Source organism: Hibiscus syriacus, unplaced genomic scaffold, assembly GCF_006381635.1.
Source record: "Hibiscus syriacus cultivar Baekdansim isolate YM2019G1 unplaced genomic scaffold, ASM638163v2 tig00117034_pilon, whole genome shotgun sequence".
Classification (NCBI taxonomy): domain Eukaryota; kingdom Viridiplantae; phylum Streptophyta; class Magnoliopsida; order Malvales; family Malvaceae; genus Hibiscus; species Hibiscus syriacus.
In genome coordinates this window covers 6,048,970-6,121,058 of record NW_024063533.1, presented here as the reverse complement: position 1 = coordinate 6,121,058, position 72,089 = coordinate 6,048,970, and the positions used below count along the sequence as shown (strand labels likewise).

The window sequence follows — 72,089 nt, the reverse complement described above, 5'->3', positions numbered from 1 at the left end:
CATGCACCGATGCATCAGTCCATGCATCGATGCATCGATGAATTAATTGAACATCGAATGCATTCCATGCACCGATGCACTCTCTATGCATCGATGCACTCTGAATATTTTCAAAACATCGAATGCATTTGATGCATCGATGCACAAGCCATGCATCGATGCACCAGGCTATTTTCAAAACATCGAATGCATTTGATGCATCGATGCACAAGCCATGCATCGATGCACCAGGCTATTTTTCAAACATCGAATGCATTTCATGCATCGATGCACACTTGGTGCACTGATGCATCCTCCATCATGCATCGATGCATGAGACGCTCCACCTAGAAAAATTAATTGCTTTCACACTTAAACGGCTATATGATATTCACTAATCATCCCCAACGTTCAGAAGTGATTCAAGTTGTATTTAAACAAGTTCTGAAGCCCTTGATCAATAAGAAATCATAGAGAATCAAAGAGAAAGCATCAAACCTCAAGTTTGAGCATTTCAAACCTATTTTTCATCCAATATTCATTTGCTTTCAAGAACACTTTTGTACTCAATTGTATTTATCTTTTAGTGTTCTTTTCTTTGTTCTAGAATTGTGCAAACATCTTACCTTGTGAGGTTTTCTTGTAAGTTTGCAAATTTGTAATCTTCTCTTTGGGAAAAAGAGTATTCTCAAGAGTTGGGGTATACTCTTGAGGGATTTTGTAAGGTTATCTCTTTGGCCTCAAAAGAAAGAACAAATTAGTGAATTTGTTGGGAAAACCTTAGTGTGGTTAGCTAAGGTAGTGGACGTAGACTTTGTTTGAGAAAGTCGAACCATTGTAAATCACTATGCAATTACTTTCAATTTTCTGCAAAAGCTTCCACGAAATTTTTAATTGCCAATTCACCCCCCTCTTGGCCGATTCCGTCGATCGATTAACTCAACAGATTGACCTTGAATAAATTTGATTCTCCAAGCCCCTTCTATATGTAGCAAAGTTGTATACTCTTCAATAATAGGAACCAAGTCCTCTTTATTGAAAGTGAAGTAATTATACCCTGGATTCCAGAATTGAATCAGGGCTCGGAGTAATTCATAATCAACTTCGACATAGAGCAAATATGGGATGTCCCTGTAAGACTGATAGAACTACAACTTTTTATTTGAATCCCAACTCTCCCAAATGCCTCACATATCTTGAATATCATTTCTTTTTAGAGAAACTGGAGCATAACTTGCTAACTCTGGTATATAATCATCCTGCAGACTGTCTCCCCCTTGTCTTTGTAAGTCTTCAGACCACTGTCTTACTTCTGAGTTTGGAACTATTTGATTTGAACACTTTTTATCCATAGATGAAAGTTTTCCAATGAGACGATTAACTCAAAGATCAATACCTTTAATCCTTCATGATGCCATGCAGACAACAAAAATAAAAGAAAAACATAAAAAGAAATAAATAAGTTCAAATAATAAGGGAGGAAAAATTTAATTTAATGTCTACCCAAATATTTTTATTTAAACATGCTTTCTACATAGCATACTTTAAATAATTCTATAATCTAACTTCACATGCAATTTATTTAGCAAGGAAATAAATAAATAAATAAATAAAGGCAAAAGTTAGAATTCATTTCTCCTTTGTGTACACCTATTTTAGACAAAATTTTGGCATGGTTTCATATCGGAAGAGTTTCTATGGTTTACTATATGCAGAGTTTCAATTCTAAGAGTAAATGTACTCGAATTGTCCTTGTTGGTGCCCCTTTGGGCTACCAAACCCTCAATCCTACTCCATTACAGATTAAGTGGATCGAGTTCGATTCGAGGGACACATTTCTCTATGTCTGACACGGAGAATAAATTCTTATGAAGACATAAAGTATATGAACCCCGAAAGCTACTTGCTAGGTCTGATATGGAGAATAAATTATCACGAAGACGTCGCTTTCACTCCCACTTAAAAGGGACAAGCTTGATTATAAAGCTTATGTTATGCAATTCATGTGTTGTGTGTGATGAGAAATTTTCAAACCTTTGACAAACAAATAAAGAATGAAATTTAAATTTAATACCTTAAAATAAAATAAAAACATTAATAAAGAAGAATATATAAAAATATTATGAAAACCATAAGTAATAAAAAAATTGAAAGAAAAGAATTATAAATTAAATAAATATGAATTTTTAATTTCTAATTGATAGAGACAATTTATAATTGATTTTAAAGCTTGACTCGTCCCCAGCGGAGTCGCCAAGCTGTCGTAACCGATTTTTTCCGGTACAAAATTTTACTTGGCGGGAAAAATAAAATGAAAATATAAATGATTTTGATTTTAAAAACTGTTTTGGTAGTCGCCATTGACCTTTTTGGGTTAAGTAGGTCAAATACCTAAAAATAATCTTTTAAAATAGTTTTTAAGAAAACATAATTTAAAAGATAAAATGATCTGTGTATGACCAAAAAATTTTAGTAAAAAAGGATTCGTGGTCGGTTACATTTAGGGAATGATTAGCACCCCTATAACGCCCAAAATTGCTACTCATTAATTATAAATTGTCTCTATTATTGGAAATTTAAGAATTCAAAAATATATTTAATTCATAATCATGTTATTTTAAATTTATTAGTATAATTTTTTAAAAATATATTAATATCTATATATTTAATATAAATATTATATATATATATATATTAAAAGTTTTTTAAATAAAATATTTATTTAGTTAGAAATATTAGAAAATGACTTCTAGTTGCTTTAAGACAATCCCTTTCTTGATATAAAAATAAATAAATATTAATAAAACATTTCTCTAAAAATAAATTAATATATATAATTTATAAAAGTAGGATATTTATTTATTTAAGAATATCAGAAAAAGACTTCTAATTGTTTTAAGACAGTCCTTTTCTTAATATTAAAAATATGATTATTTTTCCTAAAAGTAATTTATATAAAATAAAAAAATATATAATATAATATAATATAATATAATAAATAAATAAATAAATATTATTTATTATATATATATTTATATGACTAAATAATAATAATAATAATAATTAAATATATTGAAAATAAACATATAAAATAAAAATATAACTAAACAATGACTAAAATAAATAAAATTAAAATTATAGTACTAAAATATAAAATGAAAGTATTTAAAATTAGTGATTAAATTATAGCATATTAAATTTAAATGGTCTAATTCGTAACATATTATTTAATATTATAGGGGCTAAACATGTTATTTTACCTTATTATTAATTTAGTGACTAAAATAAATGTATATCAAATTCGAATATCAAATTAAAATAAATTAAAACATGTTTTCGGGATTAAAATATTAATTATTAAAATTAAAGGTCTAAATATGTTATTTTACCTAAAAATATATATATTTATGTTAATGATTAAATTATAATAAACTAAAATTCGAATACCAAATTATAATAAATAAAAACATGCTTTAAGGATCAAATTGCAAGTTTTTTAAGTTACAGTGGCTGCGGGAATAGTTAAACATGCGCAAAATTACACAGGGGTCCCTCACCAAAACTACGTCGTTTTGGTGAGGGTATTTATACCCCCTTATAATCGGCCTTAAGGCCTTATTTCTCATTTCTTCTCTTTTCATTCTCTCTCTAAGAGAGAATTTTTTTTTCTCTCGCCTCTCTCTATAATTCCCTCACCGGAGGGAATCTGGTTGCCGGCCGGTAGCCGTCGCCAACTCTGCCGCCGACCACCGCCATCGGTGGCCGAAAAATTCCAAAATTCCTTAAAAGATAGATCCGAATGATCTAAGACCTATCCCGACCCCCGTTTTTCCTAAAAAGCCTTGGATTCTCGAAGATCTGAAGAAATACCTTCGGTATTTCGGTTTCTGTGGTGGCTCGTGAAGGTGCGTGGAAGCTCCGGTCACCGTGTGATTTCGTCAGTAAGCTCTCTCTATTTTTTTTTATTTGGTGGTATTTGGTTGTTGTGTTTCCTTGTTGCTCTCCATTTTTCTTTTCTTTTCGTAGGTTCGGTGGCTTTTATAGCCACCACCGAGCCTCCTTCGGACCGGTAATATGGAGGTTTTCGGTGAGTCACCAACTATTGTGGTAACTCACCCTATAGCTTGCAACGTGAGCGGCTGGTGTTGGGATCTCTGGATCCTTCGGTTGGCGTCGTGGCAGTGTGGCAGCAGGGGTCGAGGCGATGGCAGCATCTGGCTGATGAACGACGGCCATAGTCCCTAGGTTATCATAACCCTAGGGTTTCATGCTGGACTCATTTGGACCGTTGGATCTATCTTGATCTGATGGTGGAAAAGATATGGCGGCTGGAGAAAAAGATAAAACCCTAATCTATTTAGGGTTACCATTTGGGCCAGTTTTGGGCATATAATGTAAATAATATTTTTTATTATTAAAATTAATAAAAAATAATATAAATAATAAAAAATTAAAAAAATTAAAAAAAAACTGATGTCTACAGCTGCCCCTCTTTGCTCATTCTTATGTTAACAAGAATAGGGAAAAGACGAAAAAAGACAATGAGTTTTTTTTATTTGACTTTTCTTGATTAAGATTGAAATGTTGAACAAGTTCTTCTTTGGGATTAGTTCTTCTCATTATGAACTCTTCCATTTTTCCACTGGGATGATAATCTATCTTTTTTTGTGATAAGATCTAGCAAAAGGTTGAACAAGCTCTTCTCATTATGAACTTCTTCTTCTTTAGATGAGTTCTTCTCATTATGATCTCTTCTGGAAATGTTGACCTTCAAAAGAGGTATTGTTAATTCAACTTCAATATGTGACGAATCAAATTAAGGTTGAACAAGTTCTTCTCATTATGAACTTCTTCTCCTTCTTTAGACGAGTTCTTCTCATTATGAACACTTCTGGAAATGTTGATCTTTAAAAAGGGTATTGTTGATTCAACTTCAATATGTGATGAATCAAATTAAAGTTGAACAAGTTCTTCTCATTATTAACTTCTTCTCCTTCTTCAGATGAGTTCTTCTCATTATGAACAGTTTTGGAAATGTTGATGCAGATCTATCTCTTTCTGTGATAGAGTCATGCAAAAGGTTGAACAAGTTCTTCTCATTATGAACTCTCCTTCTTCAGATGAGTTCTTCTCATTATGAACTCTTCTGGAAATGTTGATGCTAATCTATCTCATTCTGTGATAGAATCGAGCAAAAGGTTGAACAAGTTCTTCTCAGTATGAACTTCTTCTCCTTCTTCAGATGAGTTCTTCTCATTATGAACTCTTCTGAAAATGTTGATCCATCGAGTGACGAATTCAAATTTTTGTTGAAATTTTTGAAATTCATGTCAAATATTCAACATAGATAAAATGAATGAAAATGCCCCTATTTTTGCAAATGTCTAAATATGATGCATGAATATTAAGTTCATCTTTATTTGATTTCAAAGTGGCAAACTTGATCTTCCTTCACTTAGTCAAAATCATTTTAAGATGACATTCTCTTTTTGGAAGAGACTCTATATTATTTTTTCTTCATTTGCATTAAAGTCTCAAAAGAAATATTTCATTCATGAAGTTCTTGCTGCGGTCAGAATTATGAACTTGTTGCCCCATTTTATCATGGATAACACCGACTTTCTTTGCTTAGACTTGTGTAGAAATCCAATAAATCTTTCTTCTTTGAAAAGAGAATCTATCATCTTTGAAGAGAGAATCTATCATCTTTGAAGAGAGAATCTATCATCTTTGAAGAATATATCTACCATCTTTAAGGAATGTAGATATAGATATGCCAAACTTAGTAGAGATAAATTAAAAGAGGAGTATATGTTCTGATTTGACTCTTGAAACACATCATAAGGAGGATTTATCCTAATTCCTTTCAAGTCTCCACATCTAATCAGATCTTGAACAAAGCCATTCAGACCATATTATGTCGAGATGCTTAACAACAATCTATTGTTCAATCTTAGTTGGCTCCACTAGTTTCTTGTTGTTAAAAATTCAGCTCCCCTTCTGTGGAAAGAAATCTTCATCATATCTCACCTCTAACCTTGGATTTGAAGAAGACAAACTTCATCTCGGATCAATAAATGAAAACACCATATGATCGTAACATTGGTTTAGCACCATAATTACTGGTTCGTAAAATATTTGACAACACATTCATCCTTTCCTGTGGCTTCTGCCTAGATTTTTAATGTTCATAAAGCATTTGATAACACATTCATCCTTTCCTGTGGCTTCTGCCTAGATTTTCAATGTTCGTAAAGCATTTGACAGCACATTTATCATTTCCTGTGGCTTCTGATCAGATGTCTCATTAGTGAAGCTCTTTCATAATATTTGGAGTTTTTGTATGGCTTTACAAGGACACTTAGAAACAAAGCTTAGTGGGAAATAAGTGGGACGCTTTGACTTGCCAGCATCAAATCATCAAAATAATGCAACTGTATGATGAACAAAGCAATTATGTATAGTCAGCTCGACTGTCATTGATTCACCATTTTCATTCTTCATACTTTTCTGTTTGATTGGAAATATTTGCTCAAAGTACCCTGTTCCTTGCTCAGAATTTCTTTTCTGCTTTTCTGTTTTACTTGCTTCCAAATGACTCTATGATGGTAATAACTTGTTCGGTTTTCAACAATGATTGCAAATGTTGATAAGACTTACTTTGGATTCCATGCACTTAAAAGTATTAACATAAAGTGATATCCATAAATCTTTTGCTTATTTCAAAATTATGTTAATCCATTTGCAAGATGTTTATATAAAATAATAAATTAAATTTCGAAAATAAATTGAATTTCGAAAAGATAAACTTGGAATTTATTAAGAAATATATAGAAATGTATTCAAAGTTATGGCAAACATAGGAATGATAAAAATTCAAATGACTCAACAAGTTATTAGCATAAGTATTTCTAAACTAATCAACTTGATATAATTTAGAGCACTGAGGTAAGCTTATGTCTGGAAGATCTCAAACGTTGCCAGAATGCTTGTAGATGTAAAATTTCTCCCAAAATATCAAACTCTTAATAGGGTTTAATTGCCAGATGCCTAATATCAACATGCATTTGAGCAGCCCTTTCAGGTTTTCAACTCAAATCCTTCCTTTGGTTGCAAGATGCCCTTTGTGGGTTTTCATCTTAACCCTCTTTTTTTTCTTTTTTATTATTATTTATTTATTTTTCTTCTTAAAGCATAATATTTCTTGACAGAATCTGAGTTTATTGGGTTTCTCATAACTTTTCCATCCATTTCTGCCAAGATCAACGCTCCTCCGGAAAAGGTCTTTTTTACAACATATGGTCCTTCCCAATTAGGCATCCATTTCCCACAAAAATCTTTATGTATAGGCAAGATATTTTTTAGCACTAGATCACCCTCTTGGAATTCTCTTGGATGTACTTTCTTGTCATGAGACTTCATCATCCGTTTTTTATATATCTGTCCATGACAAATAGCTTTCAATCTATTCTCCTCAATAAGGTTCAATTAATCAAATCGAGCTTGGATCCATTCAGACTCATCCAATTTTACCTCTTTCAAGATTTGTAGTGATGGGATCTCAACTTCAATCGATAAGACTGCTTCCATCCCATAGACTAAAGAAAAAGGCGTTGCCTCAGTAGATGTTCGCACAGTAGTTTGATATGCATATAAGGCAAAAGGTAACTTCTCGTGTCAATCTTTGTAAGTTTCAGTAGTCTTTGTAATGATTCTCTTGATGTTCTTATTTACTGCTTCAACTGCCCCATTCATCTTTGGGTGATATGTCACTAAGTTTGCATGCTTGATCTTAAACTGTGCACAAAGTTCAGTCATCATTTTGTTGTTTAAATTCAAAGCATTATCTGTAATGATTCTCTCTTGTAGCCCATACCGACAGATTATTTCTTTTTTTTATAAATTTACAAACTGTAGACCTCTTAATATTGACATATGAAGCAGTTTCAACCCACTTGGTAAAATAGTCGATTGCCACTAGGATGAAACAATGTCCATTTGATGTTTTTGGTGTGATTGCCCCAATGGCGTCTATTCCCCACATAGAAAATGGCCAATGTACTGTCATTACTTGTAAAGGCGATGGAGGTGCATGAATCTTATTCGCATATACCTGACATTTATGACATTTTCTTGCATAATCAATACAATATGTATGCATGGTAGCCCAATAATACCCATATCTCATTATTTTTCTAGCCATGGAAAGACCATTTGCATGTGTTCCACATATCCCACTATGTATTTCCTCAATGATGCTTCTGGCTTCGCTAGTATTTACACATCTCAATAGCATTTGATCATTGCTTCTTCTATACAAACTCTCACCATCAAGAAAGTATCCAGCAGCCATTCTTCTCAATGTTCTTTTATCAATCTCAGATGCATTTTGTGGATAACTTTGATACTTGATATATTGCAAGATATCATAATACCATGGCTTGTCATTTTCTTCTTCTTCTACACTGTAGCAATGTGCAGGAATTTTATATACTTGCATTTTGATCGGCATCATATCAACTTTTTATTTTCCTGAAACATAGTAGCTAATGTAGCCAAAGCATCTGTCATTTGATTTTCCTCTCGAGGGAGATAATTGAAGGTGACACTTTCAAATTCTTTCACTAATTCGAGGGTAAAATCTTGATATTCCAACAATTTGGGATCTTTCGTTTCCCATTCTCCTCGTAATTGATATACCACTAACGATGAATCTCCATATATCTTGAGAAATTTAATTTTTCTTTCTATGGCTGCCTTTAATCCCATGACACAATCTTCATATTCAGCCATGTTATTGGTGCAAAAGAACTCCAGCCTGCTTGTAAAAGGATAATAGATATTTTATGGAGAAATTAACACTGCCCCAATTCCTCGTCCCAAGGCGTTGGATGCTCCATCAAAATAAAGCTTCCAAGATTCATCATTTGTTCTGACTTCTTCATTCATGGATATGCACAACAAATCTTCATCTGGAAAATTAAAACTCAAAGACTGATAATCATCTGATACACGACTAGCCAAAAAATCAGTTATGACACTTCCTTTTATTGCTTTTTGGTTGACATATACGATATCAAACTCGGATAATAACATCTGCCATTTTGCCTATCAAAGCTGGTGATTCCATTAAAAACTTTAAAGGATCAAGTCTAGATATCAGCCAAGTAGTATGATATAACTTATATTGTCTGAGTCTTCGAGTAGCCTACACCAAGGCACAACATAATTTTTGTATTGGTGGGTATCGAATTTCACAATCAGTAAACTTCTTACTCAGATAATAAATGGCTTTTTCTTTTTTTCCAGACTCATCATGTTGTCCCAGTACACATCCTATCAAATTTTCAAATACTGTTAAGTAGAGAATTAACGGTCTATCAGGCACTGGTGATACTAAAATGGGGGCATTGAATAAATATTTCTTAATAATATCCAAAGTTTCTTGACATTCATCATTTCAGACTTCAAGATTGTTCTTTCGAAGTAACTTGAACACTGGATCACATTTGTCATTTAATTGAGAAATGAATAGAGATATATAATTTAATCTCCCCAAAAAGCCTTGAACTTCTTTTTTTGTGTTAGGTGGTGGAAGATCTTGAATTGCTTTTACTTTATTTGGATCAATCTCGATTTCTTTTTGACTACCTACAAATCCCAAAAGCTTCCATGACGTTACCCCAAAAGTGCATTTAGCGGGGTTAAGCTTTAATTGATACTTTCTCAATCTCTGGAAAAACTTTCCTAAATTTTGAATTTGTTCTTCTTCGGTTCGGGACTTGGCAATCATGTCATCCACATATACTTCAATCTCTTTATGCATCATGTCGTGGAATAGAGTTACCATTTCTCTCTGATATGTTGCCCCTATATTTTTCAATCCAAATGGCATTACTTTGTAATAAAATGTGCCCCACATGGTTACAAATGTTGTTTTTTCCATGTCCTCAGGATTCATTTTTATCTGATTATACCCTGAAAAGCCATCCATGAATGAAAAACATGCATGTCTTGTAGTATTGTCCACCAATGTGTCTATATGAGGTAATAAAAAGCTATTTTCAGACTAGCTTTGTTAAGATCTCTATAATCCACACACATTCGAACTTTCCCATTCTTCTTTGGTACTGGAACTATGTTGGCTACCCATTCTGGATATTTGGCTGCTTGTAGAAAACTTGCATTTATCTGCTTCATCATTTCCTCTTTAATCTTCAACAACATTTCTGGCCTCATTCGTCTGAGCTTTTGCTGAACAGGTTTATATTCTGGACTGATCGAAAGTTTATGCACCACTATATTTGTACTCAAACCAAGCATATCTTGATAAGACTAGGCAAAAATATCTTTGAACTCTTGGAGGAGATTTATCAATTCTTGTTTTATCTGGGCTGACAAAGTAGCACCAATTTTCACTTCTTCATTTCTTCATTGGTTCCCAAATTTATAGTCTCAATCTCTTCTTTGTGAGGTAAAATTTGTTTATCTTCTTTTTCTACCAGTCTTAACATTTCGGTAGGAACATCACATTCTACTTCATCTTCACACTCGTTGATTTCTTCCAAACATATGAGCCGCTCTAAATTTATCTCATGATTAAATTTAGGAATAATCATACTATTAACATTGTGACACCTGTAAATTTAAATCGGATATATTTCCAAAAAAAATATAATAAATTTATGAAATAAATATAAATAATGAGAAATAATGAATGTAAATAATGTAAAAAATATAAATTATAAAGAATGATTGCTATTTGAGAATTTTAAGAAAACTTCTTATATTTGAGAATTTTAAGAAAAATGTAAAAAATTAAAACATGCTTTCGGGATTAAAATATTAATTATTAAAATTAAAGGTCTAAATATGTTATTTTACCTAAAATATATATATTTATGTTAATGATTAAATTATAATAAACTAAAATTCGAATACCAAATTATAATAAATAAAAACATGCTTTGAAGATCAAATTGCAAGTTTTTAAAGTTACAGTGGCTGCGGGAATAATTAAACATGCGCAAAATTACACAGGGTTCCCTCACCAAAACTACTTCGTTTTGGTGAGGGTATTTATACCCCCTTATAACCGACCTTAAGGCCTTATTTCTCATTTCTTCTCTTTTCATTATCTCTCTAAGAGAGAAAAAAAAATTCTCTCGCCTCTCTCTATAATTCCCTCACCGGAGGGAATCATGTCGCCGACCGACAATCGTCTGCCGCCGCCAACTCCATCGTCGGCCACCGGCGACCGAAAAATTCCAAAATTCCTCAAAAGATAGATCCGAATGATCTAAGACCTATCTCGACCCCCGTTTTCCCTAAAAAGCCTTGGATTCTCGAAGATATAAGGAAGTACCTTCGGTATTTCGGTTTCTATGGTGGCTCGTGAAGGTGCGTGGAATCTCTGGTCACCGTGTGATTTCGTCGGTAAGCTCTCTCTATTTTTTTATATTTGTTGGTATTTGGTTGTTGTGTTTCCTTGTTGCTCTCCGTTTTTCTTTTCGTTTTGCAGGTTCGATGGCTTTTATAGACACCACCGAGCCTCCTTCGGACTGGGTAATATGGAGGTTTTCGGTGAGTCGCCAACTATTGTGGTGACTCACCCTATATCTTGCGACGTGGGCGGCTGGTGTTGGGATCTATGTAGCCTTCGGTTGGCGTCGTGGCAGTGTGGCAGCAAGGGTCGAGGCGATGGCAGCATCTGGCTAATGAACGACGGCCATAGTCCCTAGGGTTTCATGCTGGACTCATTTAGGCCGTTGGATCTGTCTTGATCTGACGGTGGAAAGGAGATGGCGGCTGGAGAAGAAGATGAAATCCTAATATGTTTAGGGTTATCATTTGGGCCAATCTGGGTGTATTTTGTAACTGGTCGGTCTGGTTTTGGGCATGTAATGTAAATAATATTTTAATAATAATAATAATAATAATAAATAAATAATAAATAAAAAAAATTGATGTCTACACATCTTCTACCATTATGTGACATAAAGTATTTAAATGAATTGAATCCAAAAAGGATATGATAAAAAAGTGACGAAAGTATAAAAACCGATAGATTAATTTAAAGATAAAATATATAGAAATTATGCGTGATCGAAAATGTTATCAAAAGCATAATATTTTAGGTTGGATGTAACCTAAAATATTACAAAAAAAATTAACATTTTCAATTGTTAATTGAAAATGTTAAATTACGTTGAATTTAAAATATTATGTTTTATAATAATATTTTTAATCGAATCTGATTTCTACCGTATTTTAATCTTAAATTTTAGGTTGTACCGTAAAATTATACGATAACATGAGATTACCTAATCTCGGGATCAGATTACAAGGTGCAGTAAAAAACCAAGTAATCACAATTAAACAAACAAATAGATGATAAAAAGCCATCCAGTTAACGAATCATTAAACGCGCACCACATGGAGCAAACTGTGAGAATGAGACACAGATCAATGTCAACAAGGTCACGTGCAAATCGCAAAGTTTATAAAAAGAAATCCAAACTCTTCAATTAATCAAGCTGATTAGTTGTTAATAAACTTTGATTAAACAAAAATAAATGGTTCTGATCCCCATGGAACTCCACCCTTTTCCAATGGCAAAAGCCGACCTAATGCCATTTCTCCCCCAACACATTGTCCCCATTTCCCACTTCCCACGCCTCTCGGCCTCATTGTACGTGATAAACTTGACTGTATCAAATCTATTGCTTAAATAATATCTCGAACTCGATTTTTTTATATATATAGAATTTTTATTAAAATATTTCACCTATAAAAATCATATATATGACACGAGTAGATTCAGATAGCGTCCTCAAATCACAAACGGTCTTAATTCGTTTAACGTGTGATGTAATAATGGCATTCTATATAACACATAACCAGCACTAACTTCATACTATATACGGTACAGAAATGGCCATCCTCTTGGTTGCAGTGACAGTCCTAGTTCTAGTCATTAGCCATAACACATTCCAGGGTGTATCTGCGTTGGTGAGCCCTGGTTCGATGGCTCCATCGACGTTGCCAAGCGCAGCCAGGGAATTCCTGGGAGCACACAATCAAGCAAGAGCCGCAGTTGGGGTCGGACCACTTAAGTGGGGTGCTCAACTACCCAATGCCACAGCTCTCCTCGCCAGATATCAGAGGAACAAAATGGGTTGTCAGTTTGCGAACCTGAAAGATCACAAGTACGGAGCAAACCAGTTATGGGGGAGTGGAGCAGCAGTGCCGCCACGCACGGCGGTGGACACATGGTTGAAAGAGAAGACTTACTACGATTATGCTAGCAATTCTTGTGCACCAAATCATAGGTGTGGAGTTTATAAGCAAGTGGCTTGGAAGAACTCTACGGAACTGGGGTGTGCTCAAGCTACATGCAAGGACCAAATTAGTTTAACCATTTGTTTCTATAATCCTCCTTGAAATTATGTAGAAGAAAGACCATACTAGATTCATATTAGATATTTATAGCTGCCTGTAGGAACCGATCTATGTTTTTCTGGGTAATATCCTTAATTTGGATCCAAAATAACACTGGCATTTGTTTTTTTTATAAGTTTTTGAATTATATATATCTGAATATTACTCGGTTGAACAGTTTGATTCCATTTAGAACTCTTCATGCTTCAAAATTTTCTCAATTCTTATCTCTTTAATCTTCCTTCTTATCTTAAGTAACTGCCTTGTCCTTTTGTCATTTTTCCTTGTTTCCACTACGCTGTTATTAGGAAAGACGAATCAAATCAATGAAATCATAGATGGAAGAGAGTACAGACACCAGGGTGAATACTCCTTCTCACTTGAGGAATCTATTAAGTCAAATTATGGAGCTTTTAGCGCCATTGAGAGCATTAAACGGATTAATATTTTCCCACTGTCTACCTGGTGCTGCAACGCTGGTCACTGGCACCATCATTTGTCCCATAAATTCCAGAAAGGTTAAGCTTTGTTTGAAAGAAAACACAAAAGCCGATCCCTTGGTCTTCATTGAACTTCCCCTTGCCCCAACAGAATTCACCAGTTCAATCGACAGCGGTGTTCTCCGCATAGTCCTGGACCCTGTCCCTGATTCAGGTTATCACGCAAAGGTGGCTAACGTATTGCAATGGACAAAAGGTAGGCTTTGTCAGAAGGTTGGAATTTGGGAAGTTGGACAAAAGGTCTCGTCTGGAGCCTGGTTTTTGCCTCGGAACAGTACAGACGCCGGTGGATTCAAGTACTTGAGAGGCCAGTTTGAGCGAAAAGTTGGTTCAGATGGTTCAGAGACTTACCATTTGGTAGATCCTGCATATTGGTTAGGACAAGACTTACTCTTTGTACAAGTTAAGATGTTAAATATTCCAAAATGAAAATGCCTGCAAATTGCATCATCAGGCTCAAGCACCATACCTTGATGCATATACTATATCATCTTACTAATTCTTTAGATATAAGGTACCTAAAGGTAAAATTATGAGGAATCCATTCAATGCTCTTGAATGATTTCCCTTGCTGACATTTTCTGATACTGCAACGAAGTGATTCGGGCAATGACTGTTGGATCATTTCCATGAGACCCGACGGACACAAACTCGAATCCTTTGCAAATGGCTCTACGATCTTTGGTAACAGAATTTTTTTGTTGCGGACACCGAACGTAGCCCGGATGTACTCTCTTCTTTTGCAGTTTCCAGCTCTTGTAATACTCTCTTTGGCGTATAGGCACGTACCTAAAGAATTGAACAAATGTAGCATGGAAATTAAAATGTTTTCGACTGGTGCTAACTGCTAATAGTAAAGCAAAAACACAGATAAAAAAATATATTACCGCCGGATCCGAATGGTTTCCTGAACAGAGTGCAAAGTGTAAAAGGGGTTCTGGATGTTCAATTGCATTGCCTGCTTTTTGTCTCCTGGTTTAAATTTTGCCCTTGAAGAAAGTAATAACCGAAGCCACTACAGAAAGGAGAAAGTTTTATCAAGCACCACCTTAAAACATGATTTAAATCAAGCACATAGTGAATATTAAAACTAGAATTAGATGCCTTCATGCATCTCATATGAAATATCATCTTGTCACTACAAGGTCTATAACAATCTTAAGTAATTAAAGAATCGAAATTGATGACCAGACAGACGTGGTTTGAGATCTACCCTTCCTGGACGAGACATACGACATCCAAGAATGGAACTCTGTATTTTATCTGCACTGATGGTGTGACCTCCTATGTTATATGCACCCTGTATGTGTTCAAGAGTATAAGGTGGTGTTTGTTTTTTACTGTGTAAGGTATGTAAATCTCTTATGTCTGCGCCGCGCAGACCACGCGCAGACATTGGGCTTCGCAGACTGTTTGTTTTTTAGAAGACAGATGCTCTTTAAACGTCTGCGCGAGCTCTTCTTAGTGCAGACATGGTTTTATGTCTTCAAAGGTCTGCGGGAAAATTAAAATCATTTAAATCCATTTTAAAATATATATTGATTTATTTTAAAATATGGATTGATTTATTTTAAAACATGAAAATATTTATTTTAAAATATGGATTGATTTATTTTAAAATATGGATTGATTTAATTTAAAATATGAAAAAAAATTTATTTTAAAATATGAATTGATTTATTTTAAAATATGGAAAATTTTATTTTAAAATATGGATTTATTTATTTTAAAATATGGATTGATTTATTTTAAAATATAGATTGATTTATTTTAAAATATGGAAAAATTTATTTTAAAATATTGATTGATTTATTTTAAAATATGGATTGATTTATTTTAAAATATGAATTGATTTATTTTAAAAAATTTATTATTGTAGTTATATGAATTATTTAAATTTCAATATTATAAAACTAAAATTATTAAAATTTCAGTATTGCAAAACTCTATTAAGTTTAAAAAATCAGTTTATTTTATATTTCAGTTTATTTTAGCAGTCTGCAGACGTTAAAAAACAAACAGTCTTCTTCTTGCAGACTACAGACTTTTGGTCCACCTTTTCTGCTGCAGATGTCTGCTGATGTGGTCCGCAGACTGCATACCTTTTACATCTTCAAAAACCAATCTCGTTTCATAGTTCAAGAGAGGTGACAATGAGATAGGTTATCCTTACCCTCAACAGTAGAAAAAGTCTCTTCACTTTGCTTTGTGGAATAAGCCAGAAATGCCTATTATGGAAGAAAGAAAGACTGAATATAATCTATCACATTGCATTGGCGGTCAAAGCTATAACAGTAGTCTTTTCATTGATGAGAACACTTACATGCATCACCAATGAATTGTGTATGTTTATCCAGAATGCTAGCTTCTCTTCGTGTTTCAGCTTCCTAGGATCGACTTCTTCCAGTTGACAGAGGAAAGACCTATAACATAATAATTTTGAAAAAGAAAAACAGCAAAAGCTGTAAGAGGCTCACATATCTAATGTTTCTTATATGATCCTGAGATCATTAGAAACAGTTTTACTTGTGACAATTGTATGTCAGAACAACCCACCTGAAATTCTGTAGCAGGAGTTCCACATCATCCAGTTTCTGGTTATATCTGAAAATCCATGGCACTTCAACCATTGTGCTATATGGTCCACTAAACTCTTTAAGTCCTTCCACGTGGAAAGGGTTATCTAACCGTACATCGAAAGATGAATTATTTCTGAACCCTGGACTCCACATCTGGTGCTGATCCTGTGGGGAAAAGGCATTGGCTGATGACGTTGGTGAATTGGGAGATGAAAAGCTGTTTTGGACCAAAAGTGGGTCTGCAAGCTTGCAATATATATCAGGCACGCACTTGATCATATCCTCGGAAAGCTTGTTCGGTGTCTTGGGAACATGATCGGAAATGCGAGTGCCAAGGTGATCTGCCAGACTGATTATACTCGGTGCATTCTGAGCATACTTTAGAGAACCAAGCAAAAGTTAGAACAAGAAAAGATGATCAAATTTTCTGAGAAGATTACAAGCTGAAGGTAATTTACCTGCGTCACGGACAGAGGCTGTGAATGGCAGGAGCGTTCAGTTTTGGATAAAATCTCATCTGGAGAAGTCCTACCTAAAAATATTGCTCTTCGTGACAGTGAAGACTGACGGGGATGAACACTGGAATCCATTAGTTTCTCTTCTCCAGTTCCATTAGGCTCCTCTTCCTCCCACCAATTTTCATGGTTACCAGAGAGAATAGCTGAATTTTCAACTTTGGATTCATTATCAGGTCCGGAAACTTCCGAAAATCTAGTTTTTGGTTTATCTACTGGTGTTTTAAACCTTTCATCCCTTTTAGAGTAGGGTAAAGACGACACTTGTTGCTCAAATGCTCTCCTATACAAGGAGAGAAGGTACCGTTCCAAATATACAACTTCCAACTCCAATACAGCAATTTCCTTTACTAACTCCATACTAGGCTGCAGAAAAGCACTGTCAACTTTCAAGAGGCAGACATGAAGAATAAACTTCTATTTCCTTACAACTAAAGGAGCTACCTTTGATATCGGCACCGCTGGATCATAACGGGAGGAAGTTCTATAACCCAATGCTATTTCTAATGCACGACGAACCTCAAATCGATACTGCAACCTTTTCTCGAGCAGTGAAATCTGCACAAAACTGTTTTAGGAAGAAAAAGAAGAATCACATTAGCAATACTTTGTAACTTTTGAGCGGTATCTTGGGTCATTGAAGACCTCACAAAATAAAATTCAAGCCAATGTGGTATCCAAATATGACTAGAATGATAAAAAACAGGTTAAAGTTTCACACCTCTTGTTTCAGAGAGCTTTGGACCTCAGCGCTGGCAGTGGGAGACTGCTGCTTCTTGATTTTGACAGAGTCCTTCAAATGCCTCATATCCTGGTATCAGAAATATTTAAAAATCAGAACCTTGTCCAATGGAAAATGTTCTCAGGGAGCCAGAATAATTTAGGAAGAGAATTCTGTTATCATTCTCAAATTGCAAGAGGCATTACATTTACCTATACAAAGCCTTGTATCCTAGTTTCTCAGGCATAAATGAAATAAAATCAGCTTCTATTCAGACTGGGTTTTCATCAAATAATCCGATAACACGATTCCCACTTTAAACCATCACTTCTTACATGCTATCATACATAACAATATGCACGTAAAGCAACAAAGAAAAAGGAAGAAACGTGGTAAAGGGGAGGGCAAAGGATATCTTTAATAAGTTATGTGACTGGCACTGCAATAGGCCTTTATATTGGATGCAAGAGAAAAATAATCTTTAGTCTAAGAAACATCAAGATAACACAGTCATTATGCTCCAAATTCTCTAACCATGGAAAAATAATAGCTTCCAAATTACTACCAGACCTAAAAGGAAAAAGAGAATGAACTACCAGGTATATACAACTTGGTGCTTCAAGAGAACTACTCAAGCCATCTTCCTCAACTCTTCTCTCACCAGGAAAGCTGTCATGGGACAAAATTAGCCAAGAATCAATAGATAAAATTTGTAAAAGGCAAGTTTTGAAGAATGTCAATGCAAATTTGCAATTGGTAGCCTCTCATGGGTGATTGCCAAAACTCAAGCTAAAAGATAACTTGTGTCACATATTTCTATAAGCAAGAAAACCATGGGTGTAATTCCTCACCCTTTACCAGTGGTCCATTTAGCTATCTTTCCCGAAAACAATCTCAAAAAGATATCCAATTACTTGAAGTAACCTAGGATTGACTTATTAATCACCAATGTTACAAAATAAATCTGAAAGAGTGAAGAAGTTAAAAAAAAGAAAAAAGAAAAAAAGAATAACTAACAGGTAACAAATCTTATGCAAATAAAAGAAAGTTTTATGTGAAGCCAAATTTCAAGAAGATCCATAAACTTTCAAAACTTCTTTTAATAAACCACGGACCACAAAAGCATTAATGACTATGACCAACCAAATCTTGGAGAAGGGACATGGAGCCAAACTCATAAAGGAGAATAGGCAAATGCCTCTTCAGGGTCGAGTTTTTCATTTCAGTTAGGATTTGTAAGTGGAAAACAAATAATGCAAGATCAATATCGAATAAGATATGAACAAGAGACGATATTGAGAGTAGTTCAGCCTTGTCTATGGATGAGAAGGATAATAATTCAAACATAGAGATTATGAAGGTACAATTACATAAGTAACCACAAAATATTAAAATATTTTTCCCACTCAACTAAAAAAAAATTCAAATTAAATTTGAGTTATAAAATATATCTCATCAACTCAATTAAATCAAAATTTTTTGAGTTGACTCTTCTACTCACCCCTAATTACAACGGACAATAAACTCTCTCTATTTAATTTATATGATGGGCTGAAGACTGGAAGACTAAGGGCTTAGCCCGAATTCTGACCCCATCCTACTAGTCCTAGACCTAAATCTTAAACTATGTTTAACAAATTATGTAAAATGGACCCAAAAGTAAGGTCCATACTATCCTTGGATTGCCCATCTTTCTCTATAGCCATTACGTAGGAGGAATTTGTAGATGCGTACACACTTTATAGAATCTTTTAATCAATCTCTTTAATTGGGGGTTGATAATTAAACTCTTTTCATCTGTTTATAATATTTCTTAGTTATTGACAACATTCACAACTGTTTGAATCTAAAATCTTTAAGAAAAACAATACTCCTTTTTACTAATGAGGTGGGTTGATGGATTCTTCAAATTCACTTGAATGCTTTTACATGCTTTAATTTTTCTGCATGGTTTCTAATATCACAGATTGCTTCTAAAACATTAAATAAAACAAAACATTCTTACTAGAATTTGACCCTGCTTGGTAAATTGCTACACTCATATGTTGTTACAGTGAAAACGCTTTTGAAACCGAAAGGGTTTTTTTTCTTTCTTTTAGCAACTTTAGATAATCATTTTATCTGATGGGATATCATATCCAAAAGAAACCCATTTCCACTCTCTCACTAAAAGACTAAACTAATTGTTAGATTGATTTTTCACCCATAAAATTATACTTATCTTTGATAAAAAAGGAAAAAACAAAAGGAGAGGGAACTGATTGATGGCTGCATTGCAACTGAACAACTTGGTTTAAAACTAAGAGATGTTGGTTTATATATATATATATATATATATATATATATATATTGTTTTTCTCAAAGGAAAAGCAACATATTAGGTAAAGGGTACTTGTTGCTTTGCAAATTATTTGTTTTGGATTTTAAGAAACCAAACTTTGATTATCAGGTGAACAAATGCGGCAACAGAAAGAAAGAAAAACAATCTGGCAGTTCTTTAGCTGAGCATGCAAAATAAGACAAAAAAGAAAACAAACAAAGACTGAGAATCGATTGGTTTAGGGAATTTATGCTAACAATGACTTATACCACCCACTTGTTGCCAGCCAATTTCCTTTTAGGTCACAATGCCTTCTTTCACGTTATATACGCTTTCTTTTCTCTTTGTCTTTGGCATTTGTTGAGCCAGTAAACCATAGCGAGGAATCGTTATGTTATTTCACTTGCATTTGGTAGTAATTTGTTTTCTAGATCCATCCCTGAATCTATATATATTAAATATCAAATCATTAAAGCACCCAAAGTTCGTATCTATTTACCTTTCCCTCGAGCCATCAACAGTTAGTTCTCATTTATATGGAAGAAAATATATCTTAGGCATGGAGAACTGAATGGGATGGCCGAAGTTAATCGCCTTTTGAAAATTTTAAACTATCATATATTTTAAATATTCTTTTATATTTTTTTATTGATAATATGTTTATGTCCCGATAATTTTATAAGTTTGCTCCATTCTAAAATTTTGAATTTCTGTAACCCTAACATAAAAACTCCTATCCATCTCTGACATTAGAGTTTCTTTGACACTTGAATGAGACATTAACACTTTTATCAATACTATAATTATTTGATTTAACATCATTGATAAAATAATCATATCATTTAAAGTATTTTAATAAATATAAAATGATTAAACACAAGAAATAAGAAAATTATTTAAATTGATAGAAATAAATAAAATAGAGGAGCATATATTGTTAATAGTTTATGTCATGAAAAAACATAAATACTTCTTTTTGAATAAAAAGATGAACATAAATTAAGAGAAGCCAAGTATCCACAAGTCTGTGCGGTTCAGCGTTCTCCTGGTATTCCCGAGTAGTCTCAATTGGAAGCGTAATGCTTTGAAACAGAAAGCATCCTTCCAAGCTAGTTTAGTCAATCCATCTGCGACTTGACCTTATTACAATCATGAGGAGTATGTTTGAGTGACACCTGGCAATTACACTTAATTAGATCAATTATATGCGACACCATTGACGAACCACCCCAAGCATTACCATCCCACCAGAGCATGGAAAGAGCCTCTCAACTGTCCGATTGTACCACAATTGTTGGAATTTATAGTCTCCAAACAATTTGTAATCTTTCAAATATACCCCATAATTCTGTATCAATAACTGAGCAAATATCAATAGCTTTGGATAACCCCATCACAAGTGGATAAGCCAGAGTTAATTAGTCTTGCTCCATCCGAATTTAATTTAAGGCTTAAGGGTAACTTTTGCCTCTGTAATAGACCTAATTTAGCATTTTCGCCCCTATCGTATTTGTAGATACCCGTTTTTCTCAAGATTATTATTAATATCTAATATTATTATTATAATTATTTATATTACTATTACTATTATTTTTTATTTTCATTATATGTCTATTTTTATTTTTATTATTTTGCAGGCTTTACAAACCTGAATGGGCCCGAATACAACTCAAGAGGCACAACAAAAAAAATTGGGCCCAAATTACAGTCTGACCCGATCAAAGCTTCAAGCCCAACTCTCAGGCCTAAGCATCAAAACCAAATCATCCCAAACCCTAAACCTAATTAAGATTTGTTGAAACCCTAGGGTTTTCAGTCGTCGCCGCCAATAGGGGAAGAGTCGCGCCGCCGCTGTTCCAGTCACTCACTCCAGTCGATTTCAGTCGCCGTTTAATCTAATCCATCCTCATCATCTCAACCAACAGTGACAACCAAATCAGAAAAAAAAAATCAATCAATCAAAAATCAATCAAAGCCCATTTTTAAAATCCCAAAAAATCCAGATCTTTGAATGTATGCTTAGGAGAAATCATTCCCTACCTTCTGCTACCACAAAACCCACCACCAAACCGAGCCAAAGGAAAGGATAAAAAAGAGGGTTCAGGAGGAAAAAGGGAGAACATTCGGGGAGGGGGAATTCTAAAAAAAAAGGAAGAACTGAAAAAAAGAAATTGTTCGAACAAAAAAAAGGCCATTAGAACAAAAAATAAACCCAAGAAAAAAAATAGTTTCGAGCAAAAGACCTACCTTTTAAGGAAACCCGACCATTGATTCGCTTCACCGAAATAACAAGGTTCCATTACCGAAAGTAAGGTTTTACCTTTAGGGGTTAGTTTTCGTTTTTGAGTTTGGATATTTTTTGGGGTTAAATAAAAGGGGTTTGGCTGTGAAATGTGTTGTTTTGGGAGGGAGGTGATGTCCCGAGCGGTTTGTATCCCCTGTTCACCGATTTATGATGGCCGAAGTTGGTTTGTTTCCACCAGCGGCTTTGGGAGAGAGCCTTTAGGGTTCTCGGTTGAAGAAGAAGAAAAGAGGGGAGATAAGGTTTAGAGGAGAGACGAGCAACTGGGCAAATGAAAATGGGTTAGAGTTCTTTGAAATCCCTTAAGGGTATATATATGCGTGAGTTAAAACGACATCGTTTTAAACTCTTAGGGTTCTTGTGTTTCGCGCATGGGTAAATTCCATACGAAGGGTCTCTATCTTTGTTAGGTTTCATTTTAGTCCATGTTTGAAGGTTTTTAGAAATTTTGATTTTGGCTTCTTATTTCAAGCGTGTTCATTTTGGTCACTTTAAGCTATGTATTTTTTATTATTTCGATTTCCAACATGTAATATTTGATATTTGTATTTCGATCCTAAATATATGGGGTTATTACATTTTTAGTGTTTGTAATATGTTATTTTTACATTATGTGTTTTGTTATTTATTTAATTTGTTTTTGAGAGATTAACTTTACAGTTTTATTATTTAGCCTTATTTTGCTTGTTTTCTTATTTTTAGGAATATTTTAATTTGAATGCCTTACTTTAAATATATCCATTTTGGTCCTAAATGATTGAAATTGGTCTATTAATAATTTTAGTGCTAGTTTATAAAATATTTTTACCATGATTGCCTTTATTTCTTCTTATTGATTGTATAGTTTAATCCCTAAAGTCACTTTTTATTATTATTTTGAACCATAATTTATATATTCATTAATTTATTGCTAGTTGCAATATTTTCAAATATTATTTTACTTGAGGAATTTATAGAAACGTGCCTTAACTAACAAGGAGTGTGTTTCCAAGAATTGTTCGAACATAAAAATATTTCATATTCGAATGAATTTATTTTTTTTATATTTAACATATGTATTTTATCTAAAAAGTTGGGCAATATTATTTTGTATGGGGAATCCATGGAAATACCCCTTAACTGACAAGGAAGGTATTTCGAAAATTGTTCGCGCAAAAAAATAACTCGTATATTTTTCTGAAAAAGGGATCATAATTTAAATGTATATTCGAATTTGCAAATTTCAATATTTAGATGACGTATAATCACTTAGGTACCGATTTTGGGCGTTGTGGGGGTGATAATCATTCTCCACACGTAATCGACTCTCGAACCCTCTTCAAAATGAATTTCTGGTTAAACGTAGATCATTTTTTATCTTTTAAAATTATTTTTCTTAAAATTATTTTAAAAGGTATTTTTAGTTATTCGGCCTAGCTAATCCAAAGGTTGATGGTAACTCCCAATTTATTTATTTACGACCTTATTTTAAAACCCAACCTTTTCCAAAATTAAGTTGGATCGATCCCCGCCAATAGCCCCAAAAAGCTTAAGGACCGATCCCGTCATCTGACAGCTTGGCGACTCCACTGGGGACATTAGAGAGTCAGTCCCTAATCGATTATATGTCATTTTTTAGTTGAAAATGGTAAATTTAAATGATATTTAAATCTTGATCCTCATGTTTTGTTTGCATTGCATCATGCATATTTTATTTATTAGTTGTACTAACGTGTGATTTACATGTTTCAGATTTCTGACTTTGTTTTAGTCTGTTTGTTTTTGGTTCAAGGCAAAGGATTGTGAGTTCCCCCCACTCGCACTATAACTGTTTGAGTATTTAGAGCCTTCTAACTGTGCTCTGCCCTGTTAGGTAGGGGTAAACGCTACGCTTACGTGAGAAAAAGTATTTTCTCCGCATGGGCCTTAGCAAGTAACCTCTGGGGTGCATATGCCTCGTATTTACGAGTGAAACATTGAGTTTCCTCGCATGGACATGGGGAAATACATCCTATCGAATTGAACTCAGTCCTCTTAAGCCTATAATGGGTGAGGATCGAGGGTCTGGCAACCCCAAAGGGGCACCATCAAAAGACAATTCGAGGACCCTGTTAGTAATACCGAAACTCTACCCGTTTTATACTTAATTTTTGTTTGTTGTTTTTCAAAAGTCACAAAGGGGAAACTCACTATAACCTTTCCTCAGACTTATTTATTTATTTTGCAAAAGCATGAGAATTAGAAGAGTATGATGTTAGGTTAATTTGTTTCCAAACAAGCATGTGAACTAGATGGCATGAGGTTAGGATTTATGGGGATAGAAAATATGTCTGGGTAGAAATGTTATAAAAACATGTCAAGGTAGATACCATGTTGGGTAGGATCTTTTCATTTCGTAAATATTTCTTATGTTTTTGGTTAAGTGGTACTAACAATTTCTTTTGTTTTTATCTTATTTTTATCTTCCTTACGTTTGCATTTGCATTTTCACATCAGAGCCAAACAAGGTGTTAGTTCAAAGTGATTGATCAAATCAGAAGGCTTTCATATCGACATAAGAGTTCCATAGCTAGATAGTCAAATAGAAGGACAATGACTCACGAACAAAGTTAAACGATGAGAGAATAACTCAAATTCGATCGAAGTTTCCTGTTAGATGAACAAAGATCGATATGATATCAAATAGCCAGATGATAGTTGAGTCAAGAGATCCTTCATGAGATATCAAGGTCGCTTTCCTCTTGGATAATCCCACAGAAATGGAAGTCTAGAGATCCAATAATCACGGTGAGTGGACTAAAACAAAGAAAGGCGGATCAATATTTTGAGAAGTCCAACAACTATAAAGATAAAAAAAAACCAAATCGTGAGAAAGGATTGGATCAAATAAATGAATAAAATAAAGCTTGTATGTCTAGTGTAAGGAGAACTTATGGTGTGTTGAAGGATGTTCTATGGTGGTCGCTTTTGGAACTAACACCTTGTGCATTTGCACTTGCATTGGCATTCTTGTTTTCCATTAGCATATTAATTTATTTATTTTGCTATTGTTGCCTTTATAATAATTATATAACACCCCAGCCTGTATCCGACTCAGATACGAATCCAAGGTGTCACATTGACTTTTCAAAACATTTATTTTTAAAAACAAGTCGACAATTCGAGCAATATATCACATTAAAGCGGTGGAGCCTTTAAATAAATGTAATCATAGAGAATTCTTACTCAATTTAAAATAATACTTAGTAATTTATATAAATATAATCAAGTATGTTTACAAAATTTGATCAGAGCATATTTGATTTAAACTTTCATTTACATGTCAACAAAATAACATATAACAAAAGAACATACATCTTAAATCAATTCTGATCTGATCTTCTGTAGAGCTATGTTGTCTTGGCTTGCCCTAATCTTGATTTCCCGACTTCTTAGAACCTACATGTGGAAATCACTCACACACTATGTCATAATGTACATAAAACATCATATATTTAAACAACAAGAATATATGTAACATCATGCATTTAACCAACAAAAACATATAACATTATGCATTTTTCATTCATGTTATTTCTTTTAGTATTCCATGGTACATTCTTGAGAAATAAAATCCTAAAACACTTAGACATATTCTAAATATATCATAAAATCATATAAAGAAACTATGAAACATTTCATATAACAAAAACATATATGCATATATATATATATCATCATCATCAACAACATCATTATCATTATCATTCACTGTTCATTTATATCCTTTCTATTCATAGCCCATGTATATCATTGAGAACTTAAGGTATGTGAGTGCATTGAGGTTGTGCACAAATGTTGTCACCACAGCTCGTATAAATTGAACCGAAGAGCCGCGTAGGCATTGCACCGAAATGACATATAGAAATGTACCGAATGAGCACATAGTATTATCTCGAAGAATCGCGTAGAAATATCCCGAAAGACCACGTAGATTTGTCCCGAATAACAACGTAGAACCCTCGACTCTTGGCATGCCACTTATACCCTTAGCTCTCATATCACATACTTATGGGATTTACCTTTTATACATTTCACATATCTATATAATCACGTAGTTCAATATCACATAGACATATAATCACATAAGTCATTGTCACGTAGCTTATATCACATGTTCCTATAATCACTTATGTCATTACCACCTAGGTTATATCATATTCTCATGTAATCACATAGGTCAATGTTATTTAGCTTATCTCACTTTTTCATTTAATCACATAGGTCAATTATACCATTTCACATAGGTTATCACACAGACATGTATTCACATATCATTTTCTTATATATCCACATAGATCATGTAACACATAGTATAACATGTAACACATAGCTCATATATAACAATGCACATAACATATATACATATACATGTACTCATGTACACATAGAAAACCATATCAGTAATATACTTGTATTCATAAAATCATGCAATCTAACATTGGAAATAGACTCATCGCAAGTCTTATTTCCCATATCATCATATATTATAGTAGTATGCACTCACCTTAGCCTCACTTAGTCAAAGCAATACACTTAGCACTCTAGATCGATCTTAAAACTTTGAATCATCCGGATCTTGTCTTCGTTCAATATCTACACAAATATACGATCTAAATGAATATCGAAATTCATAATACTATAAATCAATCACTAATAACTTAAGCTAAACGAAACACTTAATTCACCATTTCACTTTGAATAGTATCGGTACCCAAGGTCTAGTACCGATACTTCTACACTATGGTACTATACTTCAGTATCAATACCCTTTCTCGATTCTGGAATTTTATCTCTCAAAATGGTACCAATACTTATAGATTAGTATCGATACCCTTCTTTTGGTATCGATACAACACTACTGATTTGCACAACTTCACCAGATGGTATCGATACTAGAAGAACAATATCGATACCCAAACCCATATTTCCCCAATTTTTGCTTGGAAGTATCAATATTGTTAATCCAATACCGATGCCCGTTGCCCAGAATTTATTCCTTTTAACCCGAAAATTTGCCAAAACTTATTTAACTTCCACTATTTTGACTCCTTTTAAGTCATTAAACTCAAATATACTTATTAAAACTAACTTATATCACTTAAATATTCCTTAACATCCAAAATCCCACTTCAATACTTGAATCTAAAAATCACACCATATTTTCAAACATGTTCTTAATCCTTTCTAATACTTCTAAATTCTTAATTAGACCATTGACAAGTCAAATATAACTTTCAAATCCAATTCCTAAACATTTCTAATCCATTCACTCATAAAACATTCTTTACAAATTCCCCCATAACTTATTTATATTTTAGTTTTAAACACCATTAAGCTTTCCTTAAGCTTATGTATCACCCAAAGACCAAAAGTCAAACTTAAAATTCAAGAAATAATCAACTTGAAAAGAACTCACCGTTGGTATGAAAACTCACGGCTAAAAGAAGAAGAAGAAGAAGAGAAATACACCAACTTTCCACATACTTCTTCCCTTCCCACTTTTTTGCCTAAATATCTTGTAAAATGAATTTTAAATTCATTTCTTACCTAAAGACCATTTTCCCTTCCATCATTCAATTCTTGCTAAATAATCATTTAAAAAAATATTCCAAATAAATCTCTAAGCTTTTAAAATTTTCAAAATTTACCATAATGTTTCAAAAACTTACATTTTAGCCATTAGTCCTGTTTTTGGGATGTTACAAATTTCCTCCTTAAGAAAATTCATCCTTGAATTTTCACTGCATAAATAGTTGGGGATACTATCTACACATATCTTTTAATGTTCCCATATTGCTTCCTTAGTTTAATCTTTCGTGTTTGCAGTTAATAAACTTTTCTTTTCACTCATTCAATTCTACACCTACATTCAACCTTTAGAAATCCGGATAATGTCATTCACCATGTATATAATAGAGTTCTATCAACACAGTAACCCCTAACATCACTAACTCAAGATCATAAGTAAGTTGATTTCTTTCATCTTTCTCTAATTGCTTTGCAATATAGATAAACCTTTACTCTTGTACAATCCTCATTCGAATTACAACACACATAATCTTTTCCAAATTCTACTTATACTAATCTATGAATAAATATCAATATTCTTTTTATCATCTTAAAATTTTCTACTACATCTTAAGCTTCCTTAATATATACAAATCCTTATCTACTTGACTACATATATACTGCTAAGATACATAACCATAAACAAATCCATTACATACTTGATTAGCTTAACCTGACATATTCTTCCTATTTTTTTACACTATTACACTTACCCTCACATAACCTTGATAGTCAGTACTACTTGCACAAAACCTTGTTCTATATTATTTCTTATTAATTAACCATTCTTAGCTCCTTATATGTTTTTCAGAATAAGTTTCTCGCAACTCAAACTAATTCAACACAACTTATTCACCCGAGAACCATTCCCTAATGGTTTAGTCACTATCACATCATTACTTGTTGCTTCTAATCAGAATTTTCAATTCTCTCACCAATTTTCTACTTATGTATAAATATGTTGATCCCGGATCTATCAAAACCAAAACTACTTTACCACATAATTGAAAAGTACCTGCAATGATCTTCATTAGTCCTTATATTGTAAACCTAAGCAGTTGAACGCATCTCATGTTGAGTGGATAACTCTGACTGATTTCTTCCTCGACCTCTGCCTCTACCTCTCTGAGATACCGTAGCAGATCGCTCAATTTGTATAGCCTCAATAGTAATCAATGGACAATCTTGAATAATATGTCCGGTGTCACCACATCTAAAGCAGGCTCCAGAGACCACTCGACATACTCCGATATGATTCTTTCCACAATGCTGACATTCCCTCGATTTACTTAAATTTGATCTTCTAGCACAAGATGTAGTTGACTCATACCTAGTCTGAAGTTGAAAATTCGAATCTTTTCTTTTCTTTGATGGTGCCGAACTCGATGATGCACCAGTTCTCTTAATCATCTGAGATTTTTGTTCTTGATACGTCTCAGTCTGAGCTCTCTCTAGAGCTTTAGTGTGATTAACCACTTCTTGAAACGAGGACAAATTTAAAACTATTAACATTAATTCAATCTAGGACGCAATCCCTCAACAAACCAATCGCATGCATCATTCTCAGTCGGAATCAGCTCAATATCAAATCGACTCAACTTATTAAAATCATACTCGTACTCATACATGGTGTAATTCCCTTGCTTCAAGCTCATAAATTCTTTCTTCATTTGCCTAATAAACTTATCATCGATGTACTTATTATTGAAATTTTCTAGAAATAACAACAACGTCACTTGATCACTTGACGTTCTCATGGTGACATTTGACCATACCTTAGCTTTCCTGCGAAGTAACGAAACTACTCCATCTAACTTCTCCACTTTAGAATAGTGAAGACCTTCTAGCATGATTTTCACTTCATTTAACCAAAGGTTCGTAGTGATAGGACCTTCCTCAGCTTCACCATTGAACTCGGGTGCTCCTAACCCTTTTAACTCATTTGCTACATTCATTCTAGGAATTGAGGGAGTAGAAGGTTGGAAACGCATCATAATAGAGTTCAACGTCCTGAAAAACACCCACTGATCTTGTATAGGCACTCCCTGAGATGTCTGCTCTTCATATTGTCTGGTGAGGGCAAGTGAATTACTATTACCTTCATGTCCTCTATCTCCAGCTTCACTTCGGGAGCTCTCGTGATCAGACATCTAATAAAAGAATAATATTTAACCATATTAGTAAGACAACATACTCATTATCCTATCAGATCAAAAATTTTCACAATTTTGTTCGCATGTATACTTTTTAAAACACATTTGACTTCGGTTTATGCCTAGAATCAGCTAAACCATAGCTCTTATACATTAAATGTAACACCCCAACCCGTTTTCAACCTGGATACGAACCCAAGGTGTCATATTGACTTTTCAAAACATTTACTTTTAACAACTAGTCGACAATTCGAACAATATATCACAATAAAGTGGTGGGGCCTTTAAATAAAAGTAATCATAGAAAATTTATACTCAATTTAAAATAATACTTAATAATTTACATAAATATAATCAAGTATGTTTACAAAATTGATCAGAGCATATTTAATTTAAACTTTTATTTACATGCCAACAAAATAACATATAACAAAAGAACATACAACTTAAATAAATTATGATCTGATCTTCTGTAGAGCTATCTTGTCTTGGCTTGCCTTAATCTTGATCTCCCGACTTCTTAGAACCTACGTGTTGAAATCACTCACACGCTATGTCATTGACTTAGTGAGGCATATAATTCACAAATGAAATATTAAAACATGTAATCACATTTTATCATAATGTACATAAAACATCATATATTTAAACAACAATAATATATATAACATCATGCATTTAACCAACAAAAACATATAACATTATGCATTGTTCATTCATGTTATTTCTTTTAATATTCCATGGTACATTCTTGAGAAATAAAATCCTAAAACACTTAGACTTATTCTAAATATATCATAAAATCATATAAAGAAACTATGGAACATTTCATATAACAAAAACATATATGCATATATATATATATATCATCATCATCATCAACATCATTCTCATTATCATTATCATTCACTGTTCATTTATATCCTTCCTTTCCATAGCCCATGTATATCATTGAGAACTTAAGGTATGTGAGTGCATTGAGGTTGTGCACAAATGTTGTCACCACAGCTCGTATAAATTGCACCGAAGAGCCGCGTAGGCATTGCACCGAAATGACATATAGAAATATCCCGAAGGAGCAGATAGTATTGTCCCGAAGAACCGCGTAGAAATGTTCCGAAAGACAACGTAGATTTGTCCCGAATGACAACGTAGAACCCTCGACTCTTGGCATGCCACTTATACCCTTAGCTCTCATATCACATACTTATGGGCTTTACCTTTTATACATTTCACATATCTATATAATCACGTAGTTCAATATCACATAGACATACAATCACATAAGTCATTGTCACGTAGCTTATATCACATGTTCCTATAATCACTTATGTCATTATAACCTATTTTATATCATATTCTCATGTAATCACATAGGTCAATGTTATTTAGCTTATCTCACTTTTTCATTTAATCACATAGGTAAATTATACCAGTTCACATAGGTTATCACACATACATGTATTCACATAGCTCATGATCACATAACTTATATCATTTTCTCATATATCCACATAGATCATGTAACACATAATATAACATATAAAACATAGCTCGTGTATAGCAATACACGTAACATATATACATATGCATATACTCATGTACACATAGAAAACTATATCAATAATATACTTGTATTCATGAAATCATGCAATCTAACATTAGAAATATACTCATCGCAAGTCTTATTTCCCATATCACCATATATTATAGTAGAATGCACTCACCTTAGCCTCACTTAGTCAAAGCAAAACACTTAGCACTCTAGATCGATCTTACAACTTTGAATCATCCGAAATCTTGCCTTCGTTCAATACATACACAAATATAAAATCTAAATGAATATCGGAATTTATAATACTATAAATCAATCGCCAATAACTTAAGCTAAACGATGCACTTAATTCACCATTTTACTTTGAATAGTATCGGTACCCAAGGTCCAATACCGATACTTTTACACTATGGTATCGATACTATACTTCAGTATCGATACCCTTTCTCAATTCTGAAATTTTATCTCTCAAAATGGTACCGATACTTATACATTAGTATCGATACCCTTGGTATCGATACAACACTACTGATTTGCACAACTTCACCTTATGGTATCGATACTGTCCCAAATTTTTGCTTGGAAGTATAAGTATTATTCATCCAATACCAATACCCTTGCCCAAAATTTATTCCTTTTAACCCGAAAATTTGCCAAAATTTACTTAACTTCCACTCTTTTAACTCATTTCAAATCATTAAACTCAAATATACTTATTAAAACTAACTTATATCACTTAAATATTCCTTAACATTCAAAATCTCACTTCAATACTTGAATCTAAAAATCACACCATATTTTCAAACATGTTCCTAATCCTTTCTAATACTTCTAACTTCTTAATTAAACCCTTCACAAGTCAAATATAACTTTCAAATCCAATTCCTAAACATTTCTCATCCATTCACTCATAAACCCTCTTTACAAATTCCCCTATAACTTATCCATCTTTTAGTTTTAAACACCATTAAGCTTTCCTTAAGCTTATGTATCACCCAAAGACCAAAAACCAAACTTAAAATTCAAGAAATAGTCAACTTGTAAAGAACTCACCGTTGGAATGATAACTCACGGCTAAAGGAAAAGAAGAAGAAGAGAAATACACCAACTTTCCAGATACTTCTTATCTTCCCAATTCTTTGCTTAAATATCTTGTAAAATGAATTTTAAATTCATTTCTTACCTAAAGACAAATTTTCTTTTCCATCATTCAATTCTTGCGAAACAATCGTTCACAAAAATATTCTAAATAAATCCCTAAACTTTTAAAATTTTCAAAATTGACCATAAAGTTTCAAAAACTTACATTTTAGCCACTAGTTTTTATGTTGCTTTTATTTTTGTTTGGATCGTATGATCATGACATAATCAAGGTGTTGATTTGTAAGTGGTCATTAGGGTAAAAGACTTTCATGATGGACAAATGGTTTCACAATCAAGTAGACTATAATACAACTGGGAATGGAATCTTGAGGAAACTCCGATGATAGTGGAGAGCTATACGCCGAGTATCGTGTGTCCGACGAAGAGCAAAAGGAGATAAGAGAGATAAAAGAACAAATGTCCAAGATGATGGATAGAATAACTGTTTTGGCCAAAGGAAAAGAGACTTTGGCAAAAGAAAGGAAAGAATTCAATGAAAACAATCATGCAATGTCAAATACACGAGGGTCCACTGATCTTAGCCAAGCTGAGAAATCACGCACAATCACCATTCGTATCAACAAGTTGTCTGGAGACACCAATAAAATAGTGACAACTGTAGGAGTTCAGAAAGAAAAAAAGTCATGCTATTAGAACTCGTTGGTTCCTGAGAGTCTACTTTCAACCTTATGGGGAATAAACCAGAAGACTCCAGTTTAATCCCAGCCAAGTGGTGGCTCTCGTCTTTATTCTATCCCTATATCATACAAGGAGTTGTATGATAAGATTTTAGAAGCCCGGGAGGTGACCCCACATTATGTGAAACCTTGGTAGTCTTTGTATCCAAATTGGTATGACATCAATGTTTGTTGTGAATATCATGCCAGAGCCCAAGTACATTCCATTGAGAATTGCACCGCCTTCAAGCATCGAGTCCAAGACCTTTTGGATCATGAAATATTAGAGTTTGAGATGAAAGGTAAACCTAATTTGGTAGTTGATTATCCTGTTAACGTAGAGCCAAAAGAGTTAAAAGGTAAGGGTATCTTTGGGGACATAGGAGGAAGAATGTTTGCTAAAGTATGAGGCTCAAACGAGCTATTTCTATATTAAAATTAATAAACTAAATAGAGAGATAAAAGTCATGCATGATGGTTTTCAAAGGATCATTCTAGCCTTTAAAAATGCTAGAATAGGAAATTCCCCAGAAGAGTGGACAACAGGGGTCACTAAACTAAAAAATGATATTGAACAACGGAGAAAGAATTGAAAGGTGCATTAAGGAAGAGCCAATAAGTTCTCTTATGATTTATGGATTGCAAAAGAAAGGCGCAATATAGTCGTCATCAATTTGGAAAGATGCCAAGCTGAAAATCAGATGTTGAATATGTCTATAGCCAACATGGAAGCTTCATATCAGTGCCACAAGCGTGAGACTGATGCTAACTAGAAGCCACTAAATCCAGGAGCAAGACATTGATGAAGATTATAGATTATTATGGAGATATTGCATAAGAACTTCATAACCAAAAGAAAATCGTGCAAGGAAGAATGAAAAACATTGTCTATAGCTCCGAGAGTTGACATAGAAGATGAAGGAAAAAGACGACACCATGCAAGAAGATATTTCCCAAACAAGCAATGTGGCTCACAAATTGGTTGATTTAGCTGGCTTTGCAAGGAATGCAATCAGATTGACAACTCAACACCCGAGCATGAATGGAAGTTAATTTGTCTTTTGAGAGAGATATAGAAGTTAGGAGTGAATGTTATCCCTTATATGTAAAGTTTGATTGATGTGCTAAAACCTTTGTGTTTAATGAAAGTTGTTTTAAGATGGTCACTCTGGAATGACACCTTTTGCATACATGCATTTGCATCGCATTTGTTTATTTAAGCATTTTACATGTATTGGTTATGAAAATATGAAAATAATTCATGGAAGGTTATGTGACAGTAATACCAAGGTCATTCATTCATACTATTTCCTCATCATCATGAGTAAACAAATGGAAGCAATGGAACAATCTCATGAGGGATCACTAGATCAGTTGCAAGAGCAGTTGGCCAAGTTAAAACAAGATATAAGAAATCAAGCATCAAGTTTTCTATAAGATGTATTGAATCAGATAATTCAAGGGATGTCAACCAAGGCTGCTGATAGAGAGAAAATGGCTAATAAATGATATAAGAGCTATAAGACTATTACGTCAAGAATGATAACTTGCCCTGGAACTTTACACTCACACATAGGGAAGAGCCTCATTATTCAAGAGAAATCTGAAGATGGATTCAAGTAGTTAAAATAAGCAATTGGAGCTATGAAAAATGTTAATAACTCCCACAAAGAACTAGAAGCAAGAGAGCACAGCTTGGACCCAGATTTGGTCATCCTATATGAATTTAGGGTGCCTAATTTTGAGAAATATGATGGTGCCAGTTGTCCTCTAATCTACCTGAGAATGTTTTGCAAAAAGATGGAAGGGTACTTAAACAATGATAATCTACTGATTCATTACTTCCACGATAGTCTTACTGGACCATCTGTAGTATGGTACAATTATTTGAACAGAGAGCGGATCAAGAGATGGGTTGATCTAACTGACATCTTTGCGGGGCAATATCGATATGTTAAAGGCTTAGCTCCAAAGAGTCTATATCTTCAAGGAATAAGGATGAAAACTTTAAAAAAATATGCCCTAAGATGGAGAGGGGTGGCAACACAAGTTCAACCTCCCATGTTAGAAGAAGATATATCATATACGTTTCATAATTATCTCTCACAGCCTTTCTTCGAGTTAATACTGGTAAACTCAACAGGGGACTTCAAGAATCTTGTGACAGTTGAAGAATTAATTGAAAATGCAATAAGTGAAGGAAACTTAAAAGCCATTTCCAAAAGCTCAATCGATCAAAAAGAGAAAGCTGGTGATATCAATAAATATCACATCCAGAGCCCCCACAGCCGAGAAAAGGGGTAGCTAGTTGTTCGGACTGACCAAAGAAAATCTCACGAACGATAAATACTTTGGAGGTGTTCCAAACTTTTATCTCAGATTTATACCCCCATTTGATTAAAGGTCAATACCTCACACCGAGGCCAATGAAAGTGCCACCAAACCCTTCTGCCCACAGCTATAATCAAGATAGTGTCTGTGATTTCCACTTGGGGGCATCTGGGCATTCTACGAAAAATTATAGGCTGCTATCAAAGGCGATAGAAATTGTAACACCCCAACCCGTGTCTGACCCAAATACGAATCCGAGGTATCACATTAACTTTTCAAACTCTTTGTCTTTTTTAAAATATGATTAAAACATGAAAAGGAAAAAAAAACTTAATAAATCATAGTTAAAATACATATCAGAGCATCTATACTTTACATTTATGGTACATGCCAACAACATTTTTGTGATACTATCACAAACTATTCACATTTCTCTAATCTGAAAATCAGCAAAGATATGTTGTCTTGCCCACGCTTACTCTGCTTACTCCTCACATACCCTTGAACCTACGTGTGAAATACTCACACGCTAAGTAATTTACTCAGTGAGGCATTATGAGTAATATAAAACAATAAAACATTTATATAAATTTACAAAAAAAATGTTTAATTTTACAAAACATGACAAGTCTTATAGCTTATAACATCTCATATTAAACACTGATAAATTTATACTCATTTTATTCTTGATTATACATTACATATCATTAACAATATAGACTTTTAGACAATGTACACTTTCATAATCATTTTTAATTTTATATGAACTACATATAATTTATACATTTTTCATTTAATATAGATTTGTTTAATTGGCCCAACGTATATCTTTGAGAACTCAAGGTATGTGAGTACATTGAGGTTGTGCATTAATGCTGTCATGACAGCTCATATAATTTAAACTGAAGTTCCATGTAGAGTTGCACCGAAGTGCCACATAGTTTTGTCCCGAAGGACCGCGTAGGATTTGTCCCGAAGGACCACGTAGAAATATCCCGATGGACTGTGTAGTACCCTCGACTCTTGGATGCCAACTATACCTCTAATTCTCATACATATTCCTTGGGCTTTAACTTATAATTATTTTTTTATTTTCACTATTGAAAGTGTGTCTTATTCTCGTAGTGTTCGTTCACAAAGGGTATCTTCGCGTAAAATTTTTTCACTTATCACATTCACGTAGAACCTTTTCACTTAGCACATTATCATATATATATATATATATATATATAACATTTGCAGATAGAACACTTTTCATGTAGAACAATTTTATGAAACATTATCCAAGTCTATCATTTATTCACATAGAACTTGTTCTCAAAACATTTAATTCCACACAGCATTTATTCAATATTTATTATATACTCATGGTTCGTACTTATTTCATATTACATATCATATTCCACTTGTAAATTTAATCATATAAAGCATATTCACATAGAACATAATAACATATAATCATAATATTTTACTTTGGTCAAGGACATTTGAGATTGGCTCATCGCAAGCCATTCTGTAATAAAAAATAGAATAAGTAAATATCACTCACCTTTGCCTCACGTAAGCTCTAAGCAAAATCATTTTGTTTCAATCTCGTACTATATCGATTCCTTCGGTACCGTTGCGATCTAAATTTACACATAGACATTTCCTATATCAATATCAATCTCTAATAACATTTAACCGATTAACACTACATAAATGGAATGAAAGACTTTAGAATTTCAAGTTTCAGACTTAATAGTATTGGTACCCCTTCTATAATACCAATACTTATCTTTTATGGTACCAATACCATTTTGGCATTCTGAAATTTCAATTTCAGATACAATATTGATACGTTCCTCTTGGTATCGATATCACCACCTCAGTATCCATACTGATTCAATCAGTATCGATACTGTTCATTTGGTTCACTTAAATATATTAACCTTAACTCTATTTATAACTTCAAACTCATTTACACTTATTCCCACTAACTTATCTCCATTAAAACCCCTTTAACATCAAAAATCTACCATATAACTCTTGGAACTAAAAATCATATCAAACTTTCAAACATGTTTTTAGTCATTCCTAACACTTCTAATCCCTGAATTAAACCCTTGACAAGTCAAATATATCTTTAAAAAATCTAAATACAATCACTTTCAATCAATTCTCTTAAAAACACATTTTACTAAATCATCATTAACTCGTCATTCCTTTAGCTTCTAATTATCTTTAAGCTTCCTTAAGTTTCTATACCACTCAAGTATTAAAATCCAACTCAAAAACGAAAGAAAAACCAACTTGGTAACTTACCTTAGCATGGAGTTTCACGGGGAAGAGGGGAAGAAGAGAACAGAAAGCTTCCAGACTTTTCCTTTCTTTCTTTTTTTCTTTTTTTTTAATCCCATTTATAAAGCCTTAGTAAAAGATATTTTAAGCTTCTATATGCTAAAAGACCATTATGCCCATATATTTTCCATTTTTGAACATAAATCCTACACAAACATTCCCAAATCAGTCATTGAACTTTTCAATTTATCAAAATTAAACCACTAAATTTTTAATATTTACACTTTAGTCACAGACCCGAAGTTTGGGATGTTACAATTCTTCCCCCTTAAAAAATTCGTCCTCGAATTTTCACTGCACAATAGGTGAGAAAACTATCTTCTCAAATACTCTTGACATTCCCCTTTCACCTCTTCCACTTTGTAACCTCTCCAGAGAACTTTAACTAACATAATCATCTTGTTCCTTAGTTATTTGACTTTATATACTAAAATTAGCACTGGTTCTTCCTCATAGGTCATAACCTATTGAACTTTTAACTATTCCAAATCTATGATGTAATAAGGACCTGATTTATATATTCTGATTATAGAATCATGAAAACTAATGTTCTTAAATAATCCTCACTTTTCTCTAATTTCTTAGTTTATATCTGACCCTACTATGACTCAATCTTTCATTTCAAATCAATTTCATGATGTCCTACACTTTCTTCTACGAAAACTTCATATGAAGCTAACTTGATAACTTCTTAAACTTGCGGACATGTTACTCATTTAAAAGCATCTCAATGAGAACTATTTTTTCATGGCATGCAACCATTCCACAGACTTTAAATATTTAATTTCTTCTTTTTCTACTTATTCTGTATTTGACCAACACTAAAATTTATCTTTCTTTTAAAGACAATCATATACTCAACAATTCTTAAAGTAGAAATTATCTTATAACTTTATCATACCCATTATCATATTAACCTGCCATGTTGCAACTAATAAACACTTCATCAATCTCCATATAATTAATCCACTTCCTGTCTTTACACTCTTTCACATACATTTGAATTTTGAGATCCATATAGATATAAAATCATTCATTACGTATATAGGGGTGGCCTCACAACAAAATCTGCAAGTACAACTAATTGCTTTGCAGTAAAACTAGAACTTTTCCAAATTCTAATCATACTAACCTTGGAAATTATGTCAATATTTCTTGTACATCTTAACATTTTTTATATTTATCCATTCAATTAAATTATATACCCATCCTCAATAATTTGGTCAAAGAAAATATAATTATTGACTATATTCTTATCATTCTTTAGAATTCATTCTACTATTTTTTGAACTTATTTACTATACATATCCTTATCCTCTTAACAGAGTCTACATGGAAAAGGAATACAACTTTAAAGAATCCACACTTATGCTTGATCAACTTAATATACCATTTTTTCTCCCGATCCTTTAAACTTGATCACACGTGCCTTAACATAACGTTTAGAAGTTGAATAACCTTATCAGACCAATTAAATACATGAGGATGTACAATAGCGCCAAAATTTGATTAAATTTCGTAGGTCTTGCTCAAATAATTCCAAAACCTTGAGGTAAACCTTAATCTCCTCAGATACAATTAATTCTGGTACTCTATGTAGTTTAACTGTCTTCATAAAAAAATCAGTTCGAACATGAATGAAATGCGTAGTTTTTGTTACATGCTCAACAATTACCCATATTGAATCATTTTTATTCAATGACAAAAGTAACTCAGTTACGAAATCCATCGAATCTCTTTCTCATTCTACTAAGAACTGAAATTTGTTTACTTTCATTCGAAATTTATTTAACACCTTATTTCCAGCATGTCAAGCTTATCAGTTACACCTCTATAAAGCCTTTATCACACTTGGTTCTCTAAACCGTTCACTTATATTCCTTATGTCTTTATCTCTTTACATAATGAAAATATTTTTATTTCTTTATTATCTTAACATATCCTATACTCTTAAATTTTCCTCGATTTTCTTATCCTATCTTTAATATGTACTTATATATTCATCCTTTATTCTAAAAAAAATCTTGAACTTTCCTCTGCCTCCATTATACTATCTTTTTCTTCCAACAGACAACCAACGTTCAACATAACATATCACTTTCCATATCTTTCTTATGATCCCTAAACGTCTTAACCTTTTTTCTTTGTCTTACTTTTGACTTTGTAATTTGACCAACCCTTTAGGGTTTTTTTAACTTCAATGCAGTCAATCCAATACTTTTGCCATCGCCTTTAAGCAAGTACAATATTTGCTAACTTTTACTCATAACTCATGAACTTTCCTTCTTAATTCAAAAACAAACTGTTGAAAACATTTTGATATTTCAATATAACAAATTAAGTTAAATGAATTTTAAGATTTTCTAAAAGATTTTCTAAGTATATTCGATATAATTATTCGAATATCAAAATAATAATTCAAATCTTTCAAATGTCATTTTTAATCCTTACTCAAGTGTAAAATTAAGTTTTAATCTTAAAATAATTTCAAAACAATTTTACAAAATATTTCGAACTATTTTAAAGCCAAAAATTTCAGATTTCTCAGAGGTAACCGATTCCCCCCCCAAGGGGGTACCTATTCCCCCCGAATGGTTTGGCTCCAAGAAAAATAGAATGCTCGGAGGGAACTGATTCCTCCCCAAGGGGGTATCGATTCCCCCTGTTCAACGGTCAAAATATTTGAATTTTACAATAAGGGAATCGATTCCCCATGAGGGGGTACCGATTCCCCCACGCTCCAAGCTGTTTTATTAATTGATTTCACACTAAAACGGCTCTATTGACTCCACTAATCATCCCCAACATTTAGAATCATTTGAAGGTGTATTTAAACAAGCTTAGAAGCCATTGATCAACAACAAGAAACAACAATCAACAAGAATCAATAGAGAATCAAAGAGAAAGCATCAAACCTCAAGTTTGAGCATTTTCAAGCCTATTTCATTCAATATTCATTTTTGCTTTCAAGAACACTTATTGTGCTCAATTGTATTATTCTTAAGTGTTCTTTATTTGTTCTAGAATTGTGCAAACATATTGCCTTGTGAGGATTTTCTTGTAAGTTTGCAAAATTTGTATTATTCTCTTTGGGAGAGAGTGTTCTCAAGAATTTGGGGTATAATTCTTGAGGGATTTGTAAGGTTACTCTTTGTCCTAAAAAGAAAGACAAATTAGTGAATTTGTGGAAAATTCTTTGTGTGGATAACTAAGGTAGTGGATGTAGACTTTGGTTGAGAAAGTTGAACCACTCTAAATCACTGTGCAAATCTTTTTAATTTTCTACAAAGCTTCCACCGAAATTTTTATTTCCCAATTCACCCCCTCTTGGCCAACTCAATCGATCGATTAACTCACCAATTGGTATCAAATCCTCACTCATTTGAAGTTTTAATCACTTCTTGAGTCGATTCGGGAAGAGTTACATCAATTTTCAAGTCATCAATGGTCGACGCTTCAAACTCCGACTTCGGTCTCGATTCGATGCCTGTCAACAAGCCTCCTTTCTTCAATAGAGCTAACTATGCTTATTGGAAGAATATGATGATGTATTTCATTCAAGCAAGTGACATGGGAGCATGAAATGTTATAGAAGACAGATATATCAAGCCTCTCACTCATCCAAGATTGTGGAGTGAATGAGAGACAAGAATGTTCCAGCTCAACTCCAAAGCCATCCATATCATATTTTGTGCTCTTGGACTAGATGAATATGGAAGAGTTTCATCTTGTACAACCACCAAAGAAATATGGGATCAACTACAAGTCACTCATGAAGGCACCGACGAGGTAAAAGAATCTAAAATTTGTCTTATAACACATAGCTATGAAAATTTCAAGATGAAACCAAATGATGATATCAAAGCTATGACGGATAGATTCTCAACAATTTTCAATGATCTCAAATTATATGGAGAGATCATTCCAAATAAAAAGCTTGTGAGGAAGTTAGTTTACTCACTTCCAAAATCGTGGCAATCCAAGAAGACTGCAATCATCGAGGCTAAAAACCTAAAGTCCTTAACTCTTAAAGAGCTAATCGGTTCCCTCCTCACTCATGAAATGATACTTGAAGATGAGGTGGACCTCGATAAGATTGACGAGACACCAAAGGAGAAGGAGAAGAAGAAAAACATTGGAGTTGCTCTCAAATTCACAAAAGATGAGAGTGATTCGGATGAAGATGATGATGACGAGGAAATGTCATTGTTTGCCAAACGGTTCAGAAAAATGATGAGAGCTTACCGAGGAAGAAAATTCAAACGAAATGAAGGCCTAAAAAATGAACCAAAAGAGAAGGACCCTACCATTTTCTATGAATGCAAAAAACTAGGGCATGTCAAATATGATTGCCCATAATTGAAGAGAAAGGGTCAATCAAAGAATAAGCACAAGGCTCATGTGGCTACATGGAGCGATGAATAAGGCTCCGATGAAGAGGAACAAGAAGTAGCAAACTTGTGCCTGATGGCATTCGGGGAAGAATCTTAGGTAACCTTTAACTCATTTGAATTAGATGATTTATCTTATGATGAGTTATTAGAGGAATATAATGGGTTAACTTCGGATTATGAGAAAATGTTTTTAAAATATAAAAATGATGTTTCAAAATTGAAAAATTAAAATAAGCTCATATCCAAAACCAACAATGATTTTGAAAGTAAAATTAGTGATTTGCAAATCCAACTAGAAGAGTTTGAAAAGAAAAATTTAGATTTGCAAAATTTACTTTCAAAGGTCATTGATGATCATCAAAAGAAAATTGATGATCTTAAAGCTTCTTTTGATAAAGTTGGAACAAAACGTTTTGAAAATGGAGAAAATTCAAAATCCAACTTTGTTAGAAAAGTTTTAAAAACTACAATCGTAGAGGTCCCCGAAGAACCTCTAATGGAAAAATCGTTAGAAGTATATGGATTCCTAAAGGACTCATTACTACTAAATATAAGGATATCCTACACAAATGGATACCTAAGGGGACTAGGATTTTGGAAACTAATGAATATGGACCCAAAAGAATTTGGGAACCAAAAATTAGAAATTAATCTATGTTTGTAGGAAAAGGAGCATTGTTACAAGGCACGGGAAACAAATTCAAACTCATGGTACCTTGATAGTGGATGCTCAAGACACATGACCGGAGATAAAAGTCAGTTCATAGAGCTTAACACCAAAAATGGAGGAGAAGTGACTTTTGGTGATAATTCAAAAGGACACATCGAAGGTATAGGTACAATAGATAATACATCTTCCATACAAATTAAAAATATTTTATATGTGAATGGATTAAAACATAATCTTTTGAGTATTAGTCAATTATGTGATAAAGGATTCAATGTCATGTTTGAAACTAATGGTTGTAAAGTTATTGACATTTCATCTAATCGGATTATTCTTGTTGGTCATATAATAGGAAACATTTACATGGTGCATTTAGTTTCTATAAATATGATTAATTTATACCTAGTTGCTAAGGATGAGCATGATAGTTGGTTATGGCATAGGAGACTAGGACATGCTAGTATAAGTGTTTTGCAACGGTTAATTCAAGTAGATTTGGTTCGAGGGATGCCTAAACTAAAATTTGATAATGATAAAATCTGTGATGCTTGTGCTAAAGGAAAACAAAAGCGAGTTTCTTTTAAATCCATTAATGATGTATCAACTAGTAGAGTATTGCAATTGATCCATTTAGATCTTTTTGGGCCATCTAGAACTACTAGCTTGGGTGGAAAACAATATGCATTTGTCTTGGTAGATGACTATTCTAGATATACTTGGGGTTCTATTCTTAAGTACTAAAGATGAAGCAATAGAAAAATTCATCACGTTTTCAAAAGTAATCCAAAATGAAAAAGGTTACTCTATAACTAGTGTTAGGAGTGATCATGGAACTGAATTTGAAAATCTTGGATTTACTGAATTTTGTAAATCTAATGGTATTAGTCAAAAATTTTCAGCACCTAGAACTCTTCAACAAAATGGAGTTGTTGAAAGGAAAAATCAAACTTTAGAAGAAATGGCTAGAACCATGCTTTTTGAAAATAATTTGCCAAAATATTTTTGGACGAAAGCCACAAATACCACTTGTTATATTATTAATTGAGTAATGATTAGGCCTATTTTGAAGAAAACTCCATATGAACTTTTTAAAAATAAAAAGCCTAACATTAGCTATTTTCATCCTTTGGATGTAAATGTTTTGTTTTAAACAACGGTAAAGACAATCTTGGCAAATTTGATGCTAAAAGTGATGAAGGAATTTTTCTGGGTTATTCCTTAAGTTCTAAAGCTTATCAAGTATTTAATAAAAGAACTTTAGTTGTATAAGAGTCTATACATGTTGTTTTCGATGATAATATCCTTCCGAGGAAGGATTCTTTTTTGAATGATGATGTAGGTATTATAAATACAAATGACGTTAGACATGACATTGGAGAACCATCATCAAAGGAAGAAACGAAAGATGAGGAAACTCATGATCCTCTCGAGAATCCAACCATTGAAGAAAGGGAAATATCTTACCCAAGAGAGTACAACTATGTCAAGGGGTAACAACTCGATCTTCTCTTAGAAATATTTGTAATTATGTTGCATTTATCTCATGCATAGAGCCTAAGAATATTAAAGAAGCATTAAATGATGAACATTGGATTATGGCTATACAAGAAGAGTTAAATCAATTTGAGAGAAGTAAGTATGGATATTAGTTGAAAGGCCTAGTAATAAATCTACTGTAGGTACTAGATGAGTATTTAGGAATAAGCTTGATGAGAATGGTAATATAGTGAAAAACAAGGCTACACTTGTTGCTCAAGGCTATACTCAAGAGAAGGCATAGACTATGATGAAACATACGCTCCCGTAGCTAGGATGGAAGCAATTAGAATGTTATTAGCATTTGTATGTTTTCATGACTTTAAATTATATCAAATGGATGTTAAAAGTGCATTTTTAAATGGTTTTATAAAAGAAGAAGTGTATGTGGAACAACCTCTAGGTTTTGAAGATTTAAAATTTCCAAATCATATTCTTAAATTGACAACAACTCTTTATGGTTTAAAACAAGCTCCTAGAGCTTGGTATGAAAGATTGTCAAACTTTTTAATTAGAAAAGGTTTTTCAAAAGGGAAGGTTGACACTATATTGTTTTTAAAGCATAAAGGTAAAGATTTATTAGTAGTTCAAATTTATGTTGATGATATAATATTTGGTTCTACTAATGATGTTCTTTGCCAAGAATTTTCTAAGCTAATGCAAAGTGAATTCGAAATGAGCATGATGGGAGAGCTCTCATTTTTCTTGGGACTCCAAATCAAGAAAAGAAAATATGGCATCTTCATCAATCAAGCTAAATATGTCAAAGATATGCTCAGGAAGTTTGGACTGGAAAATGGGAAAGCTCATGACACTCCAATGAGCTCATCAACAAAGCTTGACATAGATGAAGGAGGTAAATGTGTGGATGTTAAATTATATAGGTCAATGATTGGCTCTTTGCTTTATCTAAGTGCTAGTAAACCTGACATTATGTTTAGTGTTTTCTTATGTGCTAGATTTCAATCATGTCCTAAGGAATCACATTTACTAGCTGTTAAGAGAATATTTAGATACCTTAAGGACACTCCTAGTTTAGGCCTTTAGTATCCTAAAGACTCTAGCTTTAGCTTGCATGCCTTTTCTGATGCGGATTATGGAGGATGCAAATTAGATAGGAAAAGCACCTCCGATACTTGTCAATTCCTTGGAAATATGATGATTTCTTGGTTTTCAAAGAAACAAAATTGTGTTGCATTATCTACCACTGAAGCGGAATACATTTCAGCTGGTAGTTGTTGTGTACAAGTTTTATGGTTGAAACAACAACTTTTTGATTATGGAATTGAAATATGTACCATTCCTATCATGTGTGACAATACTAGTGCTATTTGTCTCACTAAAAATCCCATCCAACACTCTATAACTAAGCACATTGAAATAAGACATCACTTCATTAGAGACCATGTCACTAAGGAATATATAGTTCTAGAATTTGTTGATACTTTGCATTAATTAGCGGATATCTTTACAAAGCCTTTAGACAAGGAAATATTTTGGACACTTAGGAGAGAATTAGGTATAACTGACCTATCTTAACTTAGTATTTAAAATAATTTTAGCACTTTTAAGAATAAATGAAAAATGCTTATAGTTAATTTTGATGGCATTCTTTGCTATTAGTTAGGGGGAGTTTATGATTCTTTATGAAAAATTTATTATATGTTCAAATAATTTTTAAATGATAGATTTGATTAATTGAACATAGTTAATTTTTTATAATATGAGTTGCCAATACCACTAAAGCAAATATGTCTCCATATTTCATCAAAAACACCGTTTTTAATCGGAATTACTTCAAATATCAACTCCTAAACCTGTTGGAATCATCAAAATCGTGCAAACTTCATCCAATCTCACTCTAATCCAAAATTCTTCAACGTATTTTTCTAAAAATTTCTTTTTATCAATTTTTGATTTTAGAACTAGTTTTAATTAGTTCTAGATTGAAATAGTGATCGGGCATTGATTGTTTAGTGTTTAGAAACTAGATTTTACAACTAATTTCATCAAAATCTCATAATTTTTCAATTAATTCTTGAATTTTTAGAAAAAAAACGAAAATTTTAATTAATTTCAAACTGTTGTGTTTTGATTTAATTATGTTGTTAGTATGAAAGCTATACGTTTATTAATTTTCAAAACTTTATTTTTCAATAGTTTTCAAAAACTTTTCCCATTAGGATTGGTTTAGAGAACCTTGAGATATTGAGGACTCAATTGAGTTTTGGGATTGATTATATTGCATACATGTGTTTTAAAATTGCAGGTTATTCTTTCCATTCCGATTACCTTAAATCATGTCTCACAAACGTTCTAGACCTTCCTCTAATCGTTCTAGCTAACCTCCAAACTCACTTCCAAATCCTCCACCTATCCAATAAATTCCTAATCGTAATCCCGATGATCCAAACATGACCATTCGCAATTCTTGCTTTAATGAACCCGATCGTAGACAAAATCTTTACTTTAGGTTTTGTCAATACTTTGAGTCCTACAAAATCCGGGAATAACGCATCCCATCTCTTCAAGCCATGTTAGACATCAATTTTTGACATCTTCCTACTCTTCAAGAGTGGAAATTTGACAAACTTTTTGAGCTTGAACCAATAGTCTACCATCAACTCGTTCGTATCTTCTACTCTAATGCCGTTTGCATTCAAAATTGGGAGAAAACCTTTACCACAGGAATTCGATCCTATCTTCTAGGATGATACTTTCATCTTGACCCGGAATACATAGCCAAAGCATTAGGATTAGATAATGACGGGTTAGACAATGAAAAACTGATGGTAGGATCTCAGTATAAATGAAGGGATAGTGCAAGTGTGTTAGATCTTCACGACCGTTTTCTTCATCTCATGATCTCTTGGTGGTTTCGACCATCCGGAGGCCGTTACTCTACTCTCCGAGCCATGGATTTATTTTGGCTACATTGTGTCCAAAATAATCTTAAAATCAACCTTCCACAGATTATCTTTTCTAAACTTGTCGAAACAGTAAATCTTGTTCCCAATAAGAAATTATGTTCTTCTTTAGTTTACGGTTGTATTCTTAGTAATCTGTTTAAAAAGAATGGGATTAGAGTTGGTCTTGATGCTTCATTTCCCCTCAAAAACCAAATCAACCTCTTCTCTTTAACCAAATCGGGATGGAAGTTCAATGAAGAGAATGGTCTTTGGGTTCGTATTCATGAACAACCTCCGGAAGCCGATGACTCCTACGATGAGCAAGAACAGCACGAGGAACAAACTCCACCAGAGGAACAAACATAACCAGAGGATCAAATATCTCCATACTTTCAATCCTTTATGGAGACATTTGATTTCTAGTATGCATCCATGGATTCTCGCTTCACTTCCATATAGTCTCATTTATCCACAATGGGAGCTCAACAATTGGAGATTCTCCGGGAGATGCACGCGAACAACGCTTCTATGAATGAACGCATTAATGCACTCTCGCACGAGATGGCCGCTATGCGAGCTCATTTTTCTCCTCCCGATCCTCCTACAGATGCTTGATTATTTGTCATGCTTTGAAATAGGACTTAGAGATTACTGTTTCAACATTTTGAATGACTTTGGATTGTTTTTAATTTTGATTATTGGATGTTTTAATTTGGTTGATGTTTTATGGATGTTTGAAATTATATTTCTATATATTTGGTTTGGTTAAATTTATTCATTATTGCATCATTTACATCATGTTAGATATATGACCAATTTCGCCATATCACATTGTTTATGAATATTGATTATGAAACTAATGGCTAACGTTTCTCTTGATTGTGATCTTAACAGCTTAAGCTAAATTTAAAATCTTTTAAAAGTCTTTTTGATTTAACAAAAAAGGGGAGAAATGTTAAAGTGTTTTAAAGGAGAGAAGTGTTAGAGTAAGGGGGAGTAATTTTAAAATCTTAAAATTACTAAAATGTTTTGTTATATGAAAAAGGGGGAGATTGTTGAAAACATTTTGATATTTCAATATAACAAATTAAGTTAAATGAATTTTAAGATTTTCCAAAAGATTTTCTAAGTATATTCGATATAATTATTCGAATATCAAAATATTACTCCAAAGCTTTCAAATGTCATTTTTATTCCTTACTCAAGTGTAAAATTAAGTTTTAATCTTAAAATAATTTCAAAACAATTTTACAAAATATTTTGAACCATTCAAAGCCAAAAAATCCAGATTGCTCAGAGGGAATCGATTCTCCCCCAAGGGGGTACCGATTCCCCCCTGAATGGTTTGGCTCCGAGAAAAACAGAATGCTCGGAGGGAACCGATTCCCCCCTGTTCAACGTTCGAAATATTTGAATTTTACATTTAGGGAACCGATTCCCCATGAGGGGGTACCGACTCCCCCCCCACGCTCCAAGTTGTTTTATTAATTGATTTCACACTAAAATGGCTCTATTGACTCCACTAATCATCCCCAACGTTCAGAATCATTTGAAAGTGTATTTAAACAAGCTTAGAAGCCATTGATCAACAACAAGAAACAACAATCAACAAGAATAAAGAGAGAATCAAAGAGAAAGCATCAAACCTCAACTTTGAGCATTTTCAAGCCTATTTAATTCAATATTCACTTTTGCTTTCAAGAACACTTATTGTGCTCAATTGTATTATTCTTGAGTGTTCTTTCTTTGTTCTAGAATTGTGTAAACATCTTACCTTGTGAGGATTTTCTTGTAAGTTTGCAAAAATTATATTATTCTCTTTGGGAGATAGTGTTCTCAAGAATTTGGGGTATAATTCGTGAGGGATTTTTAAGGTTACTATTTGTCCTCAAAAGAAAGACAAATTAGTGAATTTGTGTAAAATCCTTAGTGTGGATAGCTAAGGTAGTGGACGTAGACTTTGGTTGAGAAAGTCAAACCACTCTAAATCGCTATGCAAATCTTTTCAATTTTCTGCAAAGCTTCCACTGAAATTTTTATTTGCCAATTCATCCCCTCTTGGCCAACTCCATTGATCGATTAACTCAACACATACTTGTAACATAGATCATCTCTTTTTCTTATACCTCAATATTCTTTTCATATCAATAGGAGAAACGACATCTTACTACTTATACTCATTATTGATTGCCTAATTTATTGCACCTACTTAACTTTGATAGTTTACCCTAATTGTACAAAACACTATTCTTTATTAATCCTTACTTACATTTCTCCACTTGAATCTTCAAGAACTAGATTCAAATATGCACCTAATCATTTAAGATACTCTTTCTACTTCAATTTGTACAATTTCTAACGACTCTTCTAATCCAGTTTATAGAATTTACATTTAAACATGACTTCTTATCGATTAACAATTTCTAACTCCTTATTCCTTTAAAATCATTTTCAATTGTCTTCTATAACACTGTAATTACTTTTCCCACAGATCTTATTATTACTTATCTTATATTTCCTTGTTTCTTGCAATCCAAATAACTATTGCCTTCCCTACTAATAACTTGCTTAGTGGGGAGGAATCTTAGAGAATTTCTCCATGAATCTTTTGAATAATCAAAGAACTCCAACAAATTTCGAATTCAAAATAACTTTTTTACTTCCAGCCAATCATAACTCGTACTTATTTTATACTTTCTACCTTTTCAACATTAACTTCTTTATGAAGTTTAAATCATTAATCAAGATTCTACTTCACGTCTTTATTTTATCTCACCAATCTATTTGGCTTAACAACCAAATATATCTAATCTTCCACCAGGATTATTCTAAATCCCCAGAAGAGGATACTTGTTCTTCTTTGCTACTTTACTTTATGGATAATAATCCATCCATAATTTCATAGCTTATCTTTCTTGCTACATCTCAACATAGAGATAATTCATATAACCCTTATAGATACACAATTAGATACTCACTAACAGTGAAAATATCTCTTAACTTAACTATGAAAGTTTGAGTATCCTCTTTAAATACTTAACAATCCTATAATCATATCTTCATAATAATTACTTCTAAAAATTCTCGTAGGGAGCCTTTTTACTCCTTTTATCACATATAATATATCATATACATGCTTGACCACTTAGCAGTAAGACCACTCCATCCAACTTATTCATTAAAGAACAATGAAGACTATTCAACTAAATTTTCTCGTCATTAACCAAAGTTCTGCAAAAACAGAACCTTCTTCAACTTCTTCATTAAACTCAGATACTCTTAAACTTTTAACTCTTTAACAACATCTATTATAATAACTTGAAGAACTAAACGATTGAAATTGCTTCAAAATCACGTTCATCATTCGGGAAGTACTCCCTGAGGCGTCTATTATTCACTTTACCATATTATTACTTCTCTTATTAACTCTAATTCTCGCTTCACTTCGAAAGACCTCTTAATCTTACATCTCTTAATATCTAATCACTTAACTATACTAGCAAGGACATCATACTTATTACACTATCAGATCATAGATACTTAATATTTTGTTGGCATGTACAAACCAAACATTTTTTTAACAGTCGACCGACCAGTCTATTTCGAAAACTTGATTCAACCTAGGATATGATACCATTAAATGTAACACCCCAACCCGTATCCGACCCATATACGAATCTGAGGTGCCACATTGACTTTTCAAACTCTTTGTCTCTTTTAAAATATGATTAAAAAATGAAAAAGAAAACAAAACTTAATAAATCATAGTTAAAATACATATCAGAGCATCTATTTTACATTTATAGTACATACCAACAACATTTTTGTGATACTATCACATACTATTCATATTTTTCTAATCTGAAAATTTGCAAAGATATGTTGTCCTGCCTGCGCTTACTCTGCTTATTCCTCACATACCCTTCAACCTACTTGTGAAAACACTCACACGCTAAGTCATTGACTTAGTGAGGCATTATGAGTAATATTAAACAATAAAACATTTATATAAATTTTCAAAAGAAATGTTTAATTTTAAAAAACATCACAAGTCTTATAACGTATAACATCTCTAATTAAACATTAATAAATGTATACTCATTTTATTCTTGATTATACATTTCATATCATTAACAATATATACTTTTAGACAATGTACACTTTCATAATCATTTTTAATTTTATATAATCAACATATAATTTATACACTTTTCATTTAATATACATTTGTTTAATTGGTCCAACATATATCACTGAGAACTCAAGGTGTGTGAGTACATTGCGGTTGTGCACTAATGCTGTCACCACAACTCACATAATTTACACCAAAGTGACACGTAGAGTTACAGCAAAGTGCCACATAGTTTTTTCCCGAAGGACCACGTAGAATTTGTCCCGAAGGACCACATAGAAATGTCTAGAAGGACCACATAGAAATGTCCCGAAGGATTGCGTAGAACCCTCGACTCTTGGCATGCCAACTATACCTCTAATTCGCATACATATACCTTGGGCTTTAACTTATAATTATTTTTTTATTTTCACTATTTAAAGTGTGTCTTATTCTTATAGTGTTCGTTCACAAAGGGTATCTTCACGTAGAACTGTTTCACTTATCACATTCACGTAGAACCTTTTCACTTAGCACATTATCATATATATATATATATATATATATATATATATATATATATATATATAACATTTGCATATAGAACACTTTTCACGTAGAACAATTTTATGAAACATTATCCAAGTCTATCATTTATTTACATAGAACTTGTTCTCATAACATTTAATTTCACATAGCATTTATTCAATATTTATCATATACTCATGGTTCGTACTTATTTCATATTACATATCATATTCCACTTATCAATTTAATCATATAAAGCATATTCACATATAACATAATAACATATACTCATAACATTTTACTTTGGTCAAGAACATTTGAGATTGGCTCATCACAAGCCATTCTCCAATCATAAATAGAATAAGTAAATAGAACTCACCTTTGCCTCACGTAAGTTATAAACGAAATCATTTTATTTAAATCTCGTACTATGTCGATTCCTTCTGTACCATTGCGATCTAAATCTACACATAGACATTTCCTATATCAATACCAATCTCTACTAACATTTAACTGATTAACACTACATAAATGGAACAAAAGACTTTAGAATTTAAAGTTTTAGACTTAATAGTATCGGTACCCCTTCTATAGTACAAATACTTCTCTTTTATGGTATTGATACCCTCCTTTAGCACCGATACCATTTTCGCATTCTAGAATTTTGATTTCAAATATTGCATCGATACCTTCGTCTTGGTATCGATATCACCACCTCAATATTGATACTGTTCATCCGGTTCATACTATTTCTTGCAATTTACTTTATAGTATCGGTACTATTCTTCCAGTACCGATACCCTTACCCAGAAATAACTTATTTTACTTCGAAAATTACCCAACATTCACTTAAATCTCTTACCCTTAACTCTATTTATAACTTCAAACTCATTTACACTTATTCCGACTAACTTATCTCCATTAAAACCCCTTTAACATAAAAAATCTACCATATAACTATAGAAACTAAAAATCATATCAAATTTTCAAACATGTTTTTAATCATTCATAACACTTATAATCCCTTAATTAAACCATTGACAAGTCAAATATATCTTTAAAAATATGACAATCACTTCCAATTAATTATCTTAAAAACACATTTTACTAAATAATCATTAACTCCTTATTCCTTTATATTCTAATTATCTTTAAGCTTCCTTAAGTTTCTATACCACTCAAGTATTAAAATCCAACTCAAAAATGAAAGAAAAACCAACTTGAAAGGCAACTTACCTTAGTATGGAGTTTCACGGGAATGATGGGAATAAGAGAAGAGAAAGCTTCCAGACTTTTCCTTTATTTCTTTCTTTCTTTTAATCCCATTTATAAAGTATTAGTAAAAAATATTTTAAGCTCCTATATGCTAAAAGACCATTATGGTCATATATTTTTCCTTCTTTGAAAATAAATCCTACACAGAAATTCCCAAATCAGTCGTTGAACTTTTTAATTTATCAAAATTAAACAACTAAATTTTCAATCTTTACACTTTAGTCACTGACCCGAAGTTTGGGATGTTACATAAATGCTTGTTGAAAATGGAACGTTGACACAATAACTGGTGGAACAATGGATGACAAACTTGAGTGAGGCATCAAAGCACGATATGTAGCATCCGATTGAGTCAAGTGCCACTATATTAGATGAATAATGGGGCATCCTTATTAAGAAGAGATCATTTCATCCATCATGGAGCTTTATTTCATTTGTAGCATCTTGTTTGAACTTGTTTTTTTTTTTGTTCTTGCTCAACTTTTTTGTAAGGATATTTTAAATGAAATTGTGTTACTTTATATATGGTGAGCATTTAATAAAATTTCCATTCTTGATGTTCTTTGAATACCAATTGAATTAAAAATTCTTTAAATGATTAGAATTATAAATCTTTGACTAAGTGACAAGATTGAAAACTTATAAAACAAGGACCCTGGACCTTACCCCAGAAAATACACTCGAAAACCATACCCTTCTCTTGCAGGGACCAATATAGCATTTTCCTCTCATAAAGAAATGAACAAGAGGCTTGGTATTAAGGTATGCATAAGAGCGAACAACATGGGGCATCTCTTGTGTATGACATTGCAAAACTAACTAGATTACAATTCTGTTGAGGACATTCAATGATGATCTGAATCTTCACAAATAGAATGGTGGAGTGGATGAATTTAGTGTAGGTCAGTTGTTTGGGAACTGAAATCTAAATATTAGATTATCTAACCATTAAAGACACATAGACTATAAAAGGTTCTTCTTGATGAGCTTAAGAAATTCTAATCTGAATACTCAAAAGGTTAATAGATTTATTATTATTATTATAGATTATGCAATAAAGTTGAGCTATTCCACTAAAATAATTGGTTATAGAGGAAACTCAAAAGCCCCATCTTTATGAATAAATTGCATTCAAACCATGACATTGCTAGGGTACTCGGCAATTCAGTGTTTACTCCACTGCAATTGTCAATTCGAAGACTTTGTGATGAGACAAACCCTTCATCTAGCTCGATAAAGGCAATTACAATAAAGTTGAATTCAGCTAGCCAAACAATGGCAAATTAAATCAAATTTATCTAATAATAAGTTTTAGTAAAATGGACTAAGGAAGTTGAGAAACACCTTTTATAGTCAACCTCATACAAATACTCAAGAATTTTATATTTAGCCTGATGTCTCTACACTACCTCTGCTAAGGAAGTCTATGAAGCTTAAACAAATTGAAGATTTCAGAGAACTGAAATAGAAGTGTTCTAGAAAGTCTAGTAATTGATTATGCTAGTTGAGCCATTTTGTCTACAATACCAACCCATCAATTTTGACATTTGTCAAAGAGTTATAATTTTGAAAATATTAAAAGAGTTGTTGATTCTTTTAATATTCTGTGAACTCATGTATGTGATTTGCTTCAATTGCAAGATTGAATTAAGGAATAATACTTAACAAAAATTCTTTATTCTTTGATTTCTAAATAAAAAAGGAGAAAAACATTTTCAAACAGGACAGTCTCAAATGCAAAAGGTCCTTGAAGCAGGTGAGGCCCATTCTGCCTCTATTGAAGAAAAGAGACTAAATAATGCTAGAATAATGAAACATTCACAATCTTGAACGCAAGTAGTCTGAGAGATTAGAAGGGATGGAGGATAAAACTTGTAACACATCCTTGTGACATTGTCGGTAACCCGTCGAGAAGCATATGTTTGCCCTAATTGAAAGGGGCACATATCCCAGCTCATAGAAAAAATACAAGATATTTCTGATTACTAGAATATCTAAGTGCCCATGGCGTCATAACATTGTTGTTCAGTAATGCAAGAGTAATACCAGTCAAGGATGAAATTTTGGCACACAAATAGGGATGAGTAATGAAAGTATCTATATTGGGGCATGACCAAAAGTCTAGATCATGTTAGGATAACAAGGTTCAGACCAAAAAGACATTAGGAATGAGCCTCATAACTTGGAGTGTCAGGGATAGACCATGAATTTTGGAAGAGCATACCTTGCAGAGCAAATCAGTCGAGCATCAATTAACTGTAGGGTTCTGGAAAAACAACTCTGATAGCGCAATTGAGTCAGGGATAGAAAGGGGCATCAAGGTCATAATTTTGACTGTAGAAAGAATTCAAGAAATGAAACATCTCTTCTGAGACTTTAACAAAAACAGGAGGCAAAGAAGAAACACAGACATAAGTTGATCAGATAGCTCTTCAAAAATGCAAGCTTGAAATTATAAGTTGCTACACTGATATCTGAAGTAAGCCCTGGAGAGGAGTGATCAAGTAGAAGAAGAACTGGTTCCCCACTTTGGAGTCTAAAGAAATTTGAATTAGCATTTAGGCATGCATGAGAACATCATTGGCATAAAAGAAAATTCATTACATTGCATTCACATTTCATACATAAACGTATGATTTTTACAGATCTTCCAATGAAAATATATGATTCATGATCTCAAAATCATAACAAGTGAAAGATAGAATTCAAACCTCAAATACAAGCAATCATGTTTAGAGAGACAGAACCTGAAGAACATGGAGATAATCCACAAAAGAAGCATTACTTTGAAGTGTGGCATGTTACCCAACCATTAAGTTATTTTGAAAAATGAGAAAGCGATTTCCAAAGTTTCTCATTTAAATCTTTTCAGAAAATGAAATTTTTGAAAAGTAAGAAAGCGATTTCCAAAGTTTCTTACCAGTAAAATATTTCCAAAATTCCTTCGGGTCATCAGTAAGTCTTTCGAGCATGATGCTTAAATCATTCAGGTCATCTACAAGTCTTTTGAGCAAGATGATAAGTCCTTCAGGCCATCCATAAGACCTTCGGGTAGGATGTTTTCACATGAATTTGAAAAATGAGAAAGCGATTTTCGAAGTTTCTCATTTAAATCTTTTCAGAAAATGAAATTTTTGAAAAATAAGAAACTGATTTCCAAATTTTCTTACCTAGTAAACTATTTCCAAAATTTGTAAGTCATTCGGGCCATCAGTAAGTCTTTCGAGCATGATGCTTAAATCCTTCGGGTCATCTATCAGTCTTTCAAACAAGATGATAAGTCCTTCGGGCTATCTATAAGACCTTTGGACAGGATGTTTTCCCATGATTTTCATAAAATTAGAAAGCGAATTCCAAAGTTTCTCATTTAAATCTTTTCAGAAAATGAAAATTTTGAAAAGTAAGAAAGCGATTTCCAAAGTTTCTTACCTAGTAAACTATTTCCAAAATTTGTAAGTCTTTCGGGCCATCAGTAGGTCTTTCTAGAATGATGCTTAATCTTTCGGGTCATCTGTCAGTCTTTCGAGCATGATACTTAAGTCCTTCGGGCCATCAATAAGTCTTTCGAGCATGATGCTTAAATCCTTCGGGTCATCTGTCAGTATTTCGAGGAAGATGATAAGTTCTTTGGGCCATCTATAAGACCTTCAAGCATGATGTTTTCCCATGATATTCAAAAAATGAGAAAGCGATTTCCAAAGTTTCTCATTTATATCTTTTTAGAAAATGAAATTTTTGAAAAGTAAGAAAGCGATTACCAAAGTTTATTACCTAGTAAACTATTTCCAAAATTTGTAAGTCCTTCGGGCTATCAGTAAGTCTTTCGAGCATGATGCTTAAATCTTTCGGGTCATCTATCAGTCTTTCGAGCAAGATGATAAGTCCTTCGGGCCATCTATAAGACTTTTGGGTAGGATGTTTTCCCATGATTTTCGGAAAATGAAAAAGCGATTTTCAAAGTTTCTCATTTAAATCTTTTCAGAAAATGAAATGTTTGAAAAGTAAGAAAGCGATTTCCAAAGTTTCTTACCTAGTAAACTATTTCCAAAATTTGTAAGTCCTTCGGGCCATCAGTAAGTCTTTTGAGCATGATACTTAAATCGTTCGGATCATCTATCAATCTTTCAAGCAAGATGATAAGTCCTTCAGGCCATCTATAAGGCCTTCTGGTAGGATGTTTTCCCATGATTTTCAAAAAATGAGAAAGTGATTTCCAAAGTTTTTTACCCAATAAATTATTTCCAAAATTAGTAAGTCCATTGGGCCATCAGTAAGTCTTTCGAGCATAATGATTAAATCCTTCGGGTTTTCTGTCGGTCTCACTTGAGACAACGTCGGGACAGAACCGGACAAAAACATGTAGTCTTTTTATCTCTGCCCTATTCTTGTTAACACAAGCAAGGTCAAAGAGGGGTAGTTGTAGATACTCATTTTTGTCCAGGTTATTATTAATATCTAATTTTATTATTGTTATTGTTTATATTACTATTATTATTATTATTTTCATTATATATCTATTTTTATTTTTTTTATTTTGCAGGCTTTACAAACCCAAAGTGGGCCCGAATACAACTCAGGAGGCCCAACAAAGCAAATTAGGCCCCAATTATAGTCTGACCCGATCAAAGCTTCAAGCCTAACTCCCAAGCCCAAGAATCAAACCTAAATTAGCCTAAACCCTAAACCTAATTAAGGGTTATTGAAACCCTAGGGTTTCCAGCCACCGTCGCTTCCTTTCTGGTCACTCGTTCTCATTGATTTCAGACGCCGTTCAAGCTACTCCATCGTCAGCCAACAGTGACAACCAAATTAGAAAAAAATCAATCAAAAATCAACCAAAAGCCATTTTTAAAATCCAAAAAATCCTAGAAAATCTAGATCTTTGAATGTATGCTTAGGGGAAATCATTCCCTACCTTCTGCTGCCACAAAACCCATCATCAAACCGAGCCAAAGGAAAGGATAAAAGAGAGGATTCATGAGGAAAAAGGGAAAACATTCGGGGAGGGGAATTCGAAAAAAAGGAAGAACCGAAAAAAAAGAAATTGTTCGAACAAAAAAAAGGTCATTCGTACCAAAAATAAACCCAAGAAAAAATAGATTCGAGTAAAAGACCTACCTTTTAAGGAAACTTGGCCATTGATTCTCTTCACCGGAATAGCAAGGTTCCATTACCAAAGGTAAAGTTTTACCTTTAGGGGATAATTTTTGATTTTGGGTTTGGGTATTTTTTTGGGTTAAATTAAGGGGGTTTAGTTGTGAAAGGTGTTGTTTTGGGAGGGAGGGGCTATCCCAAGCGGTTTTTATCCCCTATTCATCGATTTACGGTGGTTGAATTTGGTTTGTTTCCACTGGTGACATTGGGAGAGAGCCTTTAAGGCTATTGGTTGAAGAAAAAGAAAAGAGAGAGATAGGGTTTGGAAGAGAGACGAGCGGTTGGGGAAATGAAAATGGGTTAGTGTTTTTTAAAATTCTTTAAGGAGATATATATGCGTGAGTTAAAATGGTGTCATTTTGAACTCTTAGGGTTCATGTGTTTCACATATAGGTAAATTCCATAAGAAGGGTCTCTATCTTTGTTAGGTTTCATTCTAGTCCCTGTTGAAGGTTTTTAGAGATTATGATTTTGGCTTATTATTTCACGCGTGTTCATTTTGGTCACTTTAAGCTATGTATTTTGATAAATTTCGATTTCCAACATGTAATATTGGATATTTGTATTTCAGTCCTAAATATATGGGTTTATTACATTTTCAGTGTTCGTAATATGTTATTTTTACATTATGTGATGTGTTATTTATTTAATTTGTTTTTGAGAGATTAACTTTCCAGTTTTATTATTTAGCCCTATTTTGCTTGTTATCTTATTTTTAGGAATATTTTAATTGAATGCCTTACTTTAAATATATCCATTTTGGTCTTGAATGATTGAAATTGATCTATTTATAATTGTAGTGCTAGTTTATAAAATATTTGCCATGGTTGCCTTTATTTCTTGTTGATTGTATAGTTTAATCCCTAAAGTCACTTTTTTATTATTTTGATCCATAATTTATATATTCGATAATTTCTTGCTAGTTGCAATATTTTCATATATTATTTTACTCGAGGAAGTTATAGAAACGTGCCTTAACTGACAAGGAATGCGTTTCCAAGAATTGCTCGAACATAATAGTATTTTTATATTCAAATGAATTTTTTTATATTTAACATATGTATTTTATCTAAAATTTTGGGCAATATTATTTTTGTATGGGAATCCATGGAAATGCCCCCTTAACTAACAAGGAAGGTATTTCGAGAATTGTTCGTGCAAAATAATAACCCGTATATTTTTCTGAAAAAGGGATCACAATTTAAATGTATATTCGAATTTGCCAATTTCAATATTTAGATGATGTATAATCGCTTAGGTACCGATTTCGGGCATTGTGGGGGTGTTAATCATTCCCCACATGTAATCGACTCCCAGACCCTTTTCAAAACAAATTTCTTGTTAAACCCGGATCATTTTTTATCTTTTAAAATTATTTTTTCTTAAAATTATTTTGAAAGATATTTTTAGGTATTCGACCTACTTAACCCAAAGGTCGATGGAGATTCCCAATTTATTTATTTGCGACTTTATTTTAAAACCCAACATTTTCCAAAATTAAGTTGGATCGATCTCCGCCAATAGCCCCAAAAAGCTTAAGGACCGATCCCGTCATCCGACAGTATTTTCGCATCTATTTAGATCTCGAAGTTATTTAATTGCATGATTTTATATCTTAAATTGATAGCCCTTAACCATAAACTATACCTCACCTCGAAGTTGTTTGAGAATCCATAATCGGTTTCTCATTGCAATTTCAGCTAGTTGTCATACCTTAATTTCAGTGAGCTACTTGGTTAGAAAGGTTACACGAAAAAACTTCCAAATGAAGGTACCAGTTATATGGTGTATTTTTTATATTTTCTTAGTAAGCATGTGATAATATATCGAAGTAAGATAATGGTTGTCATATTATATTTGAGGTTATGAGATAGCCATTATGGTTCTGTTGGGTTTTGTCGTTTGGATTTAAGATAACATCCTTTGGATTTTTCCTTGGAAGTGACTTGTGTTCAAGAATTAAATCCAAAGTGTTCGATGTTTCAAAATAGCAGAGTGTTCATATTATTGTGGTGATTGAATGGCTTTGTTTGGTTTGTGGTGATTCAAATTAGTCAGGATTTCATTGGAGTTAAATGGTTTGTGTTGCTTGCTTGTACTGTTTCTCAAATCACGTAGGTATCTACTGTTATTTTCTGGAAAACTCTTTCTAAACGGTTAATGATATACATTTCTTTTGTTCTTTCATTTTCTTGCCATATAACGAATTCTTTTATATTTGTCTTCTAGAGACTAGAGGCGTGCATTATTTACTTGATATGACACTCGTTAGCATCTCATATGATGACTAGCCCTTTTGACAATTAAATAGTCAAATTTAATCTGGTTGCATTCCTGCTGCTTTCTTTAATTCTGGCTTATATGTTGTGATTAAGCCTTCTTGAAACTGTGCAGGAGAGTTACATTGTCTGCAAATGCAATCTCATGTGCAGCTGCAACATAGCATGTCCAAATAGGCTATTACAAAATGGAGTACGAATGAAATTAAAAGTTTTCAAAACAAAGAATAAGGTAGTAGTTTCAAATTCTGGTTGTATTTTAGAGTTTTATCCTTTGACGTGGCTTCATGTCTTACCAGGTTTTACTTCCTGATTTATGAGGATCTGTTTTCGCCCCATGCTCGCTTCTTCTTCCTTCTTTTTAATGTTTTATGTTTTATGTTCTATGTTGAGTAGGCTATATGATTAGATTCCAGGTATGATACAGACGGTTGCAACTATACATATAACATTGATACTCATGGTAATGATATGAGCCGGTTGATTAAGGGACAAGTCCAATATGTTATTAATGCAACCAAATATGGGAATGTTTCTCGGTTCATCAATCATAGGTGAGGATACACTTGCTATGAATCAAGTACTGAAGATGCTTTATCATACTCTTGATTCTGACCTTTCCAATTTGTTGCCTGCCTATAATACTTGTGAATTTTAGGATTCTGATATTTTAAATATATATTAACCATATTCTCATACCCTTTAAGCATTTATGACCTTTCGGGGAACTAGGTGTCTTAATGTTGCAGTTCAAGTTCAAATTTCCTACTTTTATATTACTGAATTTTTAGTGATTCACTCTTGATAACTTCTTCGTCTTCTTCTTAATTCTCTCCAGTTGCTCGCCGAATCTTGTGAATCACCACGTTCTTGTGGAGGGCATGGATTGTCACAGTGCTCACATTGGTCTCTAATGCCAGTCAAGATGTAAGTGCGTCTTGTTCTTAATCATATCTGTGAACTCCATGATGATTGGCGGTTCAAAATGCTTTGCGAAAAAGTGGTTACGACGATTGAGTTAAAATCGGGTGAACTTATCCAAATAAAAGAAGAGTTTAATTTTGCACAGGTGAAAGTTTTGAATAGGTATCTCTTGATATTTTTCTTATACCAAGGTTTGTTAGGCAATCGATCAATGCTGGTCTCTATTTACTATTCAAAAAAAATTATATAGGAATTTCATTGTTTTCTGAATGTGTTGAATCCTACCACTTTCACTTTCTGATTTTGCAGATAACTATTTGTGAAGAGCTGACTTCTGATTATTGAAATGAACATCTTCCTGGAGAAGGATATCGATGTCAATGTGGAGCTTCTGCATGTCGAGGTCACCTATGAGTACTATGGGGTCTCAATGGCATCCAGGGTTTTGCTTTTCTAGTTTCCAAATGAGTGATACTAACAAAGGAGATCGACCTCCATCAAGCTAGTCCCCGGACGAAATCCGACACACTTGTTGTGACCAGTTCTACATTTTATGCTGGTGGTTCTAGCAGCATGGAAACCGTAAAGGCGTAAACTTCCAAATCTCTATCACTCTCAGTTAGGTTCAGTTGACAAAGTGGGATTTGTATGGAAGGATATGGCCAAAAATTATTGACAGACATGTCCAAACTTCAGTTTTATTGGGTGGGTCATGAACAAAGTTTCTCCCCAAACAAACAGAAACACGGATCACTAAGCTTCTGTGTGTGTTTTAATGACATCTGATATTTGCCATAAAAGATGTTTGATATGTCCCCACTAAAGGAATTGGTATCATACTAAGCTATGAAGACGCTAGATATCTTGCAGTGATGATGCTCCTCAAATAAATCAAGCTATGAGCCATTGGGAGAAGTGTTTAATCTCGAATCAATAGAAGGTGAGGCATAAATCCGAAGTAAGCCCCGAAAACGTCGTAAAACAGCCGCTAAGGAGGGTAGATCCAACGTCGGTCAGTAGCCACTGACAAAAGGGCCGATGGTGGAGCATCCTCTATCCAAAAGCAATCCTCAATCGTCGTTCTACCCATCAAAGCTATTGCATGTGCAGTTTGATTCCAGTTCCGACCAATGTACTCAAATCGATAGCTTCGAAATCTTCTAGAAAAGGATCAAGCATCAGCAATGAGAAGGCAATGTTTGATAAATCTCCATATGAGAAATTTAATTTCTAGAAGACAGATTTAGAGTCCCCTTCTACAATCACATTTCGGCAACCAATATCTTCACAAATTGGAGACCTTGAACCACCACCAATGCTTCTGCCTCAAACGTCGATCGAACATTAAGATTTATGGTTGTTCTCAATTATTATCATTAAATTTAAAGACTAGCTTAATAATCAACACATAATTCATATAATATTAAAATATGTATTCACATGTAACAAGTTTAAATAATCAAACCTCTTAGGTAAAAATATAATAATCAAGTAGACTGTTCATTCTTCGCAAGCCTAAATCTCTAATCCTCTCATCATTATGTATAATAAAAAAGACCACGAAATTTTAAAATATTTTCCCACTCAACTAAAAAAATCAAATTAAGTTTGAGTTATAAAATATGTATTGTTAACTCAATTAAATCAAAATTTTTTGAGTTGATTCATTCGAATATTCACCCCTAATTACAACGGACAATAAACTCTCTATTTAATTGTATATGATGGGATGAAGCCTGGAATACTAAGGGCCTAGCCCGAATTGTGACCCTATCCTACTAGTCCTAGACCTAAATCTTAAACTATGTTTAACAAATTCTGTAAAATGGACCCAAAAGTGAGGTCCATACTATCCTTGGATTGCCCATCTTTCTCTATAGCCATTACGTAGGAGGGGTAAAAGCAGCGGTCCTTTGCTTTTATAGCTACTACATACATACACACACCTATAAATCTACAAGAAAAGCATGACATAAAAAATATAAAATAGATTAAAATTTTAAATTTAAATTTTCAAGAGACGACTATTACAACATCCATCTCTCGGTTCATCTATGTTTTCCTTATTTTAAATTTTCAAGAGATGATTACCCTAACATCTATTTTTCGGTTCATCCATGCTTCCCTTCCATTTTCTATAAAAGTAATATTTGTAAGTTTACAAAGAGAAAGCCAAAAGCACCTCATATATAAGAATCATCTTATGGTATGTTTGTCTGGGGTGTTTGTATCACGTAATTCGTTTTCTGGAAAATGTTTTCCCTTGTTTGTTTCACGGAATTCATTTTTCGGAAAATATTTTCCAGTGTTTGGTTGGAGGAAAACTGGTTGGTTAACGTAAAACATTTTCCTGGTCAACAGAATTTCTTTTGTGTTTTCTGGAAAATGACTTACGGTCTAATTTCCGAATTTTTCACTTTAAAGAATAAATACTCAAAATAATTTTATTTTATGAATTTAATATTAAGAAAATATTTTAATATCATTTTAATCAAAATATTAATTATTAAAATATATTTATTAATATTTCTAATAATATAATATTATATTTTTAATATTATAATAAAATAATCAATTATATTATAATAATATAAGATATTATATTTTTATTTTAATAATATATAATAAATTATTAATAAAATTTATATTATTTATTAATTTCATAGTAATAATATTATTAAATTATTAATAATGAATAATATTATTTATATATTTAATATTAATCTAATAATATAATAATATTTTAATAAAGATATTTAAATATACTAATTAATATTTTTAAAATATAATATAACACTATTACTTTAATAAATAATTTATAATATTTCTATTTCAATAAAATATACCAATATTAATATTTGTATTAATATAATTATAAAAATAATATTTAATAATAAATAAATTATTTTAATATTTAAAAAATAATAATATTAATTTTATGATAAATAATATTATTTATTGTATTTAATATTTATAATAAATAATTTTTAAAAAACTCATTAACTAGTAGAAAAAATGTTTAAACATCTTCTAAACATCATAAAACATTTTCCAAATGTTTTTCATAAAAATGTAATTCATTTTACGGAAAACGTTTTTCGGAAAACGTTTTCCAGAAATATAATTTATTTTCCAGAATTCAATTTTCAGAAAATCAATTACAACCAAACAAACAGATCCTTAGATTCTAATGATGTTTTCTCTTCCAGTCAGTTACCTTAATTGGTGAGTCGATATTTAAACCCTTTCCTTCTTATGTAGTCACTAAATCTAATATTATATTAATCAGTCATCTATAATACATACGCTATAGACGCATACACACTTTATAGAATCTTTTTGTCAATCTCTTTAATTGGTGGGTTGATATTTAAACTCTTTTCATATGTTTAAAGTATTTCTTAGTTATTGAAAACATTCACACATATAATTGCTTGAATCTAAAACCTCTAAGAATAACAATACTCATTTTTACTAATGAGGTGGGTTGGTGGATTCAAATTCACTTGAATGCTCTTACATGCTTTAATTTTTCTGCATGGTTTCTAGTATCACAGATTGCTTCTAAAACATTAAATAAAACAAAACATTCATACTGGAAATTGACCCTGCTTGGTAAATTGTTGCACTCAGCTGTTGTTACAGTGAAAACGCTTTTGAAACCGGAAGGGTTTTTTCTCCCTTTTAGCAGCTTTAGATAATCATTTTAACTGATGAGATATCATATCCAAAAGAAACCTATTTCGACTCTCCCACTAAAAGACTAAACAAATTGTTAGATTGAATTTTCACCCATGAAATTATTGTTATATTTGATAAAAAAAAAGGGAGGGCGGAACTGATTGATTGATGTATTGCAACTGAACAACTTGATTTAAAACTAAATGTAGAGATGTTTATTATATATATATATATATATATATATATTTTGTTTTTCTCAAAGGAAAATTAACGTATTAGGTAAAGGGTACTTGTTGCTTTGCAAATAATTTGTTTTGGATTTTAAGGAACCAAACTTTGATTATCAGGTGAACAAATGCAGCAACAGAAAGAAAGAAAAAAATCTACCAGTCCTAAGACAAAAAGAAAACAAATAAAGAATGAGAATCTATTGGTTTAGGGACTTTATGTTATCAATGACTTATACCACCTACTTGTTCCCAGCCAATTTCCTTTTAGGTAACAATGCCTTCTTCCACGTTATATATACTTTCTTTTCTCTTTGTCTTTGGCATTTGTTGAGCCAACAAACCCTAGCGAGAAATCATTATGTTATTTCACTTGAATTTGGTAGTAATTTGTTTTCTGGCTTTATAAAATTCTTAGTGATGAACTTGTTCAAAGGTTAAATCCTTTCAGACCCGCGTACACTGCATGTGTATTAGAGACATACATAGAATTTTGTGTTAAGGGAAAAATTTTAAAATTCTAGGAAGAGACAAACATATAGAATTCTAAAGCCGAAAATGAAATATCAGTATAGAATACTAAAAAAATATCTAAAATTTATAATAATTTGATTAATTTCAAAATTTTAGAGGGAAGACTATTCCAACCACCCTTTCAGTCCATCCATGAATGTATATATACTAAATATCAAATCATTAATGCACTCAAAGTTCGTAACTATTTACTTTTCCTCGTGGCATCAACAGTTATTTTTCATTTATATTGAAGAAAATATATCTTAGACATAGAGAACTGAATGGGATGGCCGGAGACAATCCCTCTTAGAAAATTTTAAAATTTTAAAATTGTTATATATTGTAGATATTATTTTATATTTGTTTATTAATAATATGTTTGTGTCCCTGTAATTTTATAAGTTTGATCCATTCTAAAATTTTAAAATTCTATAACCCTAACATAAAAACTCTTATCCGTCTATGATCTTAGAGTTTCTTTGGCATTTGAATGAGAAATAAACACGTTTATCAATAATATAATTATCTGATTTGACATCATAGATAAAATAATCATATCATTTAAAGTATTCTAATGAATGTAAAATAATTGAATACGAGAAATAAAAAAATAATTTACATTGATAGAAATAAATAAAATAGAGGAGCATATATTGTTAATAATTTATGTCATTTTTTTTGAATAAAAATATGAACATAAATTAGGAGAACCTAAGTATCCACAAGTTTGTGCTGTTCAGCGTTCTCCTGGTATTCCTGAGTAGTCTCAATTAGAGGCGTAATATATGTTTTGAAACCGAAAGCATCCTTCCAAGCTAGTTTAGTCAATCCATCTACGACTTGACCTTATTACAATTACGTGGAACATGTTTGAGTGACACCTGGCAATTACACTTGATTAGATCAATGATATGCGACACCATTGACGAACCACCCCAAGCATTACCATCCCACCAGAGCATGGAAAGAGCCTCTGTACTGTCCAATTCTACCACAATTGTTGGAATTTACAGTCTCCAAACAATTTGTAATCCTGCAAATATGCCCCACAATTCTGCATCAATAACTGAGCAAATATCAATAGCTTTGGAAAATCCCATAATCACTTCAACAGTATGACTCGAATGATCCCACCACAAGTGGATAAACCTGAGTTAATTAGTATTGATCCATCTGAATTTAATTTAAGGCTTAAAGATTACTTTTGTCACTATAGTAGACTCAGTTTATCATTTTCGCCCTTATCGTATTTTCGTATCAATTTAACCCTCAAAGTTCTTTAATTGAATCATTCTATACCATACCTCTAACTTAAAACCTTAAATTAATATAACCCATAACTTCCAAACCCTAAGCCCTAAATCTTAATCTCCAACTTAAAACCCTTAATTTAGTATTTTAAGTGAGAGATAATGTATAAAATAATGTAATTGAACAACTTCGAATGATAAATTAATGCGAAAATACGATTGGAACAAAAATGATAAATTGTGTCTAATAAAAGTTACCTTTTTCCTTAATTTAAACCCCCCCAAAGGTGGTGGAGACCAAGCAGAATTATGAATACTAACTAAAGGGCGACGCCATAGTAAAGAATTTATAGTCGATCGGAAGAGGACAATTTCTTGATGTATGCGACAACTCTGCTTAAAATACTCTTGCTAGCCACAAAATCTCTATCAAAAACTAAATTGTTTCCCCTAGTTCAAATCTTCCAAATCACTAACCTGAAGAAAAGGTCAAAATCTTCAACCACGAAAGGAAAGTAGCTTGTATTACTAAGATTGTGTTCTATCCACAGCACAAAGTCCAGTTGAAAAAACTCTTCAAGTCGATCAGGTCTGATTATGGCAGGCCAGGTTACTCTCACAGTGAAACCATCCTGAAAGATGTGGGATGCAGATTCTAGTGCAGCTTCACATATTGCACAACTAGCATCCGAAGAAATATGTCTCCGAGCCCTCTTTTCATTGGACAATAAACACCGTTTACACATAATCCACAACAATGTCTTGACCCTAGGGAGTCCCTTATACTTTGCGATCAAATCCCAAATCTTAGTATTCGAAGTTGTACCTTAATTAGATTTCACGACAGCTCGCTGTTTGTAAGCACTCTTGGTTGTAGATCTTTTGTTATTCTCCCATTTCCAAACAGGCTTGTTATTACCATCCGTCGTGAAGGGAGGACGAATAGCCTCAAGACACAGTCAATCCGAAGCTCGGAGAACCTCACTTAAAATTTCCCACTTCCAATCCTCACACGAATCAACCATAGAAGCAATCGTCGCTATTTGAGGAATATCATGTCCCTTGAAAGAGAAAACGTCTCGCAGAGGTCCTAAATCTCCCAACCAACAATCATTCTAGAAATCAACCTTTGACCCATCACCCAAATTCCACACAATACCATTTTAACGATTTTCCAATTTAAACCAATCCCATTCCAAAGTCTAAAACATCTTGTCCTTGTAACGAAGAGCGGAACCATCACTTAATTTGTATTTTGATCTCAAGACTTTAGCCCACATTTGATTTCTATCTGATATTAACCGGAAAGTTGTTTACATAATCAAAGCTTCATTTTGATGATGGAGATTCCTCAACCCAAGGTCACCTTGGTTAGCAGTTTGACAAATTTCCTCCCACCGAACCAGATGGACACCTCTTTTATTCTCAGAACTACCTCAAATAAAACCCCTTATTAATCAATCTATCTCCTCACAAATACCTTTAGGTAAGCAAGCTATTTGCATTGCATAAGACGGAATGGCTGCCAACATTGGTTTGGCCAGTGTTATTATCCCAGCCAAAGATAAAATTTTTACTTTCAACCCCGAAAATATATCAGTCACTTTCTGGATTAAATATTGATAAGTTCCATGCGTAACACATTTATGGAGTAGCGAGACTCCTAAATATTTCCCAAGGTCATCCACAAGCGAATATTGAAAAGCACTGCTAATATCAATCCAAGTAGGAATGAGAACATTTTTAGAAAAAAAAAATGTTAGTCTTAGGTAGACTAACCTTGTGACCAGAGCATTCACACAAATCATTAAGAACCATTTGGATCACATCAAACTGATTAAGAGAAGCTTCGGAAAAAAGTACGAGGTCATATGTAAAGAAAATATGCGATGAAGTTGGACTGCCCCACAAAATTCTGATTGTTTTCCAACTGTCCTCATCGACGACACAGTTGATAGATTGTGCAAGACGTTTAATGCACAACACAAAAAGGTATGGTGAGATAAGATCGCCTTGTTGAATACCATGAGAAGGTTTAAAGGACTCATTTAAAGCATCATTCCAAAGAATCTTCGTTGAAGCCAAAGAAACATAGTTCATAATCTGATTACGAAGATCAATTGAACAACCCACATCCGATAAAATATCATCAATAAAAGACCACTCAAGACGATCATAATACTTTTCAAGATCGATCTTGATAGCCATCCAACCACTTTAACGGCCTTGGCTTCATTGAGTGGATAACTTCTTGAAGTACATCAATATTAGCGATGATCTGACGAACCGACACAAAACTAGTTTGACCCTCGAATATCCAACTCGGAAGGACATGTTTCAATCGATTAAAAATAACCTTGGAAAATAATTTATAGAGTATTGTGAAAAAGTTGATAGGTCTGAATTGAGAGAACCAATTTGGATTTTCCGTTTTTGGTATAAGCACTAACATAGTCTGGTTTACCTCCTTTTGGTATTTCGCCACTTGTGAAACAATCCCGAACAAAATTGTAAACATTCTTCCCCTCCACATTCCAATTTTATTGATAAAAAATGCATGAAGGTCGTCAACCCCCGAAGCCTTTGATGGATGCATTTCAAAAAGAGCCTTCTCAATCTCCTTATTATTTAAAGGCGATGAGAGAATTGTTGACGAAATATTTGAGTCATGGGTAAATTTACCATGAACATGGTAAGCATATCCTACCTCACCAATATTGGAAAAAGTTTGGCAGCAAGATTATGAAGAACATGTGGATTCGAGCACCAACTCTCGTCCTCCATTCGTAGCAAAACAAAATTGTTTAGCCACCTCCAACTTTTTGCACAAGAATGAAAATACTTAGTGTTCCGTGTAGGCATAGATTGAGCATAAACACAGTGGAAAAGATTGTTTAAAAATACCTCCAGCCATTGCCTACACCGTATATCAAAATCCAGGATTTGGTTGCACCATCGTAAAAAATCGTCAAACCACCTTTGACCACTGTGATCCACCATCAACCACTGTGAACCACTATCAGCCACTCCAAATTTGGCACAAAACTTGAACTGCCAAGAGTTTTCTAAGCTCTCAAAACCTCACTTTGATGGAGTAGGTTTCCAAATCCTCTCAAATGAAATGCTTTGGAATTAATGATAGTGGTACTAAGGGAGCTTGGTTAGATGAGTATTTATAGGTGTGGCTCCCTACCAAAACCACCCAAAAACTACCTATAATAACTCACTTTATGCACGTCCGTGCATAACTTCAAATGGAGCGGGAATGTGAGTGTTGGGCATGAACCAACCTTAAGTGCTTACAACAGATTTAGTTAAATACTTAAATTATCCCACTTGGTTCATAATTCCCATGAGTACTTAAAGTCAAAACATGATGCATTAATCAATGTGATATTTCCTCTTATAGTTAAGTATTATCTTCTATGTATCACAATGTACCATGTCTCAACACTTAGCCAAATTTTTTAATGAATAAACCAAATGTTTATTCTAGGTCCAAACTGTAGTGACATTTCTCGAAATAATTAAAATTAATGTGCACACAACAAGATGGAAACATAAAACTTAATATAGCTTCATTAAAATCGTTCTTACAACGAAATTTACAAAGTGGAAACAAATCCCATAGTGATAACATGATCCTTAAGTTTATGTGGTGGCATGCCTTTAACTAAATGATTGGTTAACATTTGCTCAGTGTTAATGTGCTCAATGACCACTTTGTTTTCTTTAATACGTTCTCTTCTGGCCAGTTACTTAATGTCGATATGTTTACTTCGACTTTCACTTTTGTTATTCTTAGCCATAAAGACAGAAGTTCAATTGTCACAATATATCATTAATGGAATAGAAATCGAGTATACAATTCTAAGCTCATAAATGAAACTCTTCAACCATACTCCATGTGTGATAGCCTCAAAACAAGAAACGAACTCAACCTCTATAGTGGAAGTAACAATTAAGGTTTTCTTGACACTCCTCCATGATATAACTCTACTGTAAACATAAATATGTAACCTTGTGTTGATTTACGTGAATCAACACAACCAAAAAAGTCTGAATCGGAGTAGCTAACCACCTCCAAACTATTTGATCATTTGTATGTAAGCATATAGTCTTTTATCCTTTTCAATAACCTCAAAAGTTTCTTTGTAGCTTTCTAGTGGTCAATACTCAGATTACGCTGATATCTTCACAACATCCCAACTACAAATATAATGTATGGTCTTGTAAAAACTTGAGCATACATTAGGCTTCCAATAACAGAAGCATATGAAATGTTTTTCATTTTCTCCATCTCAAAATCGTTCTTCGGGCATTGGTGCAAATGGAACTTATCACCCTTCATATTAAGAGAAACACTAGGTGAACAATATTTCATCCAAAATCTTTCTAAGACTGTTAATATAAGTTTCTTGAGATAGAACTAAGATACCTCGATGTCTATCACGATGAATCTTAATGCCAATGACATAAGTTGTATCACCTATA

At 32.9% G+C, this 72,089-nt stretch overlaps 3 protein-coding genes and 1 pseudogene across 3 annotated transcripts; 3 read left to right on the top strand and 1 right to left on the bottom strand.

Moving 5' to 3' along the window:
• The first annotated feature begins 12,912 nt into the window (after window positions 1-12,912).
• LOC120196491 (STS14 protein-like) lies at window positions 12,913-13,443 on the top strand. The gene has a single exon (XM_039198297.1). The coding sequence runs from the start codon at window positions 12,913-12,915 to the stop codon at window positions 13,420-13,422; it is 510 nt and encodes a 169-aa protein (XP_039054228.1). The 3' UTR covers window positions 13,423-13,443.
• A 314-nt stretch (window positions 13,444-13,757) lies between these two features.
• Window positions 13,758-14,348, top strand: LOC120196516. Its single transcript, XM_039198313.1, has one exon. The coding sequence runs from the start codon at window positions 13,758-13,760 to the stop codon at window positions 14,346-14,348; it is 591 nt and encodes a 196-aa protein (XP_039054244.1).
• Window positions 14,349-14,406: 58 nt separating this feature from the next.
• On the bottom strand, window positions 14,407-48,038 carry LOC120196514 (annotated as a pseudogene).
• A 6,264-nt stretch (window positions 48,039-54,302) lies between these two features.
• Window positions 54,303-61,911, top strand: LOC120196513 (histone-lysine N-methyltransferase SUVR5-like). The gene is made up of 4 exons (XM_039198312.1): window positions 54,303-54,326; window positions 61,113-61,296; window positions 61,407-61,551; window positions 61,836-61,911. The coding sequence occupies exons 1-4, from the start codon at window positions 54,303-54,305 to the stop codon at window positions 61,909-61,911; spliced, it is 429 nt and encodes a 142-aa protein (XP_039054243.1).
• Window positions 61,912-72,089: the final 10,178 nt, after the last annotated feature.

Coding starts and splice junctions, on each gene's coding strand:
- LOC120196491 (XM_039198297.1), top strand. CDS start 12,913: ATGGCCATCCTCTTGGTTGCAGTGACAGTCCTAGTTCTAGTCATTAGC.
- LOC120196516 (XM_039198313.1), top strand. CDS start 13,758: ATGGAAGAGAGTACAGACACCAGGGTGAATACTCCTTCTCACTTGAGG.
- LOC120196513 (XM_039198312.1), top strand. CDS start 54,303: ATGAACAAGAGGCTTGGTATTAAG. Junction 61,297..61,406: donor GTGGCTTCATGTCTTACCAG/GTTTTACTTCCT, acceptor CTATATGATTAG/ATTCCAGGTATGATACAGAC. Junction 61,552..61,835: donor TCTCGGTTCATCAATCATAG/GTGAGGATACAC, acceptor AATTCTCTCCAG/TTGCTCGCCGAATCTTGTGA.